Source organism: Quercus robur, chromosome 11 (assembly GCF_932294415.1).
Source record: "Quercus robur chromosome 11, dhQueRobu3.1, whole genome shotgun sequence".
In the NCBI taxonomy this organism is placed as follows: Eukaryota; Viridiplantae; Streptophyta; class Magnoliopsida; order Fagales; family Fagaceae; genus Quercus; species Quercus robur.
In genome coordinates this window covers 2,227,752-2,299,080 of record NC_065544.1, presented here as the reverse complement: position 1 = coordinate 2,299,080, position 71,329 = coordinate 2,227,752, and the positions used below count along the sequence as shown (strand labels likewise).

The window sequence follows — 71,329 nt, the reverse complement described above, 5'->3', positions numbered from 1 at the left end:
TTTGGAACATCTTCAATTGTGGAAACTTGTCGAGAGAAACCCTCACTTCTCATATTTGCAAGACGCATTAGAACAGCCTGAAAAGTGCATCAAAGGATATAAAGGAATTCAAATCTATCAACCAGAAGTCACCAGACAAATGAGATTTGAAATAAAGACTACCTTCCTGAAAGCTCGTGGATTTGCAATACCCTGTATTTGAACATCATCACTTGGGGGCCTTCTTACACCAACATTTTCAATTCTAAGAGAGTAGACACCAAAGAGGGATTGCATATATCCTGAAAATAACAAAAAAGAACCCTAAATATTACTAGGATTGAGTTAATGGGAGACCATACAATTGAAAATTGAAATATGTATCCACATATTGTATGTAGTTGCAATTATACATTTTTGTTCAAATTTAGGAATCAGACTTTTGATGGAGTTTTGGGCAAAACAAAAATTTGAAATTTAAAAACATAATTAACAGTGGACTTTTTACTTGAGCATCCAGGTTCTATCAGACCCAATTTTAACAACTACTAGGTCAAAGTCAACAAAATGTAAGCTTTATAAGGCTACAAAATGTAAAGCTCTTGTACTTCAATTATTCCGATGTACACTCAACCTTGAGCTGGAAAATCAGTCCTCATCGATCATTACTTGTTTTTGTTTTGGGCAACTACATAGCAATTAGCCATTACATAATCTTACTTAAAGAGCTTGACTGATAGAAACAGTTAGCAAAAGAATATTAATAAGTTATGGAATAATGCAAAAGAACAATGCAAACACTTTACCTTGTTCAATTACAAGGTCAGAAACTGAAGGCAACAAGACATGCTTCTCTTTCTTCAACACTCCAAAGCATGGAAATGGCACTGGCTTCGTAACCTAAGCTAGAGAAAACAAAGTATTATCCACTTGAATCATTCATTCTTGATTCCAAATAGCATCAAAACTATTATCTTAATTCCACCTGAGAAGAATGATCAATTCACAAGTCACTAACTCTATATTTGACAAACAAAGGTCAATACAATGGCATTCAACACTCCGAAGCACGGAAATGGCACTCGCCTCGTAATCTAAGCTAGAGAAAACAAAGTATTATCCACTGGGATCATTCATTCTTGAGTCCAAATAGCATCAAAACCATTACCTTAATTCCACCCGAGAAGAATGAGCAATTCATGAATTACTAACTTCGTTTGACAAACAAAGACCAACATGTTGGCACATCCAATAAAAAAAACGATGAACTACTCAAAAGTTCATCAAAAGAACTCAGCACAACAACTTTGACAAGTGATACCCAATAAAACCTTGTTCGCTAGAGCCTTTTTTCCAGTTTATTCAGCTTATGTACAATTTTTTTTTAAAGCTTTTACATTTTATAGGTACAATTATACTTTTACCCAGTTTATTTTTCAAGCCCAAAATACCAATGAAAAAAGCAGTTTGGAGAAAAATTCCATTTATCCATTACATGACAATTCAACCAATCATGATTCACTTAAAATACTCTTAATTTAGATGACCCAATTGTCCTATGAAGCTCCTTTTGCTAACATTAATTAATTTGCAATTATCCCAACAATTAAAAAAAAAAAAAAAAAAAAAAGCAAGACACGGGGATGTGAAAAATTACCTTGTAAACAATGGAATTCGGAGTGAGAAAGAGCTTTCTGGAGCGAATGTCTTTGCGGAGTATGTATCTGCGAACTGGAACATAAAGAAGCATGAACAATCCGATTCCCCAAGCCAGTATCAAAAGCACCGAGTACAGAACCCACTGAGCCGTCTGGTACTTCACGTAATTCTCTTCCATCTCCTCAAACGACGCCGCGTACAACACCGTTTCCTCTTCAGCTTCGGCTTCGGCTCCCACATGAATCTGAGAACTAGTAGGAGTTGACAACAACAAACCTCTCTCCAAGCTATCGATTTCCACAACCTCGTTTCCAGATCCCATTTCTTCTTTCACTTTAACTATTCAAAATACTAATTTTTTTATAGAAATAGTTAGGCTATGACTGATACTAGATAGAATTTTAAGGAAAAGAGAAAGTGTGGAAAAGATTTTACCTGATTGATTTGCTTTTTGGGATTTTTGGACGAAGGTTTTCAAAGCTTGGAAAGCGTGTAGACGAGCACTAGCAGAGGGAAATGAAATGAGAAAGACAGTTGAGATGAGTTTTTTTTTCCGACCGGAATATTTTTAGTATTTTTATGTTTTGAGACTAGAGAACTTGTAGTACTGGGTGAGTGGGTTTTTGTGTTTCCCACCTAAATGTCCAATTGTCCAATTATAGTTAAGTTTTTCAAGTTTTTTTTTTTTTTTTTTTTTTTTTTTTTCCTGAAAAATAAAATCGAAAAAGTAATATTAACAAAAAATGGGTAAGTGGGTTTTTGTGTTTCCCACCTAAATGTCCAATTGTCCAATTATAGTTAAGTTTTTCAAGTTTTTTTTTTCCTGAAAAATAAAATCGAAAAAGTAATATTAACAAAATATATATATTATAGTTAAGTTTTTCAAGTTTTTTTTTTTCCTGAAAAATAAAATCGAAAAAGTAATATTAACAAAATATATATATTGAAAATAGAATTTAAGAATACATTCAAGTTAATAACATAGAATTTAAGAATACATTCAAGTTAATAACATAGAATTTAAGAATACATTCAAGTTAGTTTTGTAAGGACTTCAGCCATTTTTAATCCTTTTTTTTTTTTAGGGAAAACACGACAATGTATTTTATTATGAAAAACCCAATAAATCAATATGGAATACAGAATAGAACTGCGATGGAACATTCTCCATCCAAATTAGAAAATCTGGAATGCCTACTGCATATCTAGCCAGACTATGCGCTAAACTGTTGCCTTCCCTCTTTGTATGAGAGTAAAGCAGCTCATCGAATTGTTGAGACAAAATCTTTGCATCCTCCAATAGTAGTCCACATGGCACCAATACCTTCTCAACCTCCCTTAAACCTGTAATAACTGCCATGGAGTCACCTTCTAACACAACCCGCCTCACACCCAAGTTTGATGCGAAAGATAAAGCCCACGCCGCAGCCATTGCTTCGATGTTAGAACTGCCTAGCACTTGATGCACTACCTTTGAACACGATGCAATTACTAGACCTCTGTTATCTCTAATGACTACTCCTATACCAGATTTTTTCTCCTTTGGGAAGATCGCCCCATTAAAGTTAATTTTAAAGCAACCTGATGGGGGTGGCTTCCATCTACACCTTGTTGGCTGAGTGTGATTCGGTATTGAACCAGGGTTGACCTGTCTTGCGTGGAATTCAGCTAACCAATTTCTGGAGAGGTGAGCAATTTGATGGATGGCATCTGCGGGTTGGTTAAGCCGAACTCGGTTTCCTTGGTTCCATATGGACCAAACCGTGACTGCAAATAACTCCAGTTGCTGGGTGTTCTTGATTATCCATGATAAAAGTTCTTTGAAGTCTAAGAACTGAACTTCATCTTGGAAACTCCACAATTCTGGTTCTGCCCACACCAAATCAAGCTCAGGACATGACCACAACATGTAGGGAATTTTCTGTTGAAGCTCGGCATCTGACACATAAATCATCCTCTGTAATTTTGCGCCGAAACATAGAGTGTTTTGTTGGCATGGCTTCACAGCAAGCCCGCCATAGCAATGTCTTCACCTTTTGTGGTACACTCATGGACCATATTTGCTTCCAAACCTTGTGTCTCCATCTGTCAACGATTCATGTACTCTATCCATCAGCTCTTCCTCCATTTTTAAGAACTTATAACCGGACTTGTAGTTGTACATACAATTGTTTGAATAGGGCCAATACAAGATGTCTTCAGACGCAAGTTGGCTTAGTGGAATTTGCTTGATTACCTCCGCCTCTTCCTCATGAAATAACCCCTCCACCATCTCTACATTCCACTGTCTAGTATGTGGATCAATAAGAATATCCACAATAGAGTCTTCAAAATCTGCTATTGGACATTCGGATAAAAAGGGAGGATGCTTTTTTGGTAGCCAGTGATCCTACCAAATTCTGATTTTTTCCCCATTGCCAACCCTCCACCTCACACTCCTTTGAATAACATCCCTCCCTATGAGTATACTCCTCCATGCATAAGAACCCAATCTTGAATCCTTGGCCTCCATGATCGTTGTGTTTGGAAAAAACCGTGCCTTAAAAACCTTGTAGAAGAGAGTGTTTTGGTCGTGCAAAAGCCACCAAGCTTGCTTTGCTAATAGTGAGTCATTGAACATGACAAGATCTCTAAAACCCATACCACCCACTGCTTTTGATTTAGTCAAGTCTTTCCATTTTACCCAATGGATTTTTATCCGGTCACCTCGTTGTCCCCACCAAAACTTTTTTATCATAGCTTCAAGCTCATTGCATAGACCCAATGGAATTTTGAAACATCCCATAGTGTATGTTGGAATGGCTTGGATAACTGATTTTATCAACACTTCCCTACCCGCTTGTGAAAGTAGCTTCCCTTCCCATCCTTGGATTTTTCTCCATACCCTCTCCTTAATGTAATTGAAGCTTGCTTTTTTCCCTTTCCCAACAAATGAAGGTAGACCCAAATATTTCTCATATTGCATAATTTCCGGAACTCCCCAAGCTTCTTTGATTTTGTTCTTTATTGCAACATCGGTTGCTTTGCTAAAGAAAAAGGTTGTTTTGTTTTTGTTTATTTTTTGTCCCGAGACCTCCTCATAATCATTCAAAATATCCAACATCTTCCCACACTCATCCATGGTTGCCCTGCAAAAGAGAAGACAATCATCTGCAAAAAGCAAATGTGTTAGTTTTGGGCCTCTCTTACATAGGGAAAACCCTTGGATATCCCCATCCCTCTCCACTTTTTTAATCATCCCATTCAACCCCTTAGTGCAAAGTAAAAACAGGAATGGAGATAATGGGTCTCCTTGCCTTATACCCCCTGTTAGGTGAATCAAACCACTAGGATCTCCATTCACCAATACTGAGTAGGTAACTGTTCTTACATACACCATAATAAGATTAATCCACCCTTCATTAAAACCCATCTTCCTTATGATTCCTTCAAGAAAAGGCCATTCTACACGATCATAGGCCTTACTCATATCTAGTTTTATGGCCATATAGACATGGCTACCAGAATTATATCTTTGCAAGCAATGTAAAGTCTCAAATGCCACCATAATGTTATCAAAAATTAATCTATCCTTGGTAAAAGTAGATTGGTGTTCTGTAATGATGAAGGGTAGTATTTTCTTCAAACGGTTGGCTAAAACTTTGGAAAAGATTTTATACAACACATTGCAAAGGCTTATGGGGTAGTATTGGTGAACATGCTCGGGGGAATTAATCTTTGGGATAAGTGTAATAAAAGTATGGTTTAAGGGAGTTGGTAGAGTACCTGAATTTAACCACATCAAAATGGAGGAGGTGACATTATGGTTGACCGTGCCCCAAAAGTGTTGATAAAATAAGGGGCATTTTCCATCTGATCCAGGAGCTTTTAGAGGAGTCATTTGTTGCAAAGCCACATGAACTTCACTCGCTTCAAAGGCACGGCTTAGTGAAGAATTCATCGCATCCGTAATCACAGTTGGTACATACTTCAACACCCTTGAAAACCCCTTATGTTTCGATGAAGAAAAAAGTGTGTTGTAGTAACCTACAAAAACAGGTGCTATCTCCTCCACGTGATCTCTCCATAAACCTTCTCCATCTCTAACTCCCTCAATCAAATTTTTCCTATACCTCTTCATTGCACAACTCTGGAAATATTTTGTATTTTTATCCCCTTGCCTTGCCCATAGTAGCCTTGACCTTTGGGCCCACATAGTTGCCTCCCTATCCCTTAATACTTCAATCCCTTTCTTCAACTGCCTAACCCGAGCATTATCCCCACTTAGGACAGCCTCACCTTCGGCCTTGAGGAGTAAAATCCTCAATTTTTCCAATTCCCTCCGCACATTCCCAAATACATTCCTATTCCACCAACTTAAATCCCTACCACACTTTTCTACTCTTTGTAAAATTCCCTCATTAGATTCAGTGACACTAGAATTATGCCACACGGCTTCAACAATCTCATTACAACTCGGATTGGATAGCCACATTTCCTTAAACCGAAACAACTTCTTTCTTTTGTGAGGATCCAAACCTGAAAAAATAATGTGGAGATGGATATGATCTAATGAGTGACAATGTAAATGGTGAACCTTCGTGACAGGAAATTTTAAGAGCCAACTATTTATGGCTAATCCTCTATCTAGTCTTTCCCATATTGAGCTTCCATTCTCAAAGGGCCTAGCCCATGTGAATTTAGGACCTACATATCCTAAATCCATAAATCCACATTCGTCAATTACTTCTCTAAAAAATTGCATTTGATTGTGAGGCCTAATTCCACCTCCCACCTTCTGATCTTGTTTAATGATCTCATTAAAATCCCTAATGCACAACCATGGAGTATTAGATTGAGAGTTGAGATACCTAAGTTGATCTCATGCTTCAATTCTTCTTGTTGTCTCGAGTTCACCATAAAAACTCGTCAAATGCCATTCATTATTTGAATCCTTATCGATGACTGCATCAATATAATACTTTGAAGATCCCACTACTGTCAGATTGATCGAAGACTTCTAAAATAAAGCCAATCCACCACCTATACCTACCCTTGGGACCACCCATCAATGATCATGCTCAATACTTCTTTGTATAATTTCCAATCTCGCATCATTTGCAAGTGTCTCGGCCAAAAACACTACATAGGGATCTTTTGCCCGTGTGATTTCCACAAGCTTTCTTCCTGTACGTAGGTTCCCAAGCCCACAACAATTCCATACCAAGCAACTCATTGATTCTAGTAGGGCTGATGATCAGCCTCCGCCAATATAAATAAAATTCCATCGTCTTTCTGAGAAGCCTGGAATTGCTTAAAAGGCAATTCTGAGAAATCATTTGAAGTCCAAGGTTGTCTTTTCTTTCCTGTGGTAAATTGAGTAGGTGGGATTTTAGTTAGTGTTGGTAGCCTACTTCTGCGTGTCCAAGAAGGAAGAACACACCCCTACACAATATTTTTTGAAACCCTATTAGGCACGTGAGGAGGCGATGCTTCATTTGGTTGACTTGGACTTTTTCACTTGGAATGTCACGTGGCTTAGAGACCCCAAGTGTATCCAGACCCTTTCCTGACTCCTCTGACTTTTGTGACTCTTCATCCACCTTCTTTAAGTCCAGTTCAATCCCATTTGGACAGCTGGACATCCCATTTAAATCGGGATTTAAAGGCAGCGAAGATAACGGACATGCATGATCAATGGGATTCATTCCATTTTGGCTGTTACACATTGATTGCTTATCAGCTCCTTGCATGTAACGTTCAGTGCCGTTTGGGTCACGCTCCGGTTCGGACTGGTTCTGCGGGAATGGTGGCTCCTCTTCCATCAGTTGAGATGCATGTTTGGCTTTCATGTTCATCTTCCTCGTAGAGTAGTAATCTAGCACCATAATAATATGTTTTTTGGAGACCACAAATGGGGAAGCATGTAGGCTGGATCCGAACTCCTTTTGATCATTCCTTAGAGTCCCTTCGCTTTCAATCCAAATCTCACAGTCCCTATCGTCGTGAGTAAGTCAACCACACCAATAACAGATGTTTGGCAATCTTTCGTACTTGAATGAGACCCACACTTGCTTGTTATCTTTCGATGAGATAAGTCGACCTCTGCATAAAGGCATTGTGATATCTACTGAGACTTTTACACGAATAAAGTTGCCCCTATCGTAAACCTTTGAATCAGACTGCTTGATAACTTCACCCATCACTTCGCATATTTTTTCCGCCACCTCAATGGTCATATACCTCATTGGGAGTCCATGGACTTGTACCCAAAAGGTAGTCCTATCATACTTGATATCCTCGATTGGTCGATCATTGTCACAGCGCTGCATAACAACCAAGTGCTTATCGAAACTCCACAGCTCGCTACCCATAATTCTGTCTACATCCTCTTTGTCTTCGAAAGAAAACAGAATCTTATGATCACTAATATGTTGAATTTTGAAGCCCCTTCTTGCTCGCCACAAAGTTGTAAAAGTTCTAGCAATCATTTCAGTATTTAGAGCTCTTTTGGTAAGAAAATTTGCTGCAATGGAGAAGGTTTTGACACTCTCCTTTGGTGTAAGGCAACATCCTGGCCCTTCTCTCTCAGATAGGGAAAGGCATGTCCAAGACTGTGCAAGTCCTCCATAGAGATAGGCTGAAGGCCCTGTTTATTTCCTTGAAATCTATTTCCCAAACCCCTGAAGAAAAAAAAAAAAAAAACCAACCGTAAGCTGAGGAATACACTTGGTATTCCAGGGAACCTAACAGTACCTTCAGATGAAGGGAACAATCAATTCTACAGTGCAAGAGAGGGCAGAAGTACAAACTGAGCTCTCAAGCAGCAGAGAAACTTTTTCTATCCAATGTAGCCATTTTTAACCTTAATTAAATTTAAATCTATACATTTTTATATTTTAAATGTAAGTAGGTCCTCTTTGAAGTCTTCAAAACAAGTGTTACAACACCCTATTAATAAAAACCTTAGAAAAAAGTGTATTTTCAGGACGAGCACTTGGTTCATTTGATATTCTTGTCATTGAATAAGCATATTCGAATAATGTATACACCCAAAAGAAAAAAATCCATCAAAAACAAATAATCAAAGGATATTTGTATAATATACCTAAATTTATAGTAACTCATTATAAACAATAAATTAAAACAAATATTGTGGATTTAGTTAGCTCAAATGGTAAAATATCTGATGATTGAATAAGAGCTAAAAATCGATTGGTGTTTTGGTTTGATAATAAAGAGCTAACATCAAGAAAAGATACTATAAGTTGAAACTTTCTAAAAAAAAAAGAATAGGAAAATGCCTTGCTATCTTACATTTTATGAACATATAATTAATTTATATATTCATTTTTTTTCCTCAATGAATTTGTTGTATCATCCCTAAAATATTCATTTTCCCTCAAAACTCTTACAACCATCACTCCTTCTATCTATGTAAAATATTTTTAATTAATATTTTAAAAAATTAAATAAAAATTCTGATTTTTTTAGAACAAAAATTCTTAATTTCATAGTTGATAATTAAATGGGCTTTTTTTTTTTTTTCAACAAAGTAAAGGTGTACATTTCAAAAAGAAAAAAGAAAAAAAGTAAAGGTGTTAATGGGCTTGGAAGCCCAGGAAAATTTAGAACCCAACCCTACCTACGCCATTCTCACTCTCACCATTGAACCCTTCTCAATTCTCAGTAGTCATGGCGACAACGAAGAAGAGAAGCGAAAACCCCACAAAAACAAAAGATGCAGAGACTAAGAAGAACACCAACAACAACGAGATTTTCGCATCATGCTCTTTCTCCAGCCTCGGTCTCCACTCCTCCTTATGCGACCAGCTCCGAGGTTTGTGTCTCTCTCTTCTCGTACCTTGTCTGACACAAATAAATTTCATACATAGAACCAAGCAAGCAAGCAAGCAAGAAATTGTACCCCAAAAGCAAAATAAACTTTTTTGTTGTCTTAGTAATCGCAAAACACACGGCTTGTTAATTGTTAGTATATTGTAAAAACAGACAGGATGGGCTTCGAAGCTCCCACGTTGGTACAAGCCCAAGCCATTCCAGTTATTCTCTCTGGCCGTCATGTGTATCCTTCTCTTCTTACATTGTTTTGTTTTTTTGGGTTCATATAATATTTGGAGAATTGGGGTGTTATTGTTTCTTTAACTAAAGCACTTTGTAGACTTGTGAATGCTGCTACTGGTACTGGAAAAACTATTGCGTACTTGGCTCCAATCATTCATCACTTGCAGGGAAAACAACCTCGTATTCAGCGTTCTGATGGAACTTTCGGTACATTTCTCTGTCTTTCTTTATTGGGTCAGCTTTATTCTCACCACTCTCTAATCTTGCAATGTATGCTTAATTGTTGAGCTCCTCCATTTTGTGTTCTGAGGGAAAAGAAGGATAGGAGACCAAAACAAATTACTCTATTTGGGGTTATTAAAATGAAAGTTTGAGTTTTTAGTTGATAGTTCTGACTATATCATACCAAAGTGAAAATCTTTGTAATGAATTTAGAATTTTTTTTTTTTTTTTTTTTTTTTTTTTTTTTTTTTTTTTTTTTTTTGTGGGGGGGTTAACGGTTTTCTCTCATTTATCAGTTTGGTTTTTGGAAAATGTTTAGCAGTTAGGAATATATTCATTCCAGTCATTGCCATTGTATTTTTTTTTTTTTTTTGGGTGCGTTTGGTTCCTTAGCTTTAGTTTATCTCCTGGTACTAGCGTTGGTCCTTGTACCAACGCGGGAGCTATGCATGCAGGTTTATGAAATCTTACAGAAGTTATTGCACCGTTTTCATTGGATTGTCCCGGGTTATATAATGGGTGGTGAAAACAGGTCAAAGGAGAAAGCCAGGCTTCGCAAAGGTCAGAATCATGTCTAGTTTTGATATCGATTTTTTATTTCTTTTGTCATATATTTGAACACATCCGTTAATAATATGTTGGATTTTCACCTGGTCCATTTCAGGCATATCTATTCTTGTTGCTACACCTGGGCGCCTCTTGGATCACTTAAAGAATACATCATCATTTTTGCACACTAATATGCGATGGATAATCTTTGACGAAGCTGATATGTATAGTCTAAAATCTCTAGTTGCTATGTTTTTTTATACCATAATATATATAATACTGTTCCACTGATGTATTCTTTTCACGCTATCATGCTGTCATTAACTCTCCCTGTGCTTGACAGGATTTTGGAATTAGGATTTGGGAAAGAAATAGAGGAAATACTAGATCAATTGGGTTCAAGGCCAAATCAGTTTGCTGGCAAAGAGAGTGCTGTTTCATGTAATTCTGAGCCTCAGAGACAGAATTTGCTATTATCGGCTACTTTAAATGAAAAAGTAAATCATCTTGCCAAACTTAGTTTAGAGAATCCTGTTATGATTGGCCTTGATGACAAGAAGATACAGCCTGCATTATCATCTGAAGATTTTGAATCTTTGGGATTTGATGTGAATGATGAATTAGAACAGCCTGATAAATTGATTAGCTCTTCAATTGCAGATTTTAGAGTTCCATCTCAATTAGTTCAGAGATATGTGAAAGGTATATGCTGATATAAAGCTTGATTTTGTGAATCTTTACAGCTCTGTATATAAAGGTTCTGATCGAATTTGTATGCAGTACCCTGTGGCTCACGGCTAGTTGTACTTCTTTCCATTCTAAAGCATCTTTTTGAGAGCGGACCTTCCCAAAAGGTAAGATCGCAGTTGAACTTTAGACTTTCATTGTTTTCTGTATCATGTGAGGCTTTATCTTTTGTAATGCTCTAAACTGCTTTAAACTGGATTTGGTGGGTGTAAAGGATTAATAACATGTTAAACTATAGCTGTGTATATCCTTCTTTCACTTATGTTTCTAATACTGTAGGATCTGGAGTGTCTGGTAATTCTGTAATTTGTGATTTAGGAAAAGTTTCCAGCATAATATTGCCCCCCCCCCCCCCCCCCCCCCCCACCCTCCCCACAAAAAAAGAAAAGGAAAGAATAGAATACATAATTAAAATGGAATCCTTGTGTCTGGTCTATTTTGCTTATAGGGAGTTTCCACAGAGCAAAAAGTGAATACTCTTTTCGTTTTGCTTACGTGGGTGTCTAGAGCTCTTGGATAGCTTGACCATTCCCCTGAGTGTATATAGTCCCCCATCCCACACACCAGGGAATTATAGGGATGAATTCCTCGGGGGTGGCCCCAAGATGTTGGCTAGGAGTTTTGAAACCTTGGGAACCACTAGACCAAGCCCGTAATTTATATATATATATATATATATTCGATAGTTACAACAATGAGGGAAGGGATATTTGAACCCTGGCTCTACTCTTAAAGGAGAATAGGCAATGCCACTAGGATACAAGGCTCTAAGTAAATGTAGTATGTGCTGACTTTTCTTGAAGAATTTAATGCCATTCATGTAGTCTGAATATCTTGGTGGCTTATTTTCAAATTTATAGAGTTTCCGATTGTGAATGATGTTATGTTAGAAGACTAGTTTCCAGCCAATCTCAGAGCGCCAATTACATTTTTTCAACTTTCATAAAATGCATTCTTAGAAAAATTGCCATATCCTTACGCATTCCTAACATTTTAAGGAACTTTTTCGATGATAAGTGCATTGGTGCTTTCCAGATTGTTTATACAAGTTTATTTTCATTTCATGGTAAATATATTCTTCTTATGGTTTGATTTGTCTAAGTTCACTCACATACTCATTCTACAGATTGTGGTATTCTTTTCAACATGTGATGCAGTGGATTTTCACTACTCTCTGCTAAGTGAATTCAAACTCTCCCCTAATACACAACCAGAGGAAGAACTAAGACCATTGTTCATTAGAAGTAAAACTTTTCGATTACATGGGAATATGAAGCAGGAGGATAGAAGAACCACATTTCAGGCTTTTAAAACAGAAAAATTAGCTCTTCTCTTATGCACAGATGTTATTGCTAGAGGCGTGGATATTCCAAAAGTTAGATTTATTATACAATATGATTCTCCAGGGGAGGCTACGGAATATGTGCATAGGTATATCAGAGGCTTCTAAGTTCTAACTGCTTCTTTTTCTTTTCTTTTTTTCTTTTTTCTTTTCTTTTTAATTTTAACTTTAGTATTTTCTCTCTGGGTGACTTTTAGTGGTACCAACACTTCTTATGTTTATATCATGGTATGCAGTCTAAGATGACCATTCAATGAATTTTGACTTGGAAATTAGTTGGCAAACATTATGATATAATTTAACTCTATATATGCTTATGTTATTCACATTAGATTAATGCTTGTGGCGAGCTTGTTACAACATTTCATCTGGTTGAGCATCTCAGAACAGCGGCATCCTAAATAATCATCTGAACATATTTGAAAAATATAGCAAATGGATATTCCCCACTTCTTATTGGACTCCTGCATTACTATTCTCTGATCTGAAGTTACATTTAGTGTTCACTGTCATAGAGTTTTATTTCTGAGTACATGAGATTCCCCAGGCTGGGTTTTTAAAATATGTAATCCAGCCAATGCAGTATTTCTTGTTGGTGTTGTATAAATGGTCCATAGGAAGCTTAATCCTCTCTTTGATCCATGATGCAGGGTTGGCAGAACTGCTCGGTTGGGTGAACGAGGAGAGGCATTGTTATTTCTGCAACCAGTTGAAATGGACTATTTAAAAGACTTGGAGAAACATGGCGAGTCTTTAACTGAGTATCCCCTCCTTAAAGTCTTGGATAGTTTCCCATTGTATGATCAGAAGCGCCATGTCAAGAAGTTTCTCACCTTAGACTTACATCCCTGGGTTCTAGCTCTGCAGAAGGCACTTGAATCATTTGTTGTGGCCCAGGTATAATCTTGCACATTGATCCATAATAATGTATTCCCGCAACTTGGGTGGTATATTTGGATGATTACATATTTGATCTTTAATATTATTATGTTGCATTCTAAATCTAACTTTTTTCCTTCTCATCTATGCTTTAGCCAAGCATGAAGAAACTGGCCAAGGACGCTTTTTGCTCCTGGGTCCGTGCATACACTGCCCATCGTGGGGAGCTGAAAAGAATATTTATGGTGAAGAAACTTCATTTAGGGCATGTCGCAAAGAGCTTTGCATTGAAGGAACAACCTTCCTTGGTTGGTAAGTCATTTCAAAACCAACAAAGGAAGAGGAAGAGAGAAGAAAAGCAGAAGGGACTGTCGAGATCGAAAAAGAGGAAATTTGTTGGTAAGAACATGAACAAATAATACAAAGCAGCAAACAGTGACAATTTGAAAGTTGAGAGTTGTACTGCTGCTGAAGCGAGGCTGACCAATTGTTTAGACTTTAGAGCTCTTCCAAAGTCTGTAGCAGACAATGGCTAACAAATGAAGGTTGAGGCTGCGGGACTTGAATAGTTCATTGCCTCCACCCTATTCATTTTGCCATGGGCCAGGTGATTGCATATGCGAAAGGTATTTATTTGTGTATTCAAAGAGTTCAGGAATGACAAAAGGCTTATGTACTTCTATAGTCACTTGGGATCTTGCATTGAGATTTGATGATCAAAGTTTTGACACACACAGAAAGTTTTAGTTTCCAGCCATGATACACGCAATCCGAAGCATTCTATTTTTACGAGTGATTCTAGGACCAAACATTATTTCACAATTTCTTTGTCACAACTCTAACATGGCAGGCTGTCGGCAATGACATAATGGAACTTGTTCCTTTTGTTAAGCTACTGATATGGCTCAACTACCCTACCCCATGTGCTTTACTATAGCTATAGCTTGTTCCTTTGATAAGCAAGAACCTAAACTCGACAGCATTTTTAGTTGTACTATTTTTCCTATTCCATTATAGTATTTTAGAGATAGTCCAAATCCATGTCATTCCCTAATCTGACATGCTCAAATAATGGTTTGGTTAACAATATAATATCTACTAGTTTTTCCTGACAAGTACAAATCCATTGGGTTCCACTTCCACAAGAGAGATGTAAACAATTCATGTTAGTTGAAACCTATTACTCTCCTTTTTAAAGGCTTTCTTATTTTGTCTCCGAAAGATTATAGAAAGTGGGAACCTTTTTGTTTACTATTAATGTCCTTCAAATCACTCAAACTTCTTTGTGTGTAAACTATTCTTTTAGCTGAATTAAGCCAATGATGGGCCCAGAAAAAATGTCAGAAAATAGTGGATAGGATGTTGAAATTGCATGAAATAATTGGATATATATATCTAAATCTAAAGAGTCAAAATCAAAGGCACATGGGCTGAAGGAATGGGCTGGGGCCCAGCAATGCCAGTCCAAACCTAAAGGCATTAAATGCATCGAACGCGTTGACGAATGTAGAACTACAACCATAAGCACAAATGATGAAATATCCGAAGTGTACATCCCAACCTCAGGTGAGTTTAGTTTAGCTTCCCTTTGTTGGGTTCTCTTTTGGGCCCACACACAGCTAGACTTCAAAATTAGGCCGGTGTTAATTTCATTTTAGGCCCAGCAACCATGTTTTGGCCCACTTGACGTCCCCTTTGTCGGGGATACCACCATGTCCAAATTTCTTTCTTGATTCTGACTTTTACTATTTCATTTTGATTTTTTAAAGGTACAATGTATTTATATAATATATATTGAAGTATGAACTCCTTAAAGACTAAGTAAATCCACTTTCATTTCATTAATACAAGTATAAACCTTAATAAATTATAAATAAATAAAGTATCACATTCTGAAAAAAATTTCATTAACTTTTCATAATGAATGAATTTTATAACTTCTTTGAAAAATAGAATAAACATTTAAAAAAAATCAGTGTGTTATAATAAATAAATTACATAAAAAGTAAAACTAAGTATATAAATAGGTCAAGAAACTATCTAATTTTTGCTTACTAAATAATATCCTTGGCAATGGTTTTTCGAAAGTGACAAAAATTCAAAAAGAAATATCAGTAGTATTAAATTTAAGTACTAAAGTTGTAAAATGTATCTAATTATGGTTATTTCTAAAACACCTGCATAGAGTTGGCAAATGGCAACTGATCAAAAAAGAACATCAATATTATTAATTTAAGTCTGAGAGTTTTTTTTTTATTTTTTTATTTTTTTTAACATACCATAGAATTTCAATCAATGGTCATTAGGTGAAGACACTTAATTGATTTTTGGTGTAGGCAAGGTTAAAACCTTAGATTTTTTATTCGACGACAAGAGACTTTACCGGCTAAACAAATTAAAATCTACAAGTATGAACAATTCATATGTATCTAATTGTGGTTATTTTTAAGTTTACCTTTACAATTGCAAACAACTATAAATAGTTAATATATTTGAAATGGAAGTTCAATAAAGGACTAATTAATTCATTATAACTTTTTGTTAAGTGTCCTAATTAGATTGAAAGATACTACGTCTACAACATTTTTACAACAAATCACGGTGGTTAGTTGTTATTGGTTCAAATTTGAAACTAACACTAAAATTACTTTTTTGCCCTAACAATAACAACCAGTAATAACCTGCCACTTAGGATTTGTTGTAAAAATGTTGTAAAAATATTATAAATATATCATTTCTCAATTAGATTTCAAAATTCCACTCTAACTTTATGTGACAAGTGTCTCATTTAAGACTACTTCAAGCCATTTAAAGGAATATTCATGATTCCAGTATTCCATTCCACCCATTTGAAACTACTTCAAACTCTCTCAAAAAAAAAAAAAAAAAAAAGAAAAAGAAAAAGGAAACTACTTCAAACTCAATAAGTATTAACGAAAATACTTGTATTGCGATAAAAAAAAAAAAAAAAAAAAAAAAGTTAAGAAACGAAAATTAAAAAAACTATTTACATACTAGAATTGAGTAATGTAGTAATTTACTTACTCTAGCAAACAATATTCTTACAAAGTTCTTTTTCTTTTTAAGAGTTGGTAAAAATTCAAAATGAATATTAACAACATTAAACTTTTTTTAAGAGATAATTACAATATGTTTCTAATCCCGCAGTTCAAACCCTTTCCCCTAAACCCCCAAACACTTTATATATATAATAACCATAGTAGATCTTAAATTTCTTTAGAAATAAATTGAATTTGCTCATTGACAAATGACAAGATATTCACATGTAATTTTTTTTCAATGTTCAAAAAAATAAATTACATGTGAATTTATTGAGTTGAGTCTATTGATGGCACATTCCGCATTGCGAATGCGCAAAAAGAACATGGGTGTTGAGTGTTATGCATTTTTTATTACATGATCAATGCATGTTACGATATATTCAAACGCATGGCATTGGCATGTTAACCATTATGCGTCACAGAGAACAAAAGGTTGTAAATAATGTGACTCCAGGAACAACAATTTCATTCATAAATTGATTCCCTTTTTAAAATCAGAAATCCTTTTGATCTTTTCAAGTGTTGTAATGTAAGTATATGTCTGTTTTGGAACTTTTTTTTTGTGTGTGTGTGTGTGAAAGTTTAACAAATGCCCTAAAGGCATTGGTTTAGAAATTATTTTTAAAAACTTTTTATATAAAAAAAAAAGTGGTATTAAAACTTTCTTAAAATCGCCTATTAACAAATGCCTTAAAAACATTAGTTTATCGAACCCTTTTTCTTTTTTCTTGGATGCGAAGGAACTTAAGTTTTTGGTCACTAAACTCGTGTTATTATTGGCATAACATCATTTTTTGTGAACACCCCCCCTCCCAGAGAGAGAGAGAGAGAGAGAGAGAGAGAGAGAGAGAGAGAGAGAGAGAGAGAGAGAGAGAGAGAGAGAGAGAGAGAGGTGACTAAAATAAACATTTGGCTCTTCAAATTTTGGGTTGTTTCTATTTGGCCATCTAAGTTGATGACTCTTCATGTTTGGTTCTATTTTCATATTGAACATACCATCCATTTTTGTAAGTAATTAGGAGAAACTTGGTATTATATGGATGACGTCTCTTAATTAATGGAAACTATTTATTTGGTATTTGATGATCAGATTACTCACAAAAATGGATGGCATGACCTATACAAGAATAGATTAAATCAAAACATGAATGGCCAAAAACAAATTAAAATGTAAAGAACCAAAATGAAAAACTTAAGACTTTAATTGGCAAAAATGTGCTTTAGTTTAAAGAGATAATAAACAAAAGAAGAGAGTACTTTTGGCTTGCTCATTGCTAATGATTTAGGGATAGAGTTTAGTGACAAATTTGGTAGGCCAAACCAACAATAGGAAGATGACTCACTTAAAATGATTATATACTGCAAGGACCAAGTTTGAACTTCTAGCCCAACATGTGGATGGACTTCGGCCCAAAAAGCCCAAAACAATGAATTTATAGAGAATGAGTTAGAAAACTGGGCTTCAGTTGATCTCACAATCAATAGGATAAGTTTGATGATAACAAAAGGAAATTAGACAACAGTAATATGAAGAAAATATGTCCTCGGCGAATTTCGAGGACACTAATTCTGATATATAGTTCTTGAGTTACGTTACAGATTTGGTTATGGATTGCTACAGTGTTTTCTCTCTCTATTTTCCTGATTCCCCCCTTCTTCTTCTTTTTCTCCTCCTTTTTATACTGTCTTTTCTTTTCATATATCCCCTCCACGTGCTTGCTAGACTGTTAGCGTGAATACTTGTCCCATCAGTAATATTGATAAGTCTTCATATAGTAGCTGTAAGACTGAAATGCACTGTTCAGGTATTACTTCTACATTAATGCGGCCAGGGAGTTAGCTAAAGTGCATTTAATGAGGAGGTGTCAGCTTTCTCCTTAGATATTTATGTCTTTCCCTTGCCTGATGCTTCTACAATACTCATCAACACCAACGAGATTTTCTAGTGAGGTCACTCTGAGCAATAGACACCTTCTTCTGACCTCGGTAATGGTCAGTCGAGGGTGCCTTTATCCTCGGCCCCTTCATTTGGGTCCTTTGGATCAGAACTATCCTTTATTTACTAACTCAGTCTTTTCTAACAAAGATGTTTCTTCTTTGGGCAATTTCCCGTCCTTGGATTAGGCCCCAGGCTCGAAATTTAAACCAACTATTGAACTCCTAAGCCCAATATCCCCACATATACAATCGCTTAAGTGTGATTTAGTAAGTGAACACATATAAGTCATCTTCTTATCTTTGTTCATGATTTAAATTCAAGGTATTCATGCATACAAGGTTCAATATAGAGCTGCTATCAATATAGCTACCATCCACTATAAGCCTTGTGTTAGTTATATTGACTAAAAATTAAAAAGGAAAAAATTTGTATCCAAACTAATTTGAAGTTATTTTTCTCCAACTTATTGCGTAGTGATTGAAAAGACAATTCATGTGTAGTTTTAATCATATGTCTCTTTTAATAAGTCATACGATTTGTTTAAACAATATACATGAATAATCTTATAAATAACTACGTAATAGATTGAAAAAAAATAGTTTCATACTTGTTTGGAATCAAAATTTGTCCAAATTAAAATCTTAAAAAGTAAAAGTATAACTATCATATATGTTGATGAAAATATTACAAATAAAATCCAACATAACTAGCGACATGTGGTGATGAAATTAAGAAACCAAAAGTGGCTTTATTGTCAAATGTAGTTATTCATTTCTCATGATGTTTCAATGTCTCCAGTGGTATACAATCATAACAGGGATTAATCATGGTGGATATACAACTTTTATAAGATGTCCTAACGAATGAGTACTAAATATATTAATATTTGTTTTCACTTTTCGGTGTGTCTTTGATGCATAATAAGACACTTTACATTGGAACAGTTCAACAGTATATGACCTAGAGGTTGACCTTATAAAAGAAAATAATAGAGCAGAATTATTGAAATGTATTGCATTCGATGTTTGTCAACATGTCAGTAGACTCATTACTACACCATAAAATTTGGGCAACCATTCAATAACAAAAACTGGCCGAAATTTATGGTGACCTATTAAATTATAAGCCTTTTTTTCATAAATGAAAAGCAGGGGATATAAAGTCATCTACTAATTTAACACTCAAGATTAAAATCTAGAAACAAACACAAACCAAAATATCGTATGTTTCGAATGCTTTAAAATCAATATTTTTTGACCTTATGATAAGGACGGGAAATCATTAGATTATTTGTCAAACACACATTGATATATATATTTTTATTCATAAAAAAAATAGATATAGATTTTATATATATATATATATAGGTAAACATAAGCATATTATTAGATTGAAATTAATTATTACATGGATTGGGCACTTAATATTCATATTCATCTTTCTTTTGTAACAAAAACAAAATTATTAAGAGATCTATGATTTAGTGGTATTGTCAAATTCTCCCATGAAAAAGAATTCATGTTCAAATTTTCCCTCTCCCACCTGATTATAAGGGAAAAACAATTTGGAGTTCATCCTCATGGAATGATTTTTTTTTTTTTTTTATGAACAGAAAAAAGGGTAGGGGCGACTTGAGTTGGCATCTTCCACATGAGCGTGACCATAATGACACCCTATCTGCTGGACCCTAACCTGCCGGAGTTGGAAATCTAGATAAGCCATAACTGTGCACCCAGCCTTAGATGCTAGTGAGCAAGAGCCAAGAGCATGAGGTTATTATAAAAAGATAATGAAAGGATATGACTCACAATGAACTTCAAAATCATACTAAAAAAATAGATTACAGTTCTTTAAAGTTCCTAGGGTAATTCATCATGAAATTCCTAAAATCTTCTCCATCCATTTTGAAATAAGTGGATTGAATTTTTCCACTTCATCAATAATTTAAAGAGATACCAAAATGGTTATAGTCAACATTTTTTAAACTCAATTGACATTATATCATTTTTTAATATAATTTTGAAGAAATAGATATAAATTGATATTATAAGGACAAAATTGAAAATTTACTTATATATATATATAAATAATATGAAGGGGTTAGTAGAGGAGAGTGAAGGGAAATGTTAATCCCTTCCCCTATTTGGAAGTTTTAAAAATTAAATAGAGGATGAGGTATAGATGTCCCTCCTCCTTATTTGAATGTTTTAAAAACTAAAATGTGAAGTAAATGAAATAGTAAGACATCATATAAACTGAAAATTATACTGATCTTTTGTTTAATTTATATAAATAAATATAAATATAAATATAAATTGAAAATTGAAAACTTATTATTATTTTTAATATAAGCGAAAACCTTCCTCTCTCATCCTCTTCCTAATTTGGGAAATTAAAATTGAAGGGTTTTTCTCTCTAAAGCTCCTTAAATCTCTTCCCTAACATTGCATTTGGGAAAGGAAAAAGAAGGGAGAAGAGAAGAGAAGAGAAAAGTTGGATTTTCACTGTTTGACAGGTAAAAAGAAAGAGAAATTGGAAAGAGAATGAACCAACTAGGCCCACATTTTCATTTTTGCCCAAATTGAGTGGACATGGAAAGAAAATTCTAGTTAAAAAACATAGTTGTAAAGTTTGACTTTTAACCCTTCCAAAATTACACTTTTGTTCATTACTTTAAATCCATCTCTTTTCTTTCTAAGGGTATAAAAGTAATATATATATATATATATATATATATATTTCTTTCCATTTATCTTCCCTTTACAAATCAAACAAAATAAATCTTATTTTTTTTTCTTTTCTCTTTTCTCTTTTCATCCCTTATCCAAACATAGATAAGAGAAGTGTTTTTCTTTTATTTTCTTTCACGTTTCTTTTTCTTTACTCATTTCTTTTTTCTTGATCTCTAACCTCATTTTCAACCAAACGAAGTCTAAAAATATATAAATAAATTTAAAATCTTATCTCCTCTCCCCTAATCCCCTCTTCGATCTCTATCTCCATGTAAACACGAGAAAATTTTCTCATTTCCCCATCTAAGTATCTATATTAATTATTAAACAAGCTAAGCTTTTAGGTTAGAAAAAAAAAGAAAGTTAGATAATGATTATGGTGGTGCAGCTCGTGCTACACGTCAGACGATGGACCACAATAATTCTAGTACTAGCTAGTATTTTCTCCAAACGGAGCCGATACTAAAAACCCAGCAATAATCACACTCCCACGTGAATGGCAATAATAGCATGCAATTTGAATACTCCTATTTTTTTTTTTTTTAATTAAAGGGGTTGTCGGTGTGTTACATTTAAAAATAAATACTTTAGGGTATACCCTACAGAGACTCTTCAATTTGTAAGAAAAAAAAAACAGTGTTAAAAAAAAAAAAAAATTAAATGTGTGCGCAGAGAAGTGAGAATATGAGAGATGAGAAGCGTGGAAGTGTGACTCATAGGGGGACAAGGGCAATGATAATTACAGTCCTTTATTTTCATAAGTTTGGGACACTTTGAAGTGAAGGTTTCCTCTAAACATTCATCTAAGCCGTGAATCTCGCTTCTTTGCTTGCCCTATGGGATTCTTTTATTGAGTTTGTACTCAATGTTCACTGTATGTTACCTAGAATTGTACGTTTTTCGGATTTTCTTAATTACTTGGTCTACTACTCTTCAATTTGTCCATCCATGCACTGTTTATGCCTTTTTTTAAACGAAGAGGACAACCTAATTTTTTTTGTAGTTGGTGTCGATCACCTTTCGTTTTGTTTTATACTTCATTGTGTATTAATTAATTCATTCATAAACTACTAAGTACTACCTAATGCATCTAATGCATTGTTTTTTTGATAGCTAGGATGCTACTAATGCATTTGTAATTGCTAATTAATTCGCAATCATGCATGTATGGTAGGAGACCGGGCTCTATTTTGTTAATCGATCTGATTAATTAACAGGTGTCCTTAGGGTATTTGTTAATAAATCATTTAAAGTAAGTTCTGATGCTAGTTTTATGAGAAATATAAAAACTGTCAAAAATCAATTTCTTTTTTCTTTTTTCATAAAAAGTTTCTAAAATTATTTCCTAAACTAATACCCTTAGAGCATCTGTTTACTTTAAAATTAAAAACATGATGAAAACCATTAATTTATTTTATTTAGATAATTTGATAATTACAATGGGGAGCGAGGATTTGAATCTTGAATGTCTCTATTAAAAACATCAAAATATGTTAATCAGTTGAGTTACAAAACTCTTGACTGAACATACAAGTTTGTTCCAAATTTGTTGTCAATGTCATGACTCATGACTCATGATTATTTAGCTTGCCATGATAATATTTCTCTTTAAACAATCTATTTCTTAATAAAGATTTATTATTATTATTATTATTATTATTATTATTTTGATAATCTGCATAAAGATTTTATTGACAAAATAAACCACCCCAGAGGTCTACACAGGATAGCCAAAGCCATTGGCTTGCTCCAACAAAATTACATTTATGTTATAAATCTAATGTAGATTTGCGATTGATAAGTCTAATGTAGATTGTGATATGGAAATGAACCATTTATGTCTTAAATTCTTTTTTTTTTCTTTTTTCTTTTTTTAATTCAATCGTTAGGGGGAGAAAATTTAAACTCTAGACATCTTTATTGGAAAGACAAGAAATCGTCAATTGAGCTATAAGACTTGTCCAATTTGTGTTAAAGGTAAAGACTAAAGAGTAAATTTTTTTTGTTGTATATATAATGTAACACAAAAATTAACAAACAAAATAATTGAGATAAGTTAAAACGCGTGGCTCTAGAATATGCATATGTGCAATGTATGATACATGCAATCAAAATTGAGTGGTGATTTTTTATTTTATTGAAACTAGTCGCAAACTATGTAGGGAAACCTATTTGTTTATGTAGTAAACTAAAATAAATTTAATAAAATCTTAAATTGATTATGAAATTATACCATTGTATAAATTACTCCAGTCTTTTATGTTACAATTATATATATATATATATATATATATAAAACATTGTTTGAACATGCAATGGGCTTGCAAAAAATCTGCTAGACATATTTAGATATTTCAAAAAAAAAAAAAAATCAGATATTAAAACTTTTGAAGTGCCAAAAAATGTTAAAGAATCAAAAGATTCACCGCCTAGAAATTATTGAAACAATATATGTATATATGTGTGCATGTGTGTGACTATACAATAGAAAAACATAAGAGAAAGATGTGTTAAAAAAAAAAAAAAAAAAAAACCCATAGCTATAACTATTGAAGTTTGCCAAATAGTTTCAAATTTTGCAAAAAAAAAAAAAAAAAAACTAAAAAATATAGATGTTAAAACTTCCAAAAGGGCAAAAGATTAAAGAATCAAAATATTCAAAGCTTACAAATTATAGAAACAACACAAAAAAATAAAATCATGTTTCTTTCATGTACTAAAAGTTGTTTTTAAGGATATGTTTGGATACCTCTTATTGCTGAAAATTGAAAACTGAAAATATTGTAGCAAAATAATTTTTAAATATGTGAATAGTACTGTGAGACCCAATTTTAATGAAAATTTTACTGAATTAGACAACTTGTGAGTCCCGTGAACAGTGTACGAGACCTACTGACAAAGTCGCAAATGCATTGAAAAACGTTTTTAGCGCAATCCAAACTAACACTAAGTCTGTTTTTTGTTGATCAAAGACTTTTGATTTGCATAGGGTTTTTGAGTTTTTGGTTTACACGTTTATTTTATGGGTTTTTGAGTTTTTGATTAAGTTCTTTATTTTCATCCGTTACTTGCATAAAAAGTTTCTTTTCGTTTGTCACTTCTGTCATCTTAAACTATGAAAATATATATATTTATATATATATATATATATATATATATATATATATATATTATCCAAACTAATACTAAGTCTGTTTTCTGCTGATCAAAGACTATTGATTTGCATAGGGTTTTTGAGTTTTTGATTTACACGTTTATTTTATGGGTTTTTGAGTTTTTGATTTAAGTTCTTCATTTTTATCTGTTACTTGCATAAAAAGTTTCTTTCCGTTTGTCACTTCTGTCATCTTAAACTATGAAATATATATATATATATATATAAGCCCTAAAATTTTTCAAATATAAAATGAATAGAACTTGTACAATTTTAATAAATTCAAATTGAAGCTATTTCATTGTTGAAAAAGAACAAAATAGCTAAGAAATTTTTTATGAAATATCTAGTTGTATAAATTGGATCTATTATTTAAAGAAAATAATCCATCATTGAGCAATCACATCAAAATTAGCCATTAAATTCAAATTGAAGCTATTTCATTGTTGAAAAAGAACTAAACAACTAAGAAAAATTTTGTGCAAATTGCATCTATTATTTAGAGAAAATAATCCAACATCGAGCAATCACATCAAAATTAGCCATTAATCGTAAATAGTCAAGACCACTTAGAACCTCATGGTGATGTAGAACACCTCTTTCAAAGCATGCAGGTTGATTTTGATATCAAAGTTCATCAAGAAAATAATCACAAAGCCTATCAATCATTTCCATGAAAGCAATGGGTCCAAATTTTATCAGAAGCAAGTTAGAATTTGTAAGGACGTAACTATCTTAACCCTTTAAGTCTTTAACTTACATGAGGTTTTCTGGCTTGTTTTTTAGTCAACTCGCTTGTAATAAACTACATATGATTCACGCATTGTTCATAACCAAGTCATGCAACATAATTCGCATTTTAAAAAAAAAATGCAACTTAATAATAATTGAATTTCAATTCATCAACATATCATAATTATACCTTTTTTTATATTGAAGAATATCATAATTATACCTTAGTTACTGTTTTGAATGTCATAGACAAAGATGAACCCTCTTAAGTCCTAAATCCTAATACAAAACAGAATTGAGAGTTTATATATATAATCAAGTCCAACAGGTTGACCATTGCTAATCCTAGGACCCAATTGGCATGTCCCAATAATTTTAAAAAAATGCATACACATAAATATTTGAAGCACTCAGTTCAAAGGAAAAACAACAATTTTAGGATTAGAAACACCAGCCCCCATCCTCCAAAAGAAAAAAAAAATCTAATCTTTAAAATTATTGCAAACAAAAAGGTACTAACCAATCAAACCTGTTCTTTTTCCCAAGCTGATGGGGTAGTATTGTTAGCAGCCATGAGACCCTTGAAATAGCGGAAGAGAGTCACAGAGATTTGAGAGTTCAAATAATATTGTAAAAATATTTGTTGGGTTTGTATGGTTTTTGAGTTTTTGGTTTCACACTTTCACATTTGTTTTCTAGGTTGTAGGATTTTAACTTTTAAATCCTAGTCCTAATATTAGTCTCTCTAATATTGCAGTCTAATTAAATAAATAAATTATAATGAGGCCTAAATTTATTAGGCTTGTAAAGATAATGGGTCAAAATTTTAAAAGTTTTAAAAAACTAATAAGCTTTGTTTGTTTATATAGTCACAGAGATTTGAGAGTTCAAATAATAATGTAAAAAAAATTGTTAGGTTGTACAGTTTTTGAGTTTATTTTTTTATTTTTTATTTTTTTAAATTAGACGGTTTTTGAGTTTTTGGTTTCACACTTTCATGTTTGTTTTCTAGGTTGTAGGGTTTTAAATCCTAATACTAATGTACTAATGTGAGTCTCTCTAATATTGCAGTCTAATTAAAGAAATTAAAAAATAAAATAAATTATAATGAGATGTAAATTTATAGACTTATAAAGTTGATGTGTCAAAATTTTAAAAGGTCAATAAAAAATCAAAGACTTTGGTTTTTTATATTATATATAAATAAATAAAAATTATTTTAAATATAGTAAAAAATGCTCTTTCTTTCTTTATCACCTTTTTATTTTTATTTTTTTAGGTTTAGAATCTTATTGATTTATATACAAGTACATCATGTTTTCTAAAGCAATAAAAAAGCGAGGCAATCCATCCGTATTATATAATAGCTTTATTATCACAAGTATATGAGGCCAATTACTGTTCTATTTTATTTTATTTTACAAAAAAATATATTTTTTGCATTCTATGGTATTTGGTACGATATAAAAACACAAATCAATGGAAAAGAAGACCAATATAGTTGACAATATTTTCAGTTTTTAAAGGGTGGAAAACATTCTTTGGAACCTTATATACTCAAACAAACCATCATAAATAAATGGCATACCAAACAAAACCCTCCTATTGGTAAATTTTATCACTTCACCTTCTTCTCGTCTATTGATAGTCATTGACCAACGATTGAATTTTTTTTTTATTTTTTTATTTATTCAAACAAGTCATTTTCTCACTTTATTTTTGGGCATTGGATCCAAATTTTGGGACCAAACTTCAAATATTTTTTTGAGAAGGAAAAAAAATTTGAGGCTCCCAAATGACCCAAAAAAATATGAAATGTTTTCCTATTTTGAGTATGTTGTCATAAATGAAAGTTTTTGTTCGTATAGTAAATATTTGAAGGGTAAATTATATATTTGGTCCTTATACTTCATACCGTATTTCAATTCGGTCTTTAACTTTTTAATTATATCAATTTGGTCCATAACCTTTTAGTTCTATGTTAACTTAGTCCATTTCGTTATCTCTTAAATAAAAATTGCTGACGTGGCAAATAGTAAAAATAAAAAATTAGTTTATTGCCACATCAAAGGAAACTAATTTTTTATTTTGGTTGTTAGCCACATCAGCAATTAATTTCCATCTAAAAGATAACGACATAGACCAAATTCACGTAATTGAAAAGTTAAAGACAAAATTGAAAAGTTAAAGACAAAATTGAAATATGGTGTAAAAAATATGGACAAAATACATATTTTACCCATATTTGAATTTACAATTAATATTGATGATTTTTATGGCTCATTTTTAGGATCAAAATCAAACATAGGATAACAAATCAATTTTATAGAAAATTTTTTTCTTCAAAATAAACATATCGTAATGTTTTTTTAAAAAATAATAATTTTTGAAGGGTTTCGAATTGGCAAAGTGCAATATCTTGGAAATGTGTCAATTCAAATGAAGAATTGTGATCTTTCACTTAAAACTCTTCATTATCTAAATATTAAGTGCCAGAAATGGACACAATATTTCTTTTCTTTTATAGTAAAAAAAATATATATATATATATATATATATATATAACTTTTTGGAGGAATATGAATTAACAAAAATGCAAAAAAGTAATTTAATTTATGTACTAAATCTTCTTTAAAAAGTTATAAATTCAAATTAAAACCAATAATAATTTATCGTCTATAATTTGTTATGAAAATGTTGTGGATGTAACAATTTTTATTTAAATAGAGAAAGATGATCTTTATTTAAAAGTTTTCATCATCTAAAAATTAAGGGTTTGAAATAGACACAATTTATTTTGTTTTTCTTTCTTTAATATAATAAAGTACACAAATCCGTAAGATAGCTTTAAGAAATAATTAACCTTTATAAATGTTGTTAGCTGTTTGGTGATTTTGTTGAATCAGGAGGTGAATTGCTTATGACTCTTTAACAAACTCATTCAATTATGGGCTTTTATAACCTTAAAGATAATATTTCAAACACGACTTAAAAGTTGCACTGATTTTAGAGAAATGTTATGTTCACAATCCATACACTTTCACAATAAATTTTAAGTGGTAGGTTATTATTGGTTGTTATGGGTGGGTAGAAAAGTAACCTAAATTGTGAATTCAAATTAGAACCAATAACAACTTACTATCTATGATTTATTGTGAAAACGTTGTGAAAATAACACTTTTCTTGATTTTATGATTAGTGTTTTCTACTCAATTTTTTCAACCATTTATGTTTCATATATTTATCCCTGAAAATATCCTTTGTACTTTAATTTCTCCGTGTGTATTTTAGTTCATAACATGCTTCTTTATTTAAATTTGTAACAAACTATTGTTACTATAATGATTTTTTTTTTTCTTGCTGAATATCGCTTTTTATTTATTATTTTTTATTTTCATGAATGGCTAAAATGATTTAGTTGTTTTTGCAAGAAATATAAGGAATTGATAATATATACTTCTTTCACATTTCACTAAAAATGAAAGGAAAAAATTTCACATTCAACAATCATAGAGCTTGAATCAAAATGTTATATAATATTGAGGACAAGATTTCAAAATTTTAAATATAAAAAGACAAAATCAAAATAATCCCAAAATTTAAATAGTCTAACGTACAATTTAGACAAATAATTATTAGATATTCTTGGAATATGATGATGTGGTGTTCCATTTTCTCACATTTTTTTGTAGATTCTATTAAATAAATTCAAGGTTAGATCAATTATACATGAACGTGAGACAAACATCACCGTACTTGATCCGGATTACCTAATAATTTTTCAATTTAAACTAAGATATATTGATGAAACTTGCCTCATATAATTGTTACGTATACATCCAAAATAACTTGGGAAATTCACACTTATTGAGTGAAAGAAATGATAGGTTGGAAAAGAGTGGAGGTTGAAAAGGGTAAAGGAAATTGCTTGTACAATACTCGCTTGCCTCCAAAACCCCATCTTTATCTACAAGCTGGATGAGGGAATGGAAGTTGATTGATTGAACCCCACTTGTTTTTCAGAGAAGAAATTGAACCCCACTTTTTAATGGTGCAATTAAAGTGCCTAGTTGAAATGGTCCCACGAAAGGAGAAAAAATATTGTGGCTACTCTTCTCTAAGTGGATAATAGTAATACATGACCCCTATAGAGATGTGGTTGAAAACTTGAATCACCTGGATGGTGACCCGAGTGGCTCCATTATCATCAACCCTTATTTCCTTTCTCTTCCCTGTTTGTTCATATACACGTGTGGGTTGGAATCTTACATAAATGATAAAAATACAAAACTTTTCACAAATTAATATAATCAAGGGAAAATTACAACTTACATATCTGCGGTTTGACTGAAATTTAAAGTTTTGTTTGGGAACAATTTTTGTTTTCTATTTTCAAAAACTTGTTTTTGGGAATATGAACAAAAAAAAATTTTCTTATATTTTTTAAATCAAAAACATGTTTGGTTAGTTGAAATTTAAAAGATAGTTTTTTGAAGAAAAAAATAGAAAATATTAAAATAAGTTGTTACTAAAATTTGAATTCTAATCAAGGATGTCAATACCGTACCGGAGGCCGTACCGGTTTGGCCACCGGTACGATATATTTCGGATACCGGTCAATACCGGTGTACCGTTTCGGGTTTACCGCTATTTTTTATATTTATAAATATATATATATATATATATATATATATATGTATGTATGTGTTTGTGTATATATATATATTATAATAAATATAAAAGTTTACCATAAAACATTTCCTCAATTTAGAACTAGTTATTCATGATTTTAGACTTTAGTATCAATTAAAAGGGAAAAAAAATAAAATAGAAAGTTTAAAAGTTACCATTGCATACTAAGAAAACAAATAATACTAATAAGTTAATACAAATAAGTTACCATTTTGTCCTAACAAAAATTCAAAAATTACAAAAAAAAAAAAAAAAAAAAAAAAAAAAAAAAAAACTTTTTTCTGTATCGGCCGGTACGCCCGGTACCGGCCGGTATTGCCCGAAATTGGCCGGTACGGCCGGTACGAGGCCAGTACGGCCGGTATTTTTTCCGGTACGAAACAGGGGGGTCGAGTGTACCGGATTGCTGGCCGGTACGGTATATTCCGGCCGGTACGGCCGGTACGGTACGGTATTGACATCCATGATTCTAATGCTAACTAATTAAATGAGATAGATTCATTAAATTAAATGCGTGTTTTCATTAACTTTTGAAAATTAGAAACTGAAAACAGCTTTTTGTATGTTTTTAGTTTCCTTCACAAATTGAGTTTTGAGAACAGTTTTTGTTTTTTATTCATTTTGGGTTGCCAAACAAGTTTTTTAGTCTCAAAAATAGAAAATTATTTTTGGAAATAGAAAATAAGGGGAAAAAACAGGTACCAAACATACCCTAAGTTGTCTATCTTTGGTTTGAAATTTGACACTTTACCCACTTAAGATTTGACCAAAATTTAAGTTGTCTACTTGTGATTTAAAATCCCATGATGCAAGTGTTCTGCTGGATTTTTTGTTTTTGTTTTTTTAATCTTGTTTAATCTTGTATTTTTATGTTTTTTGTGTCTTTGGAAGAGAAACATAAAAGTAAAGTAAAATTACATATTTAACCTTGTTTTTAACAGATGTGGGTTATAGAACTCTAACTAAGCTAACCTCAGGTGGGTAAAATGACAAATTTCAAATCACAAGTAGGCAATTTAAATTTCAACCTAATCATAGGTGGGTAAGTTATAATTTGCCCTATAATCTAATTGGATCCTAACAGTAAAAAATTAATTTAAATATCTTATTATAGATTAAAGCCTATATATTATATTAAGCAATTTAAACATTGCTTCTCTCGAAGTGTTATCTCTTGTAACCTTACATGATTAATTACTCTTGCTTCTCTCACTAGACATTGTGTTACTTGAACCAACATTAGTAATTCAAGTTGGTGTGTGAAGTTAACAATCAGAATTATTCTGTGTCACATTTAGTGATGGAACAATATATAGACCAAAGGTGTCATGGCCCCCCTTAAAATTTTTAAATAATATATATAATTATATAAGATCTTAAAGTAAAAAATGAATACTTGGCCTTCCTCATATTGAAAATTCACTCTAAGAACCGTAAAAAATAAAATGGTTAATTATATGGATCATTTCTGTGTCCAGTAGTCCCTCCCAAGACCAAAAGCTCTTTTTACGTTAAAAATCATTTAAGTGTTACTTATATAAATTAGTATTTTTTTTCTTCAAATTGTATAGTGATTGGATTTTTATTTCTATTCAAATTACTGTGTGTTTGGCACTTTGGCTATTTGTTGTTTGGGATTAAAATTTGAAAGTTTAGGATTTTGGGATCGAGGTGCTCTTAATTATACTGCTGTCTCGCTCCATCTACATGATTCTTTGGGGTGCTTTTTATTTTACTTGGCAATAAATTTGAAAAATATTGGACAAATAGTAGAATACCATTATGGGTGGCTAAGGTTGAGTTGTTTTAAACATTTTGCTTGTATGGTTTCTTTTTTTAAAACAAAAATGTTCATTGGCAATTGTTAAGATAACGGATGTTTTGATGCTAATTTGCTGTGAATTTATCCAATAATATTGGATTTATGCATAATAAAAATAGAAAAATAGAAGAAATGACCACATAAAGAATACAAAGATTTATGCATTTCGATCTTAGCCCTACATTCACAGGCAGTGTCATGGAGAAAGTCTCACTAAGAACATAGTAAGATTACAAAGGTGACACAAATACACTCTCATAAAATCCAAACCCTAAATACAAGTAAAGAGCTTTATCTTGACAAAACTACAACACCAAAAGAATTTTCGTAATTTTCTAACTCTTGTGAGCAAAAGAGTAAAGTTGTGTGTGCTCTTCTAACTAAAAGGTTAGTTGAATTTGTCTGTGTATTTATATCTATGATTGTAATGCCCTTTTTTTGCATGAATTCGCAAGCCAAGTAGAAATTAGTTTCCTAATACCACTAGAAACGCAACTGATTTGGGGCCAAATTAAGTCCACATTAAGAACAACACGAATTTTTTTCTTAGTGAAAAAGAATATTGGATTTATAATAAGATAGTAAATATGACTTTTATTAATTTGTAGATGATGAGAAACCAATTATACAATCGTAGATATTGTCAAAATTAAGCTTTACATCACAAGGAAGGTGATTTTCAAACGGTTCTTTAATTTTCTATATTAAAAGGAAAATTACTATAAAATCTAATACGGAATTAATCATAAAATATTTAAAAGAATATCAAACTTCATTTTAATAGATAATTGAGTTGAAACGTTTTAGGAAAAGTTATGTTATGCCTTTTCTTGTACTTATATTTCATTAATTCTAAATAGAAAGTTAGTTTGGGGCTGTTATGTATTAATTTAATTTTAAACTTTAGCACATTTTTCTTAAGAACTTTTTGATTCATACTTTGACCTAAAAGATAAAATTCTGGTTCTGATGGGTGGTGCTGAAATGAATCAAATTGGAAAGAATACAAAAGCCATTAAAGCAAACGCACCCCACTATATGGAGAGGACACTCTTGCTCAATGGCCTCTGCTTCTTTCTTTCGTTTCGTATGGGATGCTAAGTTTGGCAGTGTAGGGACCATGACTCGTGTTTAACGGAGGGTGGATCCATCAAACAGATATGCATGTCATGTCACTGTCTTTGGATATCCTAACATCTCATGCATAAACATTTTATTGGAAAGAGGTATAAAAATTTTCGAGGTTGATTTTTTTTTTTTTAATAGTGGGGAATAATCCCATGATCATTAGCTTAATCAAAGCACTTCATTAATTTTTTTTTTAATAAAAGACACACTGATGAGATATTTCCTCGCTTGTCTCTATTCTTTGGCCGAACAATTAAAGTTTTAGCACTAGGCATGCCATGTGCTTACCTAACATGGGTGATTCAAATGGCATTTCAGGCGCCACAGGCAACCGAATATTAAGAAACTGAGAATCATTCTGTTTGCTCTTAATGTCTTAAACCCAACCCATATTCTGTAATAAGAGAGGATTTTTATTCTTTTTTTTGGGTAAAAATAAGTTCAGGTGAGGCGAGACTACCTCATATCAGGATTAGAGTAAACCGTATGTTTTAGAGGTGACTTACATTAGACTTATAAATCGTTCACCAAGAAAGATTGCTGACAACGAGACTCAAACCTAAGTCTTTTGGATGAAGCATTTGAATATTACCAACCGAACCAACCCCATTGGCTATTTTTACCACTTTGAAAATGATGGGATTAATCAATCAGAATGATCACGTATGAATGTCATGAAAGATATTTTTATCTTTATTAGTTGTTGTTGTTATGATGATGATGGCATTGGCCTGTGGGTAATTGGTAATGGCAGACACTCTTTTTCGCATATATTTAAGTGCTGGAAAGAGAAATTTTAATTCCTTTTGGTTCGAAATGACAATATTGCATAGGCCATAATATTATCCTCTCTCTGTCTCAATGTGGTTTGCAAAATCATATGACTAAGCGTTAGTTATGTCTTGTCTCCTTTATTTGGTTGATGGCGTTGTAAATTGTAACTCTTCTGAAATTGACCTAATTTTACATGCGTCATTTTGCAGTTAGTCCATCAAAAGCACTGTGTTGTAGTTCATGACAATGACATATGCCTATACCTATTTGGGATCATAACGAAATAGACTACAATATATAAAAGAATCTATTCAATTTACAGGCCTTTAATCACAGAGAAGGTTGATGCGCATGAGTCATGCATGTTGAGAGCTTTGAATACGAGTGTAAATGAATCTGGTGTCATTATAAATATTACAGTCAATAATAATACTGATGAATGTTTTAATGTTTGTATGTATTGTCAGTTTCATGAATTGCATGGGGCCTATTAATTAGCATAATAAAACCTTTAAAATTGGTGCAATTGAATTTTTGATCCCGCACTATAATATTGTCCGTATGTTCTGTCAGTTCATGAATTGCCCGGGGCCTATTACCAATCTTGTGTCAAAGAAGTTTTCAAAAAAACAGTCCTGTGTCAAAGAAGGAATCAAAACTCAAAAGTCCGAGGCATCGATCATGTCATAGATATGTTTAAGTACGAACAGCGTATAGTAAATGTCTTTTGCGACCGTGTGATTCGAGAGCAGATTTGCAGTCTAGAAAATTTCGTTGCAGTGAACAACGTGTAATAATAATAATAATAATAATAATTGTAATAATAATAATAGAGAAATGTTAATATATGCCTTAAGGATTTTAGTTTAAGAAGTATTTTTAAAAATTTTTTCTAGACAAAATATAATTAATTTTGTTAACAACTTTTTATATTTCTCACAAAAATGATATTAAAAATTTCTTGAAATTTTCAATTAACAAATGCCATAATGACATTTATTGCTCATGATAATATCATAATCTCTCTCTCTCTCTCTCTCTCTCTCTATATATATATATATATATTAATAAGTAAAGTTTAGAGAAAATCTAATTAGATTTTACAATTGAAGTCTAATTTTGCACCATGTATCCTAAATTATTTATTTTTAGAGAGTTTTATTTCTTAATTTTAGAGTCAAATGTGGGACTACATCATAAATATTCATTCAGGTGAGTTATTGCGTGCAAAAATCAAAGAGTTTACAATTAATGAACATAATTTTTTTTTTTTTAAAAATAGACAATTTATATTTTCTACCTAATAATATTCTTACAAGACTTTTTAAAGAGTTAAACAAATAAATATAAAAATAATATTTAAATTATACATGTAAGAATTATACTATGCATCTTAATATATATATTTTAAGTATATCTATACATATGTATGGAGTTACAAACTAGTAATAATAAAAAGAAGAAGATATCGAGTTTATATCATATTTTATATGATGTTCTAAATTATTAGTTTTGTCTAATTAAAATTCTAATTTATGAAACATTTTAATTTGAAGTCTTAGTTCATTTTTGTTATTCATTTCAAATATCCAGGTAGGTAATAATGGAATAGAAAAAAATGGGAAATAAAAATTATTGCTTAAACTTTGTGTTTCACTTTTGCTTGGTCATAAATCAATTTGACCGCCATATTGAACATAGAAGGTTAAAAAAAAAAAAAAACAATAGCACTAGCATCCAGTGTGCTAAAAGATTCTAAATGTTATTTTTGTGAACTAAAGAGCAAAAAACTCCCTCCATTCAATGTGCTACTTGAGTAAAAATTTACAAAGATTTTTAACATTGCTACAATAATCTGCTCTTAGTAATGCTACTTATTATTATTATTTACTCTCTCTCTCTCTCTCTCTCTCTCTCTCTCTCTCTCTCTCTCTGATGATAGCTTTAAGGACATTGACACTTTTATTAGTGGTGGTGACAATGGTGGATCGACATTAGTTGTTGCGATTTGAGGACAACAACAATTTTGCTTTGGATTGTTGAGATTAGAGGTGTTCACCAAACCGCACAAACGGCAAAAACCGCATCAAAACCGCCCGCAAAATGGCATAATCGTACCGCACCGCACCGTATGGTGCAGTGCGGTTTTATAATAAGAAAACTGCACAAACTGCACCGCACCACACCCTCTCTATATATTAATATATTTAATTATTTTTAATTTTAAATATATTATTAATAGTTTAATAACCCTATTTTTCAAAAAAAAAAATATAGTTTAATAACCCTAGCAAGTGTTGATCAGGAAAGCCAGTCCAAAATAAAGAAAAACTAACTTAATAGTTTAAAACTTGGACCAAAACAAAGGGAAAAATAAGTTTTGGGCTAGGTAGAAAAAGCCCAAAATTTGAAAAATATACCAACTTCAAATCATTCAAACCGCATCTTATACAACGCACCGCATATGTGACCGCAAAAATGAGGTGCGATACAGTTATGATTTTGGCTAAACTTTAAACCGTACCACACCACACCATACATGTGACCGCAAAAATAAGGTGCGGTACAGTTATGGTTTTAGCTAAACCGCACCGCAAAGTATGGTGTTAAAAATAGCCCAAAACCGCACCACACTGCACCGCACCGCGAACACCCCTAGTTGCGATTTTGCTCAGCTGTTTATAAGGGTCGTGGTTGATTCAAGGATCACAATAATTGAGTTGATTTTGGATGTCAGTTTTCTTGATTTGTGGATCATTGCGGTGGTTGTTGACTTGACGTCGGGATGGTGGTAGTTGGTTGATTTTAGGTGATAATGGTGGGTAGTGAGGTGGTGATGGGTTCTAATGTGGTAAACTATTTTTTCTTTTGTTTTTTATTATTATTTTTATTATGTAGGAGTTATTTTAAGTTATTTTAATGATTGATATAGTAAAGTAAGAAATATGATCGAGAGTGAATTATAAAATGATGTGTTAAAGTAACAAAAGTATAAAATTTTTTTTTAGCACACCAAATATTAATATTCTTATAGATGGATAAAAATTTACTTAGACTGAGAAATTGATGGCCCAAAAATAATAAATGTTTGTTCTTAATTTAAACATATTTATACCTTGTATAATTTATCTTAGGGTGCGTTTGAATCGGCTTCAAACCAATTCCAGAAATCAATTTCCGGAAAATCACTGCGTTTGGCTGTCACGGAAAATATTATTTTCCGGAAATTGATTTCCTGTTGACCGAAATTTTCACCTTGACCACGGAAATGAATTTCTGCCTTCATTTTCACTTCAATTCATTTCCGTGGCTTGCAAAACGCAAAGAGAGAGAGAAAAAAAACAGAGAACACAACACGAGAGCGAGAGAGAAAGAACAAAAAAAAAAAACAATCGAAGAACACAACGATCCAACGAGCGAGATCACGAACCCCGATCCACGAACGAGATCGAAGCCAACGAGCGAGATCGAAGCCAACGAAGTGCGAAAGCTCCGATCGATCCAGCCACCCAGAGCTCCGATCGCGATCTCCGCTTCGATCTTCGCGCGATCGCGATGCGTCGATCGGAGAGATCGCGATTGCGCGAACGCGTCGATCGCGATCGCGATCGACGCATCGCGCCGCCGAGCGCGATCGCGCCGACCGCTCCGATCACGATCGCGCCGATCGCGATCTCATCGCGATCGACGCATCGCGCCGCCGAGCGCGATCGCGCCGATCGCGATCTCTCCGATCGCGAGCTCGCCTTCGTTTGTCCGGATTTGATGATTTTTTTCTGGGTTTTGTTTGTGTTTTGATGAATAAATGATATTATATAATCGTTTGGTAACCAAGAAAATGTGAGAAAATGTGAAAATGTGTTTTCTATGCTATTTTCAAGAACACAAACAAACATCAGAAAATATTTTCCGAAACATTTTTTGAAATGTAACCAAACACATGAAAACATTTTCCTTTCCGGAAAATAGCATTTCCGGAAAATAGAATATTCTCCGGAAATACTTTTACACGAACCAAACACAGCCTTAATAATAGTAAAATAAATTTATAAAAACTATAATAATAATAATAATAATATAAAGAAAAGGTACGTGGTCCGTACAATGTCAGGTCAGAAGAGAAGTGCAGTGGGCAACCGGTGAACCCATGATAGCCACTCAAAGGGGTTTGATTCGCTTAACACCGAAACTGCAACCAAATGAAATGAAATGAAACCCCACATTCTGGTCAGCACATTGGAGTGGTTGCCATTCCCCGACAAAAGCTGTGTCATTTCACATGTCCTGCCTGCCCTTTCTCTCTCTCTCTCTACTCTCTACACTTCGAAGCACCTTCGCTAATATTATTGTTTTTTCAATTTATGTATTGCTCTCGAAAATTCACTTGCAGCTTGGCCCGTTAATGGTGAATTCTTTGCCCTTGTATTTATTTGAGGATTACATGCAAAAACATATTGGTCTGAAATTTCTTAGGTGGCTGCAAATTTCACTACTTATTAGAAGGGATGATGGGTGGGTTTGACACACTGACACGACACTTTTCTCATGAAGCTTTTACAGACGAGAACGAATGGTGTTCATTAAAAGAGGTTGCGTTTGGAATAAATTATATTGGGTAGTTTCTTTTATTATTATTTATAAGTTTTATTGTAATTTTTTGATATAATTTATGGGTTTCATGGTATTAATTAAGCTAATTTTTAACTTTAGTTATAATATTTTCATAAAAAAATTTTCAATTTCAATTAATTAAACTGTTTCAAACGGATCGGGACTCTACCTTTCAATTTTTCTTTTGAGTCCCGCACGTGTAGTTCCTTGCTACTGTAGCAGGGATGGTTAAAGCTGATTAGCTGGTTTCTTATGTCATTTTTTGGGTTTCACTCCTCAAATGGTAAAATTTATCATTCTTTGATTCAAACTCTATTCACATTAAAAAGCATCATCTAATCGAATTATAATACTCTTGATTTTTAACCTTGCATCATTCCATCCGTAATAAAAATTCAAGCCAATAAAATAGAAATGAGTGAAAAAAATTACTTAATATTTTACATGATTGACAGCAAATACAGTCTTTAATTATTATTATTATTGGGGTGTAGGAGAAAGGAATAGAAGATAGTGATCATGGGGGTCCTACAGCATTAAGGGACGCTCAAAATCAGGATCTTTCGAATTGTCCAGATTAATTGTCACGCACCCATGACTTTTGCGGAAAAACATAGAGTAGTTTATCACTAAATTTTATAAAATTAAGGCACAAACCATTAAATAATGAAAATGTAACTTCAATTGCATTATAATGATGTTCGAAGTAGGAATCACCGAACTTGTGACATGTGAAGATTTCCTGCTTTTGCGGCTAGTGCCTTTTTTTTTTTTTTTTTTAGCGTGTATATAAAAATTCTTCTTTATTTTTGGCTGCTTTTCTCGTGGGTCAAGAATCAAATATAGTAATTTATGACATTGATAATAAAGTGGGTGGATTTTCTTTTCTTTTCTTGTTTTTTGGGTGAGGAATTGTTGGGATTGAGAAAATCGAGTTTCATACTTTCCTTTATGCCCCTTTTGTGCCTTAAAAAATTGTCTTATTTTACCAACAATATGTTGATGAACACTTTTCAAGGTAAGAATCGCTTTGTTGACTCTAAAATTTTCACTAAATATTCTTATAACTTTATGGATGGCCCATTTTCTAAAAATTAGACAAAGTTTGTCCTCAAAACATACGTTTAAGGATGTTCATATGATGAAACAACATTGTCGTACGTTGCAAGTGTTTAAAATATGAAAATTGGGGATAAATCGCAATCTTGAGATTCTTGTGAAGCACCTAAAGTTGAGTAAATATTTTGTTTACATGTTTGAGAATATTCATAATGGCTAGGAGCCTAGGAGTAGGACATGCACTCTAGCTATCATATAAGATTATCCATCATACTCATAATTTCTATTTTGTTTGGTTTGGAGAAAAGGAGGAGAGAAAAAGAAAAATATAATAGTTCAAGAAGTAGAGGGATTTGAAACTACCTTGTCATGTTATGTTGAATCCTATTTGAATAAATTCGTTCCTCACAAAACTTCTCATGATGTTATAGTTTTTAATAAAAAAGACTTAAGGATAAAATATAAATTACACATTTTAAGTTTGGGTGGATTATCATTTTTGTTCATAAAATTTCCATCATTTTAGCCTTTAAACTTTAACATTTCTGTCAGGTTGGTAAATTCCGTCCATTGCATTCTATCAAATCCGTTGTCAACTCCTCTCATCACATGTGAAGGGTGATAATTTCATAAATGGAATGGATGAAATGATCAACTTGATAAAAATGCTACTTTTATGGATGAAAATAAAAATTCACCCAAACTTAAAGGGTGTAATTTGAATTTTAATCATTAATCTATATAAAAAAAAAAAAAAAAAAAACAAAGTAGTCACTTCTAGTTTTGTTAATTTGTCTCATTTCATTCAATTAAGTGGGTTATCAACTTAAAAATCTAATGAAACTAGAATAAGAGAGATTGAAATTAATGGGAAGAGTTTAAGCGAAACACAATTTAAGTCTTAAACATTATTGTTCCTCATTACTTAAAATCAATAGATCTTTGAACAGGATTAAGGTTGTGATGTTATATGATGGTTCAACCCAATTAAGGAAAATTTTTACAACGGGATAGCCTTATCACTTATGCGATTTCTCTCTCAATAATATCCGAGATCTACAATGGGTCCTATATTTTGTGATAAGGAGATCTCATAAAATCGTCTAATTAGATATTCCTTCCATATGATTAAAGGAGTTACTATATTTACATTTAAATACAGTAGCTCCCTTGAGTGCATGGAGTTGCTATAATTACACTAGGTAGGGTAGTCCAAAGAACATAAAAGAAAAAACAAATGAATAAAAGTGATTTCATTTGAGTAACGAATTTGAACTTTAATTAAAGTGATTTGATGATCTCCCTAATCCCATACTCAAAATTAAATAAAACAAAAGAGAATCTTGTTGCCATGAAGATGATATTGTTGGGTGGGTCCAAACCCGGAAAAAAGGAACCCCAATAAAAGCAGAAATGAGAAAACGCATCATTCAACAACAAAAAAAAACAACCTATGAAATCATCCCATACCCACAGTCAAACATTGATCAAAATGCGTAAGCCACGTCAGCGAGCACAAAGGTACTTCCATATTTAGGTCCTATCAGATTTCTCTCTAGCATTGTTAAGAAAATACTATTTTACGCAACTTTAACCACAACTCGTGATGAGAAAAGTTATAAGTGATAAATGTATGAACTCATATAAACCATCACATATCTACCTCACAACTCATCACACGACGAGTTGTAGTCTAAATTACGTAAAATGACGCGGTTCTAGTATTTCTCGTTTTCTCTCCCACCTCACAACAAGAAATTCAACCAACACCACCATGCATCCGTAACTCTCCCAATTTCCACACAAAAGTCATTGGAATCTTGCAGGCTTGTTGAGGTACGCCTCATTATGGAGAAAAATTATTCAGTGTGCATGACACTAAAATTTTTACTCTCAGGGTAATTAAAAAGTACTACTTCCCATTTTTTAAGAAGAGAACTACTTTCTTTTTGGAAAATTCCGAGGAAATGGAGACCTTTGTTTTTTGGAAAACACATAAAAAGGTGGAGTTGATGAAATTTACTTAATTTTAATTATTTAGAAACTTACATCCATTTTCATTTGTATAGGTTCATTGATAGTTTGATTTAATTCATACGTAACTTTATAAAAGATCATCTTTATTTATTTTGAAGGGGAGAGATATATTTCTTAGTAAAAATTGTAATACGACCTCATTTCAAATAAATTATTATTATTTATTTGTTATTATAAGAATTTTAGATGAGGTAATAATATATATGATTTAACCAATACTTACTCAATATTATTTTCTCATAAATTCATTGGCATTCATATGATATTTCAATTATAATGACATATTTTGTGGTACCATGAACCCGTCTTGCCCTCTCCATTAATTATATATAATTTTAATTTTTTTCCCATAAAAGAAAGATGTGTTCCGACTTTTGTTTAAATTATTCTACTTCCTACTCAGTAGACACATTTAAAATCCCATAGACAAATAATATATTGCATAGAACTTAAAACTTTTGAATTTATGGCACATTTTGCATAGTTTATTAAAAAAGTTTAAAAAAAATGTTATGTCCACAATATTTTTACAACAAATACTAAGTAGAAAATTGTTACTAACTATTATTTAAAAAAGTAATTTTAATAGTAAGTTCAAATTAGAATCATTAACAATTTACTACTTAATATTTATTACGAAAATATTGCAAAAATGTTATAAGTAACACTTCTCTAAGTCTCTACGTAGGTACACCAAAATTGACAAGAAATTTTATACCTATACAAAATGGTAAGTTATTAATAGTAAATAATAAAGTAAACACGATGATTAATAAAATTTACTGCGGTGAAAAGTGTCGTGTATAAGGCTATAAGCATCGCTCATCTCCATCACTCAGGTGTTTCGGAAGAGACCAACTGGGACTGAAATTTGACAGCATAGTACCATAAGAATTTTCTAATCTACGACAGTAAAAAATTATAACTGTGGCAGATTGTTTTTGATTGTAAATCATAATTCATATTGAAGTTGATGTCGGCTTGTTCACATAAAAGAAAGCTGTCCTTACTCCTTAGCTTTGCTTGCTTGCTTTGTATGTTCTGCTTTTTGTTCTGATTTCTTCAGCGACAACTCAGGTTTTCGTCCAACTTCTTCTTCTCTCTCTCCTACCCCAAAAGCCAGACTCCTTTCCTTTCTTTTTCGTTTCTGCTTCCATAATTTTTTCTCAGCTTTCTCTCTCAAATTTTTCATTATCTCTCGGTGGCTTGGCTTATTGGGTCACCCCTCGGTGTCTGTGGCTTCCCAAGTTGTCTGCTTTCTCAGAGGATTTTGCAATTCCTGAGCTTTTAGAACTTGGGTTGGAATTGGAATTTGAATTGGAATTGGGATTTCTTCAGCTGCAGAAATCTGATTTCCAGGTTCATTTTCTTTTTTGGGATGGAAATTTTTTTTCACTCTGGGTGAAAATTTTGAGAGTTGTTATTGGTTTGTCACTAAGCTTTGAGCTTTTAAGCTTTTGAATCTTTGACTCTGAGCTCTCTCCAGCTAAGGATTTGCTTTATTAGTTGGTGAAGCTTCATAATTAACCGCTCAAGGACATAGCTGGTAGTGTTGGGGTTAAAGAGTTGCTTGGATTAAATGTGAATAGGCTGGCTGTTTGACTGACTTTGTATTGGAGCATCTACTTGAACCCAGTTCTTAAAGCCCTTGTTTGTAATTGGGCAAATGGGTTTCAGCTAGAAAGTGTTTATGTCTTGTGGAACACACAACTGGTTATTGATTTTCTTCTTCAGAGCTTGATTGGTTCATATCTATCATCAGCATGAAGGTTCCCCAAAATGGGTTTCTTCCAAATTCTGGAGAAGGTTTAGATACTTGAATCCACTGCTGAATCCTCATTATCTTTTTTTTTTTTTTGCTATATAAATATATGTTTTCTGTTATGGATGTTTGTTTGAATTGTTATCCTTGAAATTTTGGATGATTTCAACTGGTTTTGATGCATTGATGCTTCAGTATTATTTCTATTTAAAACCTCTGATTTTGCATGAAATTCAGGTTTTTGATATATTCAATGTCTGATAGTCATGTTCTTTTTAATTTTCACTATCTAACTTAAGTAATTTTGTTTTATTCTTTATTTGGATATATAAATTGATGATATTTAAGCTGATGACTCTTTTTCTCTATCTTAATTTGTGCTAATTACGTAGGTTTTTTTTTTTGGGTCTAAAATCAATTTCTCTATGAATTAACTTCAGTGATGATATTGGCACTTGGTTTAGATGCACCTTTGAACAACTCAATGTGAATGATTATCAATTTCAAAGTATGTTGTTGATTTTCTAGGACAAACTGAGAAAATTTAAATGCATGTCCTAAAATGGCAAAGAAAATGGTTACCCTTTTTGAACGCTGGGTTTTGCTCACTCATGAGTACTAAATCCATTGCGAGATTGTTGTCAATGTAAGAGAAAGCTAATAATTTTTAGGGTCAATCATTTTGCTAGTATTCTCATTTAACATATCAATAACTAGATAAATGAAAATGATGGACCTAAGCCAATGACAATGAAGAAAAAAAGCAGTTGTTATGGATCCATATGGTACCCACCTACATTATGGGTTATTCATCAATACAATAAACACTTGTTGAGATTTAGATATTTGGGTCAACAAAAATTTTAAGCACTTGGTGGCAAAACAGAACTTGTTTCTCTTTGTGGTTTAAGAATTTATGAAGTCCTGGGGACTATTTTTGTTTCATCCCAGTTGTTTTGATACTCCTGCTTATTTCTCCTGAAGATTTATGAGCACAGAGAATTCTTTAAAATTTCTCAAACCCTTGACCTTAATCGCAGCTGCTTAGTGCTTACCTTAAGTAAAATTTTCAACAAGAGGATTTGAATTCTTGCAAATTTAAATGAATATTTTTTGGTTGCTGTATCTGAAATTTGATATTCTATGAGTATTTGACAGTTGTAATTCTCTCATGACTTTTGATGTTTTTTATGATGGCAATAATATTTTTTTTGGATTGACAACAGGAGAGAAGAAGAGTATTAATTCAGAGTTATGGCATGCTTGTGCTGGACCTCTGGTTTCTTTGCCTCCAGTTGGAAGTCTTGTAGTTTACTTCCCTCAAGGCCACAGTGAGCAAGTATGTCACCTTTTTTTTCCACTCCTTTTATTTAATTCAAGATACAAAAATTTCTGGATTCAGATTCTAATGGAACTTTTCAACAACTAAAATTTCAGGTTGCAGCATCTATGCAAAAGGAGACTGATTTCATACCCAACTACCCGAACCTTCCTTCAAAGTTGATTTGCATGCTTCATAATGTCACACTGCATGTATGAGAGTCTCAACAGTCACTCTACTGTTTTAAATTAATTAAATTTTATAGACTTCTTATGCATATGTTTATATTTTTTAAACAGGCGGATCCTGAAACTGATGAGGTCTATGCACAGATGACCCTTCAACCTGTAAACAAAGTAGGTCAATGGTTCAATTTGAGAATTAATATGTACACAATCAAATTATGTCTCTTTTCACATGTAATCATGAGCACATATAGAGCTTGTTTTTGAAGTTTCTGTTCTACAGTATGACAAGGAAGCTCTACTGGCATCTGACATGGGCCTCAAGCAAAGTAGACAACCTGCTGAATTCTTCTGCAAAACTCTTACAGCTAGTGACACTAGTACGCATGGTGGATTTTCAGTACCTCGTCGAGCAGCTGAGAAGATCTTTCCACCTCTTGTGTGTATCAATTTTTGGAATTATGATTTGTAATTTCAAGTAGATAATTCCATCTAGTACATTCAAAATCTTTTTCTTTCATTTCTCATCACAGTGTTCTTTGATAGGATTATTCAATGCAACCTCCAGCTCAGGAGCTAGGAGCTAGAGATTTGCATGACAGTTCGTGGACATTCCGGCATATTTATCGCGGTATTGATCCCTTCAAAACTTTCCTCCCTCTCTGAAATATAATCCATAAATGTTCCAATATGTTCATTGTTTATACCAAGAATTTGCATTAGATGTTTGTATGAGTTGGATTGTTGAATTCGGGTAAGATACATTAAAATTGTATAGTGCATTAATTGCAGGCCAACCAAAAAGGCATCTGTTGACCACGGGTTGGAGTGTCTTTGTTAGCACAAAAAGGCTCTTCGCTGGAGATTCTGTTCTTTTTATAAGGTATGAAATAGATATTTGATCAAATGAAAAATTTCAGCTAGATTATTTTCCTTTCTTTTAGCTAATCTGAAATAATCTGATTCGGTGTAGAGATGAAAAATCCCAGCTTCTCTTGGGTATAAGGCGTGCTAATAGACAGCAGCCAGCTCTCTCTTCATCAGTCATATCTAGTGATAGCATGCATATTGGAATTCTTGCAGCTGCAGCTCATGCTGCTGCAAATAACAGTCCATTTACTATATTTTACAATCCAAGGTACAGCTGTAAGATTTTCAAGTTGTCATTACTATTATGTGATGAAGACAATCCAATAAGTTTCTGTGACAGCCTCTGACAAAACACATTTAATTATAATAGGGCTAGCCCGTCTGAGTTTGTGATTCCCTTAGCCAAGTATAACAAAGCAATGTATACTCAAGTTTCTCTTGGCATGCGATTTAGAATGATGTTTGAGACTGAGGAGTCAGGGGTACGGAGATACATGGGTACAATTACTGGTATCAGTGATTTAGATACTGTGCGATGGAAAAATTCTCAGTGGCGTAACCTTCAGGTATTCTTTGGCCTTGTGCACTGGGTATGGCCTTTTTTGTTTTGCTATGTGCATATGAGTGGATGATGATTTGGATTTGGTAAAATCCATGGCATTGGTTAACAAGTAGTTAGTATGTCAATATGTTGTGACTTATAGGGTCTTTTGTGCATTACTTCTGCTCTTAGAAATAAGCTTCATGGTTGCAGTATGCAAGTGGTTAGCATAGATAAGAAATGTATTGCATTCTGAAAATTTCTGGAATATAAGGGCTTGAGAACATGGCAATTTCTCTACCTGGCCTAATTCTCTAAATATATGCTATTGTTGGCTGGTTAATTTGTATTTAGTCATGCTATTTAATTTTAGACCCCTCAAGGGTAAGGCATTTCTGTTGTACATGCCTATTTTATTCTTTAAGGGCTCATCTAGGGGTGTATCCATCCATGCTATTGAAATAGCTCTTAGTTGATATGTGTTGAATCCAAAATTTCTGATGTTGTCAACTTCTGTATTAGCTTACATAGCTGATCAACATTTGCATTTTTGATAGGTCGGATGGGATGAATCAACAGCTGGTGAACGGCCAAGCCGAGTTTCAATCTGGGAAATTGAACCTGTTGTAACTCCTTTCTACATATGTCCACCTCCATTTTTCAGACCCAAGTTTCCAAGGCAACCAGGGATGCCAGGTAACCATATTTACCATTTAGCTAGATTCTCTATTATGTTCTGAAAGAGCAGCCTCCCTCTCTCTTCCTCTAAATGTGCCATTATGGTGTTTGTGGAAAAATAGGTTTGCCTTTGAAAAAAGTATGGTTTTCAATTTTTCATGCCTAATACATAAATTGTGTCAACAAACAAGTTTTTGTAAAGAAATGGTTTAAAGAAACTTGGATCGTTATGGATCTAACATAATGAAAAGGATGAGTTTTGCCTTGGATATGAGAACTTTTTAAGAACCAATTTGTGTTGCTTATCCATCATTTTGTTGAATCAATCCATTGTGAACTAGTAACCTAAATTTTTAGGTGGCGAATTTGGCACTCACACTTAATTATAGTAATACTATGAAATACTCTCTCTATCTCAGTATCTCCTCATGCTGTTTTTCGCATGCGACTTAATAAAAAATGGTGTGTTCTGTGGGGGGTGGGGGGGATGGGGGGGGGGGGGTGGGGGGGCGAGGGTTCTGTTAACGCAAGACTAGCATCTGGCAAAATCTGTTTGCAAAACCTCCCCTGCCATGTATGATATGTTCCTTAATTGTGATCTTTGGAAGTGCTTTTACAGATGATGAGTCTGACATAGAGAATGCTTTCAAGAGAGCCATGCCCTGGCTTGGAGATGAGTTTGGCATGAAGGATGCCCCTAGCTCAATCTTTCCTGGTTTGAGTTTAGTACAGTGGATGAGCATGCAGCAAAATAATCAGTTTTCAGCTGCTCAATCTGGACTTTTCCCATCAATGGTTTCTTCAAATGGCTTGCATAATAACCTTAATGCTGATGATCCATCTAAATTATTGAGTTTTCAAGCCCCTGCGATGTCTGCATCAAATCTCCAATTTAACAAAGCAAATCCACAAAACCAGGTTAGCCCATTGCAACAGTCACCTGTTGCATGGCCCCAACAGCAGCATCTGCAGCAATTATTACAGAATCCTAATAGCCAACAGCAGCAGCAGCGGCAGATGCAACATCAAGAACTACATCAGCTGTCCCAGCAGCAGCAGCAGCAGCAGCAAGTACAGCAACAGCAGCCACAACAGCAACAACGACAACTGCAGCAACAACAACAGCAGCAGCAGCAGCAGCAGATATGTCATCCAGCTCTTGTAAACAATGGTGTAGTTGCCCCTAACCAGATCCCAAATCAAAGCTTGCAGCAACCAGTTGCATACTCTCAGCTTCAACAACAGCAAATACTCACAGGCAATACCCAATCACAGCAGAGTATCAACTCTAATAGTAAAAGTTCATTGCACATGACATCCCTACCACTAGACTCACAGTTTCAACAACAAATTGAACCGCAATCAAATCTCTTACAAAGGCACCAGCAGCAGGCACAGTTACAACAGTCCCCACTACCGTTGTTGCAACAAAGCCTGTCACAGCGAGCACAGCAGCAGCCACAAATGCAACAGTTGTCACAACAATGCCTTTCAGAGCAGCAGCTTCAATTTCAGCTGCTACAGAAAATGCAACAGCAACAGCAGCAGCAGCAGCAGCAACAGCATCAGCATCAGCATCAGCAATTGCTTTCCCCAGCAAGCCCAATTTTGCAGCCTCAGCTGCTACAGCAACAGCAGCCCAATCAGCAAAACCAGCAAGTACAACAGATTCCTTTGTCTCAACATCAGCAACAACAACATCAACATCAACAGCTAAGCAGCACTAGCTTCTCAACAGAAAAGCTTCTCAATGGTAATAGCTTCTCAACTGCTGCACTGATGCAATCACAACAGATTCCTGTGAACCGGCCCCAAAGCCAGCACAAGCCACTTACAGCAATCAGAGCTCATTCTGGTCTTACAGAAGGAGATGCTCCTTCGTGTTCAACCTCACCTTCCACTAATAATTGCCAGGTTTCCCCATCCAACCTTCTGAATAGAAACCAACAAGGATCAGCCATGTTGGTGGGGGATTCATTAATCGAGCCACCAAGTAATCTGATTCAGGAGCTGCAGAGCAAGTCTGATATACAGATTAAACATGAGTTGCCCTGCTCAAAAGGACCAGACCAGATAAAATATAAAAGTACCATCACTGATCAGTTGGAAGCATCCTCTTCAGGGACATCATATTGTCTGGATGCTAGCATCCCGCAGAACTTCCCAATCCCAACCTTTGGTTTAGAGGGTGATGTTCAATCACATCCTCGGAACAATCTTCCTTTTGCAACTAATATTGATGGGTTGGCACCTGACACTTTGTTGTCAAGGGGGTATGATTCTCAAAAGGATCTTCAGAACTTGCTTTCTAATTATGGTGGTACTCCAAGAGATATTGAGACAGAGTTATCCACTGCTGCAATCAGCTCTCAGTCATTTGGGGTGCCAAACATACCTTTCAAGCCTGGATGTTCAAGTGATGTTGCTATCAATGATGCTGGAGTTTTGAGCAACGGATTGTGGGCTAACCAGACTCAACGTATGCGAACATATACAAAGGTTTGTTGATCTACCTTCTCTTGTCTTAGAAATGCTTTGCATTGGTAGGTTGATTTTCCTCTAAATTTAACATGTTTTAGGTACATCAATGTATTTTGCAAGTCAGCAAACCCTTATAACCAGAAGGAGATTGTTTTGAAACCCAACTGCCAACTGCACTGACCTTCAAAGTTGATCTGTGCATGCTTCATTATGTCACACTGTATGAGAGAATGTACAAATCTCCACTGTTTGAAAAAACTACCTTGAAATAATGAAATCTTATGGTACAGTGTTCTTAGGCATGGCTAGTTGACTACCTAAGCAAAAATTTTATTCCAACTCAACAATCCTTTTTCTCATGTATTTTTTTTAATCTTCCTCTAGATGCATTGCATAATAAAATAGATTTGGTAATTTCTGTGACTTGAGTTTAAATGGAATTCTTAGATTGAAGGTGGGGTTTTACTTTCATGTATAGTTAAAACATCTTATGCAATTGCACTTCATTGTCCATTTAACAAATATTACATTAAATATTTTGCACTGTAATGAGTGATTTGGATTAGAACTTGAAATACATCGGGTGTTTTCACTTTGTTTTTCTATGACATCCTCAAATGACTTACACTGCTCTATACTCTTGAAGGTTCAAAAGCGTGGCTCTGTGGGAAGATGCATTGATGTTACCCGTTACAAAGAGTATGATGAGCTCAGGCATGATCTTGCCCGCATGTTTGGAATTGAAGGGCAGCTAGAAGATCCTCAACGGACTGACTGGAAACTTGTTTATGTGGATCATGAAAATGATATTCTTCTTGTTGGGGATGACCCATGGGAGTATGTCCAGACCTCCAAGTTTACTTTACTTACAGTATTTTGATCATTCTGTTTATTTGTTTCTTAACTATCATTCTCTCACTGCTCTCAGGGAATTTGTAAGCTGTGTTCAAAGCATAAAGATATTGTCGTCTGCTGAAGTACAGCAGATGAGCTTGGATGGAGATCTGGGTCATGTTCCAGTGCCCAACCAAGCTTGTAGTGGGACTGACAGTGGTAATGCATGGAGACCATATGAGGATAATTCTGCTGCATCATTTAATCGATAAAGTTCCATAATTGGGGATGAACTGGTTTTCAGGCGCAGGTTTGGATTCTATAATCCTTTCGAGAATCTAGTTGGCTTCTTCCAGCTCTAATGGAAGATGTCAAAGGAGCCTCCATTGCCTCCCTCTTTCCTAATAGAAGTAGTTGTTTGGTAGCAGGGGATATATTGTGAATCATGACAGCAGAGAAACAAAAATGTTATTGATCTTCCTCCCATAAACAAAACACCAAATTCTACCGGGGGAATTTGTTTTAGACGAAGTGGTACTGGGTGACCTAGAGCCCAATGTAGCAACATTTATTCTACTCTTGATCGTTGCAGCCACTTTTGTAGCTGCTGTTGCCTGTTAGCCCAAATGGGCACTTTTTTTAAGCAAGATGCATTAGGAAAAAGTAGATGGTGTATGATATAGTCCTTAACCTATTAATTTGACATTCAATTTCATGGCTATTTGTATATGCTAAGATAGAGACAAATATGCAACAAAATGTGAAGTAATAGTTGTTGTATGAGTATGACTCTCAAGCAGATATGAAATGATGCACCTTTTGGTGCCATTTCTAAGTTTTGTAACCAGTGCATGCTCTCTTTCTAAACTGATGATTGTTACAAGCAGTTTCATCAAGGAAGAAAATCAAAATGCAATTATGGTTTTCTTTCAATAACACAGTATTTCTCTCCGAGGTGTTTCATGGTGACATAGTTTAAAGAAATGGGGAGCAGGAAAATTGCTTTGGTGTTTGACAAAAGGGTCTGTATTTTTTGCCTGAAAGCAAGGAAACGAGGAAATCATTTTGATAATCTTCCCTACCATTCCATTTTCTTTCTTTATTCCTGACTAGTTGGAGAAATAAAATTTAATTCAAGCAGAACTAAAGCAAGCAGATAAAGTTTATGCCACTAACAAAACGATAATCACTTCCTTTATAGTTTATAGTACAGAATAAAGGATATGCCAATACAATTAAAAAATTAAAAATTTAAAAAAAAAAGAGAGAAAAAAATAGGCAAGTAGAAAAGAGTTTTATCTTGAATGGGACCATTTTCATCCTTTTGCAACCGTTAATCCTGAACCACATGACAAAACTCAAAAGTCAAAAAAGTAACAAAACCCCTCCTCTCCCCTGCTTCAAGTATAACCATATAAGGGAAATGTTAACCAATAGTTTTTATATGAAGAATAATAAAATAATAAATGTTATTAATAGCTTTTATATTTCTCAGGAAAATAATGTCAAAATTTTCCTATTATGGTTTATAAACAGCCTTAAGGATATCCGTTAACATGATGCAATAATAAAAAGCTAAGTGATGGGAACAAGGAAAAAAGGAATAGAATCTTGAACTTGCTAGCAGCTTAGGTGAACTTGAATTTACCTTTAAATTTATAGGTATTAACTATTAAGGTGGCTAGTCTTGTCCTCCATGTCAAAGTTCCCAAAATAAACAATCATTTCATTGTGCTTGACAAATCATTGAACTGATCATATCCAATATTTTCTTTTTACCTAGATTAAAATCAAGTTTGGTTGGGAATGACTCATTTTTATGGAAATATATCAGGTCCAATTTTGAACAACTTTCCTCTGACAAATTTTTTTACCTAAGTGGCTATAATCAAGAGGTAGAGTAGAGTTGTCGCTCTCTGTGGTCCTAGGATTTTCTCTCTAGTCCTACAACCCAGTGGAGCTTTTCTGTCCCTGTCACAGTACAGGTTTCCTCAACTTTTAGTTTCCAGCAACTGGTAGGGTCTCCAAAACAGTTTTTTTCTTTAGAACACAACCTGCCCTTCTCTCACACACTATACAACACACCCACAATGGAATCCCTTAAGGGATTATGGGAAAAATTCTCCCTCCTCGACGATGAAGAAAATGGAACTGAATGCATAGAAAAGGCTGTAGCTGCGAACTTCATCCTTGCAGCAAAGTTCTTGACGAAGCGAATTGTGAATGTGGAATCAGTCGCGCGCACTTTTCGACCACTGTGGAGATCGGAAAAGGACTTCCAGATCAAGGACCTGGGCGAAAACATTTTGTTCTTCCATTTTGAAGATGAGTGTGACTTAGACAGGGTAATCGAGCAACAGTCCCACGCGGTTTCAGCTTTCCTTCCAACAAGTTAAAGTTGATTTGCTCCTTCACATTTCACTCACGTGTACTAAGATTCTAATTGGAAACTTGGAAGGTGAGATAAATTAGTTGGGTATAAGATTGAAAAGTTTGGACATAATTATTAATTAATTTTTTATTTTTAATAATATTAATAAGAGTAATGTTACCATTACAAATTATTTTATAATATTTTTATAAAATGTTGATGTGGCCTACCTCTTATTAGTTTTTATTTAGATCCCATCATTAATATCACTAGTGTTTAATCCGCGCGATGCGCGGGATCATTTAAAATCTCATAAGTAGAAGAAAATACAGGTAATTGCTTTAAATATATATTATATATTGTTAAGACTCTTAGTCATTACAACTCTACTATGTAAAGCTATAAAAATGGTTTCATTAGAAGTAATAAAGTTGTAAGAATTAGATATCTTTATATTTCTTTTAAAAAAAGAAGGAAGAGAGGAAAAGAAATAGAAAGAGAAATTATTTAACTTATCATATTTCTTAGGTAAAACTCCATAGTGTTCCATTAAGCAATTCATAAGTAATAATAGCACAATTGACATTATAAGGAAAATTTTGATGTATTCAAGCAGATATATAACTGATTGAAACAGCCATAGTACAATTATATACACTATGTTGACACACATAACTTTTTACTTTACAATAACTAAACAATAGGGGAAAATCTATTTATTTTAATAAAGCAAATCCTTTTGTCTACATTCTTCATTCAGCTTATACACTTTGAAATCAACCATTTTGGGCCATCACAGTGTCTAACATACTAAATTGTGAAACATAATTACATTTTATAGTAACGCTGTTCTAATCTGTCAGCTTTATTCAGTACATTCAGTTTGGTCTTGTAAAGTTAAAAAAATAATAATTAGCAATACTATGAAATACATAAAGACTTGTAGAGTAAGGTAGTATATACAAAAGAGTTCAGTGTTTTTTCTTCTTTGTAGCAATTTGCTTAGTACTTTTTGGACGTTTTTGAAGCATTTGGAGCGGCATTCTTTCAGGTCTTTGAACAGATGTTTCTCCTATTTCTATTTTTTGATTGGCTATGTACTTGTCCTTCCTTGATTTTCTTACAATTTCCTCCATTGTTTCCTGCAATAATTTGCATTGTTATGTATCTATTAGATATGTAAAGTATATTATGTGTAAACTAATGTTTGAATCATATAATAAGCATGTTGAAGTAAGTATATTTCAATCACCTGATGTTCTTCAACTTTACTTGAGTCTTTTTGCTTATGTAAAACTTCCATCTCCAAAATTTTTGAGACCGTGTAATTTTCTTTTCCATACTTCAAATTATATTCATCAAGATGCAGTTGGAACAAATATTCATTGCCAATTATTTTTTGAATCTCTTTTGGTAAAGTATTCTCATCTAATTTCAACATCTGTATAAATAAAGTATCATTCAATTAGCAATATATATAAATATACATGCAACATTGGTAAGAAAGTATTAAAACTTCAGTTTTCAGAAAATAAATATATAGGGCTGACATTTATATATGAAATTACCTCTTCTTGCATCTCTGCAAGTTCTTTTGCAGTTTTAGCAATAATTTTCTCAGCTCCTTTGTCAAACAATATGAATGTGGTTGATCCGGTTTCATCTTGTACTTGGACTTGTATTCAACACTTATAACAGGCATTAAAAAAAACTCAATAAATCTTCATGCTGGTCATGCCAATATGCACTAAAAATATGAAATAAAATAACATTTTAAAATAAGATAAGTTAGAAGAAACAATTAACAGAAATAATAGAAGACTAATAAACAAATAGGAAGAAGTACAAAGTGTGCCATATAAGACACTCAAACACTAATCAGCGTTAACATTGCAAGTAAAGTTGTGGCCCACTCTTAGAAGATATTTCTTCAGGGAGTAAGAAAATCAATTACGACTGTACTGCCTATTACAGTTTCTCAACAAAGCAACAAAATAAAAGCATGAGATGTTTCAATATTAATGGTTTGAAAGTATATTTACATTTTTGGTGAGCTAACAATAAAGAATTAGATAAAGGAAGCTAAATGTTACATACCTACTTCTACATCCCCTGTTCTGCAGAATGGCAGAATAGCCATTAACATTGCAAATTGTTCACTTTGAAATGGCTGGTAAATAATCAAATACACAAATTCTTGGGAGCATATCACAATCTTAAAATACAAAATTGACTTTAGAAACCAATAATAGTTAAACTAAAAGCCAAATATCTAATGTTGAATTGACTTTACAAATTTACTTTAGAAGTCAAATTGATTTTAAAACTGAATAAAAGTTAAAACGATTAAAAAAAAAATCAAATGTTGGCCTTGCCATTGCCATCTACCCCATCAATCTCTGCTAAGCATTTAAAACAAAAGCACATCCAAACATAACTCTAAATGTTAACAAAAATAAATAAATAAACAATAAGCACTATGAAACAAAAGATTAGTATGATTGTGACACAATAGTTGCATTGCATCAAATAAAGGGCCTCTTTGGAAGACCTCCACTAATGCCTAAGGACTTGCATCAGTTAAAAGGCCCATTCGGTTGAGAGTCCATCTTAGTCATTTGGCACTCACTGGTTCAAGTTTTATTACAATAATTACAAACTTACATGTAGGGTTAGAATTTACTGAATAAAAGGATTAGGATTTGTTTGAATTCGAGCTCTCATATTTATAAAAAGGCCCCTAACTCTTTTCCTGCAACGTAATTAGACTACAACTCGAACTGATTCGTTTGAAATTTGCCATACCAGGAGTATTATGTAAGCTGGATTTAGAGGAGGCCCATGATTACATCAATTGGAATTTCTTTATATATATGCTGAGACAATGTGGCTTTACTAAAAAATGGAGCTGATGGATTTATACCTGTATATCTAGAGTTAGATTCTTTGTTTTGGTAAATGTAGCATAGTATTATATGGAACTCTGCAACTTTGACAGCCAATGATGTTGAATTAAGGGAAGCATATTCACCAGCCAATAAATGCTTGTGACATTCCTTTAGGAAGTGCTCGGGGGATAAATCTAGTAGTAGTTATATATATATATATATATATATATATATATATATATATAAAATATACACAAATTACGATGCCCTTTTAGCTTTGAGCTGTACCATTTGTGAAAGGCTGGTTTGTAAAGTTGGGAGTTCTTATAGGCCAAGCATGCCTTTCATTCCAATTAAAATTGATCCATCTTAGGACAGCCTAATCCAGTGATATAAAAATAAATAAAAATACTGCAGAAACTACTATCAATAAAGCCTGAGATTTTCAATTGCAAGCAACATTATGGGGACAATCTATCCAATGGATAAAAAAGGCTGACAAAACAATGAACTGGAAAGTGACATGATCTTGCTGCATTGCACGCAAGGACACAAAGACTCTTCTACAGTCTACACCATTGGGAAGTGCAAATATGGTTAGATATCTCTTTCGCTTTGTTGCCTTACGTTGTTAAATTGATTAATGGTTATTTAAAATCAGTGAAAAACCACCCCAATCAAATTGACTGTAGCACTCAATATTGTACGGCATAAAAGGCACATTAGGTTAGTAAGGGTAGGGTGGTAAACCATTCTATAGGAGCTAATATATCAACTAATTCTTAGGATTTTTCTATTAACCAATCCCTTAATGTGGCTCTGGAAAACAGAAAACACAAATATATGAAACACAGATTTTGCTTATAGCAAACACTTCAGTAGTGTTTAGGCATAAAATGCAGTAAGAGATTTGAACAATAGTTCTTAAACGAAATTATACAGGAAAATTCCTGCAGAGATTTGAACAATCAATTTTCACAACAAAGTACCAAAAGGGGAAAAATGAACACAGAGAAAAGATGCGTATATTTCGTCCAATTTTCACAACAAAGCACTCAAAAAAAGTAGAATGAACAAACAGAAATGATGCGTACCTTTCGTCAAAATAGCGCCAATCTCTAACTCCGTATCTCAAAACCTATGGGGCGTTTGATCGTATTTAGCTTTGACGGATGCCGATTGTGATGGTCTAACCCGGCAGGGTATGGCAGCGGCCGGCCGTACGAATATCCACTGGTTCGCAGAGTCTGAAGAGAAGATCGATAGGGTTTTAATCGCAAAACAGATCTACAATATTCCGTAAATTGACGGAAACAGAAGAAACTTATCCCGAAATCACAGAGAAGTTTCAAAACCGAATCAAAACAACAAAAAATCATAGAAAGAAGGAGAGGGAGAGGGAGAGAGAGAAGAACGTACCTGGAAAACTCAAAAGGGGATAGCGATGATCAATCGAATCTCCAGTGTGGCGCAAGTCTTTCTTTTTTTTTTCTTTTCTTTTCTCCTAGCGGAGTTTGATGTGAAGAGATCGCCTCTATCGTAGTATGGCTAGGGTTTTTTTTTAGAGAGGAAAAAAGTTAAGAAGACTGATATGAAGAGAGTAGGTTTTTCCCTTTTTCCCTTTCTCTTTCTCTTTCTCTTTCTCTGTATCGCAAAATTGGTAGTTTTATTATTTTTTTCTTTTGTTTTTTTAAGAAAGAGCAAATGTTAAGTAGTCTGAAGAGAAGGCAGATATTTCAAAATTTCTACGTTTTTTTCTTTTCTTTTAACAGTTTTTTTTTTTTAATATAAAAAATTACAGCCAAACGGTGTTAACATTTTGAAAACAATATAATGTATCGCTTTTTAAAGTTACACATGTTTGAATTTTAAGTAGGAACTTTTCCTATTTGTCATTACCTCCTTAATTTTAGGAACTCATTTTCTCTCAGCTTCTGCTTTTATATATATATATAGATATAGATTTTTTCATTTACTAATAATCAATTACCACATAAACAGTTTGTAAATTTTTTTTTTTGTAAAATAGTTTGTATCTCTAATATTATTCATATTAACAAATATATAGAAGATAGAGTATCAATTATCAATGATTCTAGTCTTTTTTTTATATAGAGTATCAATTATTTTTTAACAAAGTTTATTTCAAAGCTAGTTTGAAAAGAAACTCTTCAAATTTTTTATATGTCTTTATATTAAGTGTGAATTTTAAAATTCTAGCACCTGGATTACATGTGCTTATTATATACTCCGTACTTGCAAAATTTTAATAAAATAAAAAATTAATTGTTATGTCATTAAAAAAAGTTATAATTTTAAGTTTTTGTGATCTAAAATTGTGTATAAAAAATAAGTTTATTAATCGAATAATAAATAATATCTTATTTAAATAAAATTTAATATACATATTAAAAACATGAAATTCAACCATTAAAATTTCAAAATCCACAATATATATATATATATATATATATTTGAAAGTAAAATAACATAAATCCCTAAAAAGTAAGAAATCCCTCTTCCTTGAAGTTCCTTGGTGCAATCTTTCCAACCAACGGTCCCACACGGTTTCAGCTTTCCTTCCAACCAAGGTTGTTAAACCTGGACCGGACCGTACGGTCCGACCGGAAAACCCGGGAACCGTTCCATGCGAAAAAAGCATGAACTCGTCTGAACCGCGGTCCGACCGTCCGGTTCTGTGAACCGTGGGCAGTTCAAACGGTTTGAACGGGTGCATTACTTCTGCCTTAAAACGACGTCGTTCCAGCCTTTTTTTTTTCCCCTCCTATACGGCGTCGTTCAACCTTTTTTTTTTTAACCCTCTCTCCAGAACACTCCGAAACCCTCACTCTCTCAATCACACGAAACCCTCACTTCTCTCATTCACTCTCTCGTCTCTGCCTCTATCCCTTGTCGCCGTCGTTCCACCATAAATCCTACCGCCGTTCCACCCTTGTTCCACCGCCGTTCCACCCTTCTTTTGGCTCAGCCCAGATCGCCGTCATTCCACCCTAAATCCTACCGCCGTTCCACCCTTGTTCCACCGCCGTTCTGGCTCAGCCTAGATCGCCGTCGTTCCACCTTTGTTTGATCTCAAAGTCTCAATCACTCTCTCGCCGTCGCAGCTCAGCCCAGATCGCAGTCAGCCCAGATCGCAGCTCACTCACTCACGCTCATCTCTGCCTCTCTCCCTCGTCGCCGTCACAGCTCACTCTGTGCCTCGTCGCCGTCGCCGTTGTTTGGTACTTTATTACCCCTAATCTGTTTTTTCTTTGTTAATTTTTGCAAGTTGATTGTTGATGATTTGGGTCAATTGAAAATGTGGATGATTGTGGATGATGATTGTTGATTTTTTTTTTTGCTGAAAGCATTGTTGATTTGGAAGATATGGTTTATTTTGAACAACAAACTTGACCATATCGTGTATGAATGGACTGAAAGCATCACGATGGAACACAGGTTTTTAACTTATTTGGAAATTTTGTTGTTGTTTTTGTTTCTTGTTATGATGAATGTGGGTATGGATTTGATTGGCTGTTTGTTTTGAATAATAGAATATAAAGTCTTAGTGATGCAACTAAGAATTGGCATGTTATGATTGGTGTTATTGGAATCAGAAATGGCATAGGGACAATATTTTTCACAATGGCTGACATGGCATATTGTGAACCTAGTAGAAGTTATATTGTTCCAATCACAATGGATCATGTTAGGACTTAGGAGTTGTAGTAAAATGTTGCTATAAAGCTATAAATGCTGTGTCCTTAGCATTACTATTTGACTTGGATTGTGGACTTCTTTGGTTATGAAAAGAAGCACTTTGTGAAAGTGATGTAGCTCCAATCACAACAGATCGTGTTTGTAGTTTTAGAAAAAAAGTTGTGTTCTTGGCATTACTTATGTTTTTTGTTCAGTTTAGCTGATTGAATTCTCCTTTCTATGCTGAATTGTGTATGGGTATGATTGATTTGAATTGTGGACTGAACTCTCCTTTAGTGGGTTGTCTTTGGTTATTGCATTAGACCTGAATTGCGATATTCTGATGAGTTTTGTGATGAAGTAGTAAGAGTTTGGAATGTGACAGGATTGGAATTTCTGATTGAGTTTAATTCTATCTGGCTGTACTTATATGTGGACTAAGTTAATGGGTTTATATCCCACATTTGGTTGATCGGGGAATTTGAGAGCTGGAGAGAGACTTAAAGTTTGGATTCTCATTTCATTTTATTTTGTGCTTGGTAAACAATTTGGCTTAGTTTATGATTCTCTCTATATTAGCACCTATAGATCAATTTGTGATTCTTTGACTCTATGACTTTGTGTATGTTAGTTTGTTAATTTGACTTTGTGTATGAAGTTGTGATTCTTTGACTATTTGTATTTCAAAAATTGATGGGTCTATGTGTGTTTGATTGGTTGTTTAGTCTTTTAGATTAAAATGGAAACAGAGATCGGGTCTACTCCATCACATGAAGTTGATTCCAATGTAATGGAGTCTAGCTCTAGAGTAAGGGAAAAGGTTGATCCGGCTTGGGAACATTTTAGCCTTGGGGCGGATGAGAAGGGACGAAATACTTTCACATGTATGTATTGTAGGCAAACATATAAAGGTGGGGGTATTAATAGGATGAAAAAACACCTTGCAGGGATAAAAGGTGATATTGGATCATGTAAAAAGGTTTCTCATGATGTGAGATACCAAATGTTGGAATATGTGAAGGAGTTTGAGTTGAAGAAAAAAGCTGAAAAACAACGACAAGCAGAAATGTTTAGTGTGCCTTCCACAAATAGTGATATACAAGAAGATGAAGATGTTCAAGAGGTGTATAGTAGTGGGTTGCCTAAAAAACTTGTTTTAGGTAAAAGAAAGGGTACAAATCCGGTGGATAATTATTTTGCTCCAAGAACTACTCCAGGAGCTCAACCTAGTCTTAAAAGTGTGTTCCAAAGTAAAGAAAGGGTGAGGCAAGCTGATATGGCTATTGCAAGGTTTCTGTATGATAATTGCATACATTTTAATGTAGTCAATTCAGTGTACTACCAAAAGATGATTGATGCTGTAGCTGCTGCTGGTCCTAGCTACAAAGGTCCATCTTATCATGCTGTACGGGTCCCTTTGTTGAGGGATCAAAAGAAAGAGGTTCAGTTGTTGGTTGAGTCACAACGTAGGCATTGGGCAGAAGTTGGATGTTCACTTATGGCTGATGGTTGGACGGATACTAGACATAGGTCATTGATTAATTTCCTTGTTTATTGTCCTAGGGGAATGGTATTTGTAAAATCAGTTGATGCCTCAGATATTGTGAAGAGTACTAGAAACTTATATAAACTGTTTGATGAAGTAGTTACATGGGTTGGTCCAAAAAACATAGTTCACATGGTTACCGACAATGCTTCCAATTATGTATCTGCTGGTAAATTGTTGTGTGAAAAGTATAAGACCATTAGTTGGTCTCCTTGCGTAGCACATTGCCTGAATCTTGTGTTGTAGGATATGGGAGACATGCCTCATGTGGAGAGACTTAAAAAACGTGCATCCAAAGTTACAGTTTTTATTTATAATTATGTAGCTTTGATTGCTTGGTTGAGGAAGAGACTTGGTTGGACAGATATTGTACGTGTAGGAGCAACAAGATTTGCTACTACTTTTCTTTCATTTGGAAGTCTTCATGTGCATAAGCATGACTTGCAAGCCTTAGTGACTAGCAAGTTCTTTGTGGACAATAGATTGGCAAGAAAGTCAAAGGCAAAAGAAGTAGTTTCTATCATTTTAGATAATTTTTTTTGGGATGATATTAATGTTCTTGTCAAGATTTCATCGCCGCTCATTCGTTTGTTACGGATTGTTGATTCTGATCAAAGGCCTGTAATAGGATATGTGTATGAGGGCATGCATAGAGCACGGTTGGGAATCAAGAAGATCTTCCGAATGAAGAAGCACTTGTACAAGCCATACACCTCAATTATAAAAAACCGTTGGGACAAACATTTGCATAAAGATCTTCATGCTGCTGCATATTGGTTAAATCCTGCTTTTCAATATAATGAGGAGAATTTTTGCCGGAAACCAGCAGTACATATGGCTGTTTTGGACTATATTGGGACAAAATATGATGGTGACAAAGAGAAGGTAATTAAGGAAACCCAATATTTTCGAGACCGTATTGGGAGCTTTGATAGAGAGCTTGCATTGTCAACAAGCACAACCACTCATCCAGGTGAGAAGTAATTAGTTTACTTTAATACCATATGTTTATTAAAGGATATACTGTGCATTCAAGTAATTAGTGTTGCATTCAAGTAATGTAGTTGGGAATCTAATTACTTTAATACTATATGTTGAGAATCTAGTCTTGGACTATATGTTTATGTTAATTAATATTAGATTACGTTGTGTTATGAAAATTAGATGAATGGTGGAAGTTGTGGGGTGCTGATGCTCCAAACTTGCAAAAATTGGCAATTAGAATCCTTAGCCAAACTTCCGCTTCTTCTGGATGTGAGCGTTGTTGGAGTTTATTTGACCAAATACACTCTAAGAGGAGAAATAGATTGGAGCATCAAAGGCTCAATGATCTTGTGTTTGTTCATCATAACTTGTGATTGAAACATAGGTAACTAAATGCTATATCTTGTCATTATATTAATTTTTAAAAAGTCATTTATTTAATGTAATTGTTAGTTACTAATTATGTTCAAATTCCAATAATGAGCATGACATTTTATGATGCAGGCTTTACAACAAAAAGTTTAATTTTGACCCCATTGATTATGCAAGTATCGACAAAACTGATTTTTGGATATTTGTGGAAGAGGAAGACCCATATCTTAATTATGAAGAGTTGGAGAATGCAATTTATGAAGAGGGTGCATATCCAGCAAGTGCAGGGCCTTCTTCTAATATTGAAGGTTAGTTTATATGTAAAAAAAATATAATAACCTATATTGATTTTTCTTTTATTTTTTTAAGCTTGTGTAAACATTATTATGATTTTTCTTTTTATTTTGTTCAACCTTGTGTATAGAATCTGTAGATGATAGCAGTGAGGTTGAAGGAATTGATTTGGGAACATTTGGACAACCTGTTGGCCCTCCTCCTGGATTTCCAGGGAATGATGATGAGCATGATGATTTGGACATTGATGATTTATGATTTATGATAATTATGTTTGAACTTCGAAGTTATATTTTGTATTTTAGAGATAATTTCTATGTCTTTTTGTAAGAAGGTTGGAAAACATTTCTATGTATTCTGTTTGTGTACTGTAACATTTTAGAGATAATTTCTATGTATTTTATATTTTGTATTATGTTTGTGTACTATAACTTGGAAAACATTATTATGAGAAACAAGGTTGTACACAATGTGTAGTTGTATTATGAGAATTTTTCTTGGTTGATTTCCTATGGTGTTTGGCTACGAATTTCGTGTCCTGTGTTATGTTTGCAATGAGGTTTTAATTGAATTTTTCTAGGTTCATTTTGGGTGATTGGTTGTGAAAATTCTGGGTTCATAGGGGCTGTTTTTAGTGATATATTCAGTGGGCTTTGCTGGGATTTTGGTTGTGAATTTTTCTGGGTTCATGGGGGCTGTTTTTGGTGATATATTCAGTGGGTTTTGCTGGGATTTTGGTTGTGAATTTTTCTGGGTTCGTGGGGGCTGTTTTTGGTGATTGTTGTGAATTTTTATGGGTTCATGGGGGCTGTTTTTGGTGATATATTCAGTGGGTTTTGCTGGGATTTTGGTTGTGAAATTTCCTGGGACTGGTTGGGTTTTACAGAGGGATTTGGTTGGTTTTTTTGGGCTTTTTATGGGTGTTTCATGAGGGTTCTTATGGTTAGTTTTGGAGTTGTTTTTCTGTTTCAACAGGTATTGTGAGAATTTTTCTTGGTGTAGTTAATTATGGAAATATTAGTTGCGAAATTTATGCTATAAATGCTGCTTTACTATTTAGTGAAAGTTTCAACAATCATTAACTAAAAGACTCTGCACAGATACTTGGAAGTGGCTTTAAGTTTTCTAAATAAAAGTTTGTATACTTGTGGATGTAGGTTTTTATTATTAAAAGTTTTTTTTTTTTAAAATAATATTTTAAACTTTAAGTTAAGCATTGTTTACACTGTTGGCAAACTGCAGCCTATTGAAACTCTGAACTCCCACTTATATTTTTAAGTGCTGTTTGAGGATTGCATTTTTTAAGAATAATGATCTCTCTCTTTTCTTAATTTATTTTCTCACATACTTGTAATTTGTAAATGCAGGCTTGACAAAATTATAACAATGTTCATTTGGATTGCACAACACAACTGAAATATAGGGGAATGTGAACAACATTTTCATTTTCTAAATGAATTAGACTATTCTAGTTAATTAATTTATTTATTTATTAATTTAATGTTTTTATATATATTTAAAATAATTATTAAATTAATTATGACGTCATCACGGTTTGACCTCGGTTCGACCTCAAAACCCTTGAACCTCTCCCTTTTATGGTTCAATGAACGGTCCGGGTCTGAAAACCTTGCTTCCAACAAGTTAAAGTTGATTTTTCCATCACATTTCACTTTCACGTGTAGGAAGATTCTTATAAGAAACTTGAAAGGTGAGATTTTTTTGTTTTTTGTTTTTTTTTTGGAGAAAAGAAAGGTGAGATAAATTAGTTGTGTTAAGATCGAATAGTTTTGACATAATTATTAATTGATTTTAAATTTCTAATAACATTAATAAGAGTAATGCTATAGTTACAAATTATTTTACAATATTTTTATAAAATGTTGATGTGATCAATCTCTTATTGGTTTTGTCTAAGCTTATTATTACTATCACTTTTTATTTACCAATAATCAATCACCACATTAGTAATCTGTAAATTTTTTTGTAAAAGAGTTTGTATCTCTAGTATTATTCATGTTAACAAATATATAGAAGATAGAGTATCAATTGTCAATGATTCTAGTAATTTTTTTTATAGAGTATCCGTTATTTTTTAACAAATTTTATTTCAAAACTAGTTTGGAAAGAAACCCTTCAAATTTTTTATATGTCTTTATATTAAGTGTGAATTTTAAAATTCTAGCATCTAGATTACATGTGCTTATTATATCCTCCATGCTTACAAAATTTTAATAAAATAAAAAAATTAATTGTTATGTCATTAAAAAAATTTAAAATTTCAAGTTTTTGTGATTTAAAATTGTGTATAAAAAAAAAAAAGTTTATAGATCGAATAATAAGTAACATCTGATTTGAATGAAATTTAATATGCATGTTAAAAATATAAAGAACATGAAATTTAATAATTAATTTTTTAAAATTCACAAAAAATATATATATATATATATATATATATATATATGTATATCTGAAAGTGAAATAACATAAATTCCTAGAAAGTAAGAAATCCCTCTTCCTCAAAGTCTCCGTTATGCAATCTCTCTAACCAACGGTCCTACACAGTTTCAGCTTTCCTTCCAACAATTTAAAGTTGATTTGTTTCGTCACATTTCACTTTCACGCATGGTTATTAAATTCATACCAGACGTTGACTTGATTTATGAGCTGGGTCACTAGTTCAACCAGTGAGTCATCAGTCAAATTGCAGGGTCAAATAAAAAAATTTTAAAAATTAAGTTTATGAAAGCATAACCTGAATATGTAATTTTCTTTTTAAAGGCATATGTCTAAATTAAACTCGCCATTATAATTCAAAATCAATATTTCATAGCCAATAGCATTGGAAGAAACAAACAAATTAATTTATAATTGTCAGTAAAGTTAAGGCCAGCTAAAACCTAAAGCAACAGACAAATTCAAAGCAACAAAATGGTTAAAACCCAAAGGAAAAACAATGCCACACACTCACACTGTACACAACAACAACAAAATTATCAAAAGTTGCTTTAAACTAAAAAGAAAACAAGAAATAAAGTATAAAAAAAAAAACCTAAACAAAAGAAGATAGTTGGTGGCATAGAGTTATATGGTCATACTTACATGCTAATTGTTGGCCAAGTACATCTATTTAGACTTCAAAGCATAAAAAAATTTATGCACAATAGCAACCCATAACAGTAAGTTTTGAGAATTGTGAAAACTGAAAAGTGACGGTACACATACAAACAACAAAGTACAAAGTGTGAATCTGCCCCAAATCAGATATTGTTCTCTTTAGGATGGGCAAGGATCAACCTACGTCCCACCCGCACGAATTTGCTCAATCCCACATTGGGGAGAGACGCCTTCCACCCTTTCATTTTGAACAAGTGGACAGATACAGCAGCTCCAAATTCAACCTCCACACGATTCCAGTCAAATTGATTTAAGTCCTTTGAATCGATGGGACTTTCATATAGCTTTAAAAACCATACATGATTACACGTCATATCCGTAATCTGTTTGAATCTGTAAGGGATCAAATTAATGAACTTTATCCCATTAAATTTCAAGGAGACGTGAACAGTATCATGCCATTTCGGTTCTAAAACATCACAGTAATAAAATTTTAGATAATCATAATGACGACCAACCTAAATTGAAATGGAATTTCCAACACTTTGATGATTGAACCACTTTGGAATCTCTGATCCAGGTAGTATAAGTTCATATTCGTATCGTGATTGCCAAAATTCTCCAAATTGTTTGCAATAATCAAATTCAAACAAATTTAATAATGTATTTTCGAGAAGGTAAAAAGAGTGTTTCTATATAACATTGAATGAAAGAGAGAGAGAAACACCTGACTGAACAATCTGTCTGATGATTGTGGATGTAGCGAATGGGAGTTTAGTATATACACTATTCTTATAGATCGTGGAAGCTTTGGAATTTCCAGAAGATACTTACAACATCTTATTCCAAGTGTCTCTAATCTAGTAAACTTAGTGATGCTTTCCAGGATGGTAATAATATTGATTTCATTTAAATATAGACATTCCAATACAAGAAAGTAATCAGACTTCATCAAAAAATCTAATTCAATTAGATTTCCAACATTACTCAGATCTAGATTTTGAAAATTGCTTAGATCTAGAAAAGCATATGACTTTGGAAAAGTATTATATTCACACCAAGGTCTCAATTTGCTAGTATATATAAATAGTATCTCAGGCGGTGGTAATTTATAGATGATATCTTCAAGATCTACAACATTTTTACAGCAATAGCTGTATAAACCATGAACCCTAATTATGTCCATAGACCAAGTGAGACACCATTCGGCAAATAGGAAAGGAAAAAAAATCAAGCCTTGAGCAGGATAAAATATCCAAAGTGTCGAGAGATTTCCACGTGAGATGGCTTGGAAAATTTTGAAGTTTTTCACAACTAGAAAGACGCAATTCTTGAAGCTTATCAAGAAATCCAATGGACTCATGACACTCAACTAAATTTTTGCAAAATGAAAGGTCCAAGTTCTCTAAGTTTGGGGCACATAAATTAGGTAATTTTGTAATAGACTCACATTTACGGAGGTTGATACTTTTCAAATTCTGGAATTGAAACTCTTGTAGAAAAAAAAATTATGCTTAACAAACTTTAAATTAAAAAATTTTGAACATAATTTTTAAAGAAAACCATACTTGATTAAATAAGTTCTCTAACCGAATGCGACTATGTGGCATCTCAAGTGTAACAAGTTTTTGAGGATAAAAATTGGATGGTAAGGGAAAAGGATAATTAGGCAATTGAAGGAACTTTAATCCGTTGCAGAGATATTTAAGTTCTTCACAAATGTGCACATTATCAACTAAAAGAAATTTGAGATTTCTCATCCTTTTGAAAGCTTTAGGTGCCAATGTCACTGTTATTGGTTTATGGAAGCACAACATTATGCCTCGAATTTTATCTGAATCCTGTTTGGATAGAGCATTGGGTGGAAAACATTGCACAATAGAATTTGTCAACATCATAACAATTTGAAATTTTAAACAAAATAGGTTAATGATAAACTTATATTTTCTGAACATAAAAAAAAAAAAATATATATATATATATATTGATTTTATTTTTTTGCTTAAAAAAGAAGAGAAGAAAAAGAAGTTATACCGTATTTTCTGTAAGAACTTCTAAAGCATCATCATAACACCATAGCCTTGTACAATTTCCAGGCACATTTGATTCTTGTTGAACAATATCTCTACCCATTTGTGGTAGCAAGTCATGCATCCATAAATTGTCAAATCCAACACTTATGAGACACTTATCAATAAGTTTTGAAATACCAGAATCCGGATATAAATTGCAAGCAGCTAAGATATCCACAATGTAATTTTTGGACAATCCTTGGAAGAAACATGCAATATCGAGGAAAATATCTTGTTCATTTTTGTCCAATCCTTCAAAACTTACTTTTAGTATATTTTGAATTTCTTTGTTTGGAATATTCTTATACTTTTCTAATTCACTTTCCCATTCACGTATGCTTCTTCCACGCAAATCGGAACCTATGATTTGTAGAGCTAATGGAAGGCCATGTGAATTGATTTGTAAGAAGTAAATAATTTGCCTCAGGTTCGTTTTTATTGAAGGCATGCATACTAAAGAGTTGAAGAGCTTCACGTCGATCCAATTGCACAACCTTGTAGATTAAAGGATCATTTCCAAGAGTGGTTAGCACATGTTTGTCTCTTGTGGTTATAATAACTCTACTTCCATTAGCAAGCCAATCGCATTTTCCGAGAAAATTTTCCATTTGGCCCAATTTATCCACATCATCAAGAATCAAAAAAATCTTTTTACATGAAAGTCTTTCCTTGATCATATTGATTCCTTTGAATGTACTGTGCACCTTAAATTCTTTGCTCCCTAAGATCTCAGAAAGAAGTTGCTCTTGTAGTTTGATTATGCTACAATCTGTTCTTGAATTTTCTCTGACATTCATTAGGAAGCTACTTCCTTCAAATTGATCAGCAACTCTATTATAAATAGCTTTTGCAATTGTAGTCTTTCCTATTCCTCCAAGGCCATGAATTCCAGCCACGCGAACCTCATTTGACTTAATATCTAAAAGATTTTCAACGAATTCTGCACGAGAATCTACTCCAATTGGGTATTTAGCAACAAATAACTTCGTGCGATTTAATTTGGTACTTGATACCACTATAATAATTCCTTGGATAAACTGATATTCTGGAAAACTGCCAATTGTAGAGTACAAGAAACATAGTTAGACTAGCTGGAAATATAAACGCAAAAATGAACTAAATTCAAGATGATTAGATGTGTGACTTACAAGTGACACATTTTTTAAATTAAGTAAATGTGCATGTAACTCATAGTCATAGATTTAAGACGATAATTAATTTGAGACTTAAATGTGCATTTTTCTTCTTCTTTTGAGCCTCTCTCTCTCTCTCTCCTCCTAACACTCTATCACTACCCCTTCTTCTTGTTCTTCGCCTCATGCCACTTGCAGCCCCTTCATCCTACATCACTAACCCATTTATAATAATCTAAAAATGGAACGATTAAGAAAATTTGCAAACTATTAAGTTGATGAGCCTTGATTTAAATCACACTTCCTTCTCTCACAAGTGTGGGCGAAAGGTAATATCATTGGATGAAAGCTCATTAGGGGTCCATTTGGATATTGCTTATTTTGCTGAAAACTGAAAACACTATAGCAAATAATTTTAAACTACTGTAGTGCTTTTTTTTTTTAATTTTTATTTCACTCCTTCCCCCGTATCTTTTTTTTTTTTTTTTTTTTTTCACTCCTTTCCCAGTAGACTTTGATCTCTTTCTCTCTCTCCCTCTCTTCGATATGCACGAGGTAGAGCTTCCTCTCTCTTTCTCCCATGGAGCTTGGTATTATGAAGAACTAATGTTTTAGTTTCTTGATTTGGGAACTCGGTGGTGGTGGATGGGTTGATCAGCGGTGGGTTTGATGGGTTGATTAGAACTCGGTGGTGGTGGATGGGTTGATCGGCGGTGGGTTTGATGGGTTGATTGGCAGTGGGTTTGATGGGTAGATCTGTTTGATGGGTTTGATTTGGTTTTGGTTTCATATGGATTTGATGGGTTTGATTTGGTTTTGGTTTCATATGGGTTTGATAGGTTGATCGGTTTTGATTTTTTTTCATATGGGTTTGATTAGTTTAATCTCAGATTGGTGGCTTCTGTCTTGGTCTTGGTTTTGATCTTCTGTTTTGATGGGTTTGTTGGGTTTCAAGAACATGAATTGTATATTCTAGGAAGAACATGAAGAACGGGCGTTGAAGGAAAAAAATGCTATGCATTTCAGTTTAGTCTTTGCGTTTAATTGGAAGCTACTGTAGCAGTGGATCCCACAGATATACAAACGCCAGACGCAAAACGCTCTCTGTAGACGCTATCCAAACGCATACTACATGTGTTTGTAATTTACCAATCACGTAAAAATATAAAAATAAACCTTCTATTTGTGCTAGCCTTTAATGTCTTAGTAGTAGCAGTGCTCTTAGTGCCTTAGTAGATAGTAGTAGCAAATATTATCGTGAAAAAATATTTTCGTAATTTGGTATTTAGTAGTCATAACAAAACCTTCAAAGGTTTGAAAGCTATAAAAAGAACAAGATTAGTGTTAGATACATACCCATCCTCATAGTGCCATCTAGACAAACTAGCTGCTTCATATAAAGCTACCCTCCACCTCAGCACTTTCTCTATGTTATTCTCGGATTTTTTTTCATGTGTAGTTAGTGCTAATCCAAAACTATCTTCTTGCTTGCGTACTTCAGATGGATCCACTTTGTAATAAATTGGTAAAACTTTTTGTCCATTTTTCTTACACTCAAGAATTTTGGTAAGTTCTTTGAGGCACCAAGTGGAAAATGCATAATTTTAAGAGAATATGATAATTGAAATCATTGATGATTTAATGGCTTTGATAAGTTCCGCTGAAATTTCTTCACCTCTTTGGAGATCTTTATTATCAATGAAGGTCTTGAAACCTTCATCACACAAAGCCTGATATAAATAGCCAATAAAACCATGGCTAGTATCTTCACCCCTAAAACTCAAGAAGACATCATAGTCCCCCTTGTGAGTGGAAGAAGAAAAGGAGTCTCCCTCATCGGTTGGGAAAGCCACCATCAAGATCTATAAGGAGAAGATTGGAAAGATCAGAGATGTGATGAAATGTGAAGTACAAGAGATGAGTAAACCACACCAAAAAAAAAAGAAAAAAAAAGAAAAAGAGAGAGAGTCTTTTGAGAAAGAGCAATTTGAATGGAATGCGTAGGTTGAATGAACAGTTTGGAAGGGGAATGGGAATGAAGGCCTTGGAAAAGAGCCTTTAAAGTAGAGAAATTCCTACACGTCTTCAGTTTTCCTAAGAAGTTAAAATGATGTTTTAACATCGTGAAAAGGACTCATCAGTCACTTTATATCTGTATAACAATTTTGACCCATGTCCCATTCTCCCCTATTTTACATCCTCATTAACTGTAAAACAATAATAACTCTTTGTCTCCCTTTTACTTTTTCTCCCCCTTTTAGTTTCCATCAAGAAAATCTGCCTCCTAAAGAAAGGTCACTGAGCATTCACCTTATGTTAGGCTATGTAAAAATAAATAAATAAAGTGATTCAAGTTTTGTGGTCTTAAGCAGAGCCGGCTTCAAGATTTTTTTTTTTTTTTTTTTTTGAGTGGTCATTAATGAACTTAATTAAAAAAAAAAAAAAAATCTAATAAAAGGATAATTTCATATATTGAAGGGGAAAAAAAAACGCAAATACATAGAATTTTACAATTTCTTTTTATGAGTTTTCATATTTTGAAATTATTGCATTAGTTTTATTATCAATGCTACAAACTACATCTCCTTCAAATTTTAGCTAATTTTTTTTTTTAAGGTTTTTTCTTTCTGTTTGAAAGGACCTATTATATTATTAAGATGACCAAAGTTTAATTTTGTTGGACCTAAAAAAATTTAGGGTGATCACAACTTTTTTTTTTAAGGATAGACAACTCATAAAATTTTTAAAATTTATATATATATATAATTATTATTACTTTTCCAAGTCAGGGTGGTCTTGTGACCACCCTACCTTCAACGTGGAGCCATCCTTGGTCTTTAGGAACCTTTCATAACGGATTCATGATTGTGTTTGGTTTTGAATATTTAAAATCAATAAATTTGAAGAACAATTGTTAATATAAATTATTTGATATAAATTTAATCACACATTATGATAAGAGTTGGGTGCATCATAGCACTGTGGGTCCAGCCCACACTTG

The 71,329-nt window shown here is 33.3% G+C and overlaps 7 protein-coding genes across 9 annotated transcripts in view; 4 read left to right on the top strand and 3 right to left on the bottom strand.

Annotated features, from left to right (window-relative positions):
• Positions 1–2,258, bottom strand: part of LOC126706070 (uncharacterized) — a 4,919-nt gene extending 2,661 nt beyond the window's left edge. Inside the window, exons 1-5 of one of the 2 annotated variants that reach the window (XM_050405331.1) lie at positions 2,074–2,258; positions 1,637–1,989; positions 786–879; positions 163–281; positions 1–77 (exon numbers count right to left, since the gene is read on the bottom strand). The exon at positions 1–77 is cut by the window's left edge and continues 7 nt beyond it. In XM_050405331.1, coding sequence (XP_050261288.1) covers positions 1–77; positions 163–281; positions 786–879; positions 1,637–1,960 — 614 coding nt within the window. In that variant the 5' untranslated portion in view covers positions 1,961–1,989; positions 2,074–2,258. The remainder of the gene's footprint in view (positions 78–162; positions 282–785; positions 880–1,636; positions 1,990–2,073) is intronic. The other variant, XM_050405329.1, reaches the window with a different exon arrangement.
• Positions 2,259–9,265: 7,007 nt separating this feature from the next.
• On the top strand, positions 9,266–14,333 carry LOC126705930 (DEAD-box ATP-dependent RNA helicase 17). 2 transcript variants are annotated; one of them, XM_050405152.1, is made up of 10 exons: positions 9,266–9,457; positions 9,628–9,700; positions 9,797–9,906; positions 10,339–10,482; positions 10,586–10,694; positions 10,814–11,172; positions 11,251–11,324; positions 12,344–12,648; positions 13,210–13,456; positions 13,594–14,333. In XM_050405152.1, exons 1-10 carry the CDS (start codon positions 9,313–9,315, stop codon positions 13,855–13,857), a joined length of 1,830 nt encoding a protein of 609 aa, XP_050261109.1. In that variant the 5' UTR covers positions 9,266–9,312; the 3' UTR covers positions 13,858–14,333. The 2 variants fall into 2 exon arrangements, with proteins under 2 accessions (XP_050261109.1, XP_050261110.1); XM_050405153.1 differs by lacking the exons at positions 9,266–9,457; positions 9,628–9,700 and having other exon boundaries at positions 10,377–10,482.
• Positions 14,334–42,134: 27,801 nt separating this feature from the next.
• LOC126706636 (auxin response factor 19-like) lies at positions 42,135–50,699 on the top strand. The gene is made up of 13 exons (XM_050406171.1): positions 42,135–42,986; positions 44,169–44,281; positions 44,380–44,475; positions 44,563–44,619; positions 44,732–44,887; positions 44,995–45,079; positions 45,241–45,331; positions 45,422–45,586; positions 45,689–45,884; positions 46,417–46,555; positions 47,157–49,036; positions 49,665–49,855; positions 49,947–50,699. Exons 1-13 carry the CDS (start codon positions 42,944–42,946, stop codon positions 50,122–50,124), a joined length of 3,390 nt encoding a protein of 1,129 aa, XP_050262128.1. The 5' UTR covers positions 42,135–42,943; the 3' UTR covers positions 50,125–50,699.
• Positions 50,700–53,038: 2,339 nt separating this feature from the next.
• Positions 53,039–56,460, bottom strand: LOC126706353 (uncharacterized). The gene is made up of 4 exons (XM_050405773.1): positions 56,206–56,460; positions 53,792–53,911; positions 53,476–53,664; positions 53,039–53,365 (listed from the first exon to the last, which is right to left on the bottom strand). The coding sequence occupies exons 2-4, from the start codon at positions 53,801–53,803 to the stop codon at positions 53,195–53,197; spliced, it is 372 nt and encodes a 123-aa protein (XP_050261730.1). The 5' UTR covers positions 53,804–53,911; positions 56,206–56,460; the 3' UTR covers positions 53,039–53,194.
• A 3,089-nt stretch (positions 56,461–59,549) lies between these two features.
• LOC126707085 (uncharacterized) lies at positions 59,550–60,602 on the top strand. Its single transcript, XM_050406692.1, has one exon. The coding sequence runs from the start codon at positions 59,550–59,552 to the stop codon at positions 60,600–60,602; it is 1,053 nt and encodes a 350-aa protein (XP_050262649.1).
• A 527-nt stretch (positions 60,603–61,129) lies between these two features.
• Positions 61,130–61,714, top strand: LOC126706963 (uncharacterized). Its single transcript, XM_050406555.1, has 2 exons — positions 61,130–61,329; positions 61,521–61,714. Exons 1-2 carry the CDS (start codon positions 61,191–61,193, stop codon positions 61,712–61,714), a joined length of 333 nt encoding a protein of 110 aa, XP_050262512.1. The 5' UTR covers positions 61,130–61,190.
• A 3,552-nt stretch (positions 61,715–65,266) lies between these two features.
• On the bottom strand, positions 65,267–67,643 carry LOC126707084 (disease resistance protein RPP2B-like). Its single transcript, XM_050406691.1, has 3 exons — positions 67,158–67,643; positions 66,714–66,964; positions 65,267–65,516 (listed from the first exon to the last, which is right to left on the bottom strand). Exons 1-3 carry the CDS (start codon positions 67,641–67,643, stop codon positions 65,267–65,269), a joined length of 987 nt encoding a protein of 328 aa, XP_050262648.1.
• Between the last annotated feature and the right edge of the window lie 3,686 nt (positions 67,644–71,329).

What these genes read in the sequence shown, in the direction of transcription:
- LOC126705930 (XM_050405152.1), top strand. Translation starts at nt 9,313, where the DNA reads ATGGCGACAACGAAGAAGAGAAGCGAAAACCCCACAAAAACAAAAGAT. An exon ending in GCGTTCTGATGGAACTTTCG is followed by an intron (nt 9,907 to 10,338) that starts GTACATTTCTCT and finishes TCCTGGTACTAG; the next exon opens with CGTTGGTCCTTGTACCAACG. An exon ending in AGAGCGGACCTTCCCAAAAG is followed by an intron (nt 11,325 to 12,343) that starts GTAAGATCGCAG and finishes CTCATTCTACAG; the next exon opens with ATTGTGGTATTCTTTTCAAC.
- LOC126707085 (XM_050406692.1), top strand. Translation starts at nt 59,550, where the DNA reads ATGGAAACAGAGATCGGGTCTACTCCATCACATGAAGTTGATTCCAAT.
- LOC126707084 (XM_050406691.1), bottom strand. Translation starts at nt 67,643, where the DNA reads ATGCCTTCAATAAAAACGAACCTGAGGCAAATTATTTACTTCTTACAA. An exon ending in AAGTTCTTACAGAAAATACG is followed by an intron (nt 66,965 to 67,157) that starts GTATAACTTCTT and finishes CTATCCAAACAG; the next exon opens with GATTCAGATAAAATTCGAGG. An exon ending in ATGCCACATAGTCGCATTCG is followed by an intron (nt 65,517 to 66,713) that starts GTTAGAGAACTT and finishes GATCCCTTACAG; the next exon opens with ATTCAAACAGATTACGGATA.
- LOC126706636 (XM_050406171.1), top strand. Translation starts at nt 42,944, where the DNA reads ATGAAGGTTCCCCAAAATGGGTTTCTTCCAAATTCTGGAGAAG. An exon ending in TCTTCCAAATTCTGGAGAAG is followed by an intron (nt 42,987 to 44,168) that starts GTTTAGATACTT and finishes GATTGACAACAG; the next exon opens with GAGAGAAGAAGAGTATTAAT. An exon ending in ATTCCGGCATATTTATCGCG is followed by an intron (nt 45,080 to 45,240) that starts GTATTGATCCCT and finishes CATTAATTGCAG; the next exon opens with GCCAACCAAAAAGGCATCTG.
- LOC126706353 (XM_050405773.1), bottom strand. An exon ending in GTAAAGTTGAAGAACATCAG is followed by an intron (nt 53,366 to 53,475) that starts GTGATTGAAATA and finishes AAATTATTGCAG; the next exon opens with GAAACAATGGAGGAAATTGT.
- LOC126706963 (XM_050406555.1), top strand. Translation starts at nt 61,191, where the DNA reads ATGGCTGTTTTGGACTATATTGGGACAAAATATGATGGTGACAAAGAG. An exon ending in AAGCACAACCACTCATCCAG is followed by an intron (nt 61,330 to 61,520) that starts GTGAGAAGTAAT and finishes TATGAAAATTAG; the next exon opens with ATGAATGGTGGAAGTTGTGG.